The sequence below is a fragment of the Gymnogyps californianus genome, chromosome 17 (assembly GCF_018139145.2).
Source record: "Gymnogyps californianus isolate 813 chromosome 17, ASM1813914v2, whole genome shotgun sequence".
NCBI lineage: Eukaryota > Metazoa > Chordata > Aves > Accipitriformes > Cathartidae > Gymnogyps > Gymnogyps californianus.
The window spans coordinates 16866318-16935294 of NC_059487.1; the positions used below are offsets into that span (position 1 = coordinate 16866318).

At 50.4% G+C, this 68977-nt stretch overlaps 3 protein-coding genes across 3 annotated transcripts; 2 read left to right on the forward strand and 1 right to left on the reverse strand.

Moving 5' to 3' along the window:
* The first annotated feature begins 30771 nt into the window (after positions 1–30771).
* Positions 30772–41662, forward strand: LOC127023402 (BPI fold-containing family B member 4-like). The gene is made up of 15 exons (XM_050907505.1): positions 30772–30883; positions 31646–31760; positions 32281–32385; positions 32651–32806; positions 34254–34317; positions 34744–34807; positions 35256–35347; positions 36387–36560; positions 37361–37414; positions 38064–38231; positions 38344–38411; positions 39811–39853; positions 40390–40453; positions 40829–40905; positions 41511–41662. The coding sequence occupies exons 1-15, from the start codon at positions 30772–30774 to the stop codon at positions 41532–41534; spliced, it is 1380 nt and encodes a 459-aa protein (XP_050763462.1). The 3' UTR covers positions 41535–41662.
* A 4407-nt stretch (positions 41663–46069) lies between these two features.
* Positions 46070–51579, reverse strand: BPIFB2 (BPI fold containing family B member 2). Its single transcript, XM_050907618.1, is given in 16 exon segments — positions 46070–46138; positions 46423–46499; positions 46601–46664; positions 47032–47080; positions 47772–47839; positions 48150–48190; positions 48193–48313; positions 48447–48488; positions 48863–49039; positions 49161–49252; positions 49515–49575; positions 49867–49912; positions 50354–50491; positions 50649–50756; positions 51113–51203; positions 51471–51579. Coding segments are annotated over 16 exon segments (1353 nt in total).
* Positions 51580–55712: 4133 nt separating this feature from the next.
* Positions 55713–62711, forward strand: LOC127023504 (BPI fold-containing family B member 6-like). Its single transcript, XM_050907619.1, is given in 16 exon segments — positions 55713–55821; positions 56437–56507; positions 56509–56537; positions 57168–57272; positions 57378–57524; positions 58016–58079; positions 58646–58706; positions 59042–59133; positions 59435–59611; positions 59779–59832; positions 60154–60324; positions 60535–60602; positions 60852–61080; positions 61867–61930; positions 62462–62538; positions 62673–62711. Coding segments are annotated over 16 exon segments (1557 nt in total).
* The last annotated feature ends 6266 nt before the right edge of the window (positions 62712–68977 follow it).

A 68977-nucleotide genomic window follows, 5' to 3' on the forward strand; every position in this document is an offset into this window, starting at 1 on the left:
GTTTGCAAAGCAGTTGTCTCTAGTGCAAGGAGATACTCATTTCCAGGCATCTTGGTATGCGACTTAGGTGTGAGCTTCTTGTTTGGGCCCCTTTTTAAAGCCAAAATTTGATCGTGGTTTGTAATCAGTTGGCCCTGTGCTTCCTCCTTCATCTGTGCTCACAGTCTCGGCCTCCTTTTTTGCCCATGTTCTCGTTTTTAGCCGTAACTGCGTTTCTTGCATTAGAGTACCAGGTGCTAGTGGTCTGGAAAGTGCCTGCTGGGTGCCTGAGCCTCCTGCTCAGGGCGATGTCCAGGACTTGTAAACCAGAGAAACCAACCACCCCCAAAGCAAAACGGGAGCCCCCTTGGCCCTCCCTCCCGACAGAAGAGCCCGTTGCCCAGGCTGGTCATTCCTTTTCCTTGACAGCGGTTGCTGGAAGCGGCTGCTCCGAGAGGGTGGCAGGCCTCTGCAAGCACCATCACTTACACTGACAGGCTGTTATTTTTCTATTAGGACTCTCTGATTTTAGGTTGTAAATCACTGACTATATGACTTGCCAGAGCCCGGTCCTGGCTGTTGTGCTATCCAAGGGATTGTCTGAAGAGTGGTTGCACTTCTGCTTCCTAGTTGTTCCTGCTTGCAGGAAGAGCACATGCTGGATCCCTCTCCCGAGCTGCTCTTCCCACATCTTGTTTCTCTGCTGCCTTTTCTGCATGGATCGTGATATCGTGCATCTTTGCCCTTCCTTCTCCTTGCAGTCTTTAACAGCTCCCAAAATCCTACTGCCAGCCCACTGCAAAAGGAGATTTTCTCTTCCTCTCTTATTCCTCGAGAAGGAGGGAAGGGACCAGCTGTGTGCTGGGTTTCTCTGGTTTCCCTTCTGGGAACAGGGTTAAGAATTTGCATAGCACTTGCATGTAGCATTGGCTTTGCATGAAATGAAGGCCAGCAATGGCTCCTGCTTTTCTGTAATCATTTTTTACATTGATATGGATCTAATCAATTGAGCTTCACTGTCTGGATGGAGGCTTTTTTCTAAATCTGTTTAGGTCAGGAATTTCTGTCTCTGACTACAGAGGTTCAAAGTTTGGATACTCTTGTAAATGTCTCTCCCTTGTTCCTTTCTTTGCCTTGCCTTCTTTTTGTCCAATCTCTCCTCTTTAATAATCTCTGATTTTTCTATAACTTTCCCTTTTGTGCTCTCTTTACTTACCCTGGAATTCCTCCCGTTCATGTAGACTCTTTCAGACAGACACAGACCTGTCCTACACAGCCTTCGCTGAGAATCTGCAACGTGTTTCAAATGACCTGCTGTCATTTTCATGCATAGCTGTATATTTTCTCTGCTCATAGGCCATCAGTGATTGCTTTAGAGAAAGGCATCCTCTGTTTTGATGGTTCCCGAGAGATGAATTTATTGGCAAGACACCATAAAAGTTCTTTTTTCTCCATTCTGCAGCTGAAATCATACATGCTTATAAAGCTATTATTTCTGACACTCGCTGTTTTATTAGTAATATCGAGATTTGTGTCTTAATCAGCCAGTTGATGCTGGTCAGCATTGATGGCAGTACTGTTCTAGTAGTAGGGCAGAATTGTGATAAGTTTGGTAGAAATTTCTGCAAAGGCTGCTATATAAAGCCTATGTTCTGTTAAGGTTCTCTTGTAACCTTAAAAATAATTAAGTAACGTTCACGCAATTAGAATTTTTCTGCCTCCTGATTCCCTGTCTTTTTGGCCTCACGATGTTTGTTGCATGTTAATGGGATTTTACTGTGTTGTACTTGATGGATCACTTTTGTCTGCAAACCATTCCTGGCAGGAATATATCGGTGGGCCATTGTCCTGTTGTTGATGCCTGTTACAGCACAGTAAGCAACTTCTTCCTATGCACCACCTTCCTGGTGAAAGAGGGGCATGGGTGAGAGAAGAGAAATCCTTCTCAGTGTACCTGCAAGGATAATGATTTAGACAGGCTCTGTGTGACAGAGTGTTTGGATATATGCGAGGCTTTAATGGGCACTCTCACTACTAACACAGCACTGCAGATGTCCTTAAGGCATTGTTTCCTCTCCTTTAGAATTGTTACAGAGATTCCAGTTCCAACAAGCTATATTTACGGATCTCCTAATCCCGTTATCGCGCCACTACATTTGTCTGATAGCTATCATGTCCTGTCTCCATCAAGAGCTAGTAATGAGTTTGCTCTTCGTTCTCATTTAGGAATTTGTACAATGAATAGTTCCGAAGCTATACGTTATAAAGAGTTGGTGCATAACTGATGAGACCTTGATGATCTCTCCTCTTGGGGACAGCTTGCGTGAGCCCTAGCCACGCAATCCATCAGGGGTGCAAAGGCATCCTTTTGCAACACTGGGTGAAACTGTGCAAGATGCATGCCTTTTAGTGTTGGAAACGTGAGCTGATCTCCTGAGGCAATCAGGTCTGTAGTGAAATCATCCCATGTCTAATGGCATCTGTGCATATCCGAGACCTGGGTGTGCACCGGTAGCTGCTCCCTCTCTCTCTGGGCTATGACATTACCAGTTCTTCTGAGGAATGCTTTGTTTGGTTCATGCAGGCACTCAAATTATACGTTGTCCAACTCATCAAATTACACTTATGCTTACTTAAGAAGTTTTTTTTTTTAAAGTTATATTTGTTTCTCATCAGCGCTAATTAACACGTGGAGATGGGCTTTGTTACGTTATGCTTTATCACTGTTCTGCAGTCCTGCCTGTCTTTAGCCTTTCCTGGGCTGGGACCGTGGTGAATATTTGTAGAGGTGGTATGGTTTTGGAGAAGTGCCCACTACAAACTAGTTGAAGAGTGATGGAGAAGTTATCCAAATAAAAGCAGTACGCATATTAATAGTACTCCAGCAGTAAAAACCAAGTAGAATTACATGGACCATGTTTCTAAGAAATATCTTGGCTTCTAGCAGACTGAAATGTGAGCTAAATCTACTCACTTGCACATCATAACGTAAACAGCTTGATGTGGAACAAATCTTCTGCCACATCAGTGGAACAAATTTAGATTGAAACTCTGATCATGACTCAGTGCTCTGATTTACATGTTGGTGCCCAGAATCTCTTCCAGCTTCCAGACGGCACTGCTAGCACCTGAGCGGGATTGTTGTATGCTTTGCAAATGCATCATGCTCTTTACCTTAAGTTTCCCAAAGCAGTTGATTTTGAGGAAAGTAGGGGGGGATTTTGTCATCTTTGTGTTCTAATGAATATTGTTTGGACGTGGAGCTTATCCTGCGCTGAGCTGATGGCTCTGTCCTATTCTCGGTGGAGCTATTGTAAGTTGGGTCTAGTGGAAACTGCTGCAGCCATCCTGCCGGGTGTGTCTCTAAACAAGTGATCCAGCTTTTCCAAGTGCTTCTAGTAGCGGATACTGTTTTGCTCTTAGTGCTCTTAGAGCCAATGAATGGTATTAAATGCAGCATGCTGAAAGAAAGATAGTAGAAAACATCAATAGAGGCTTTTATGATGAAACATGACTCATTCCCAGTGGTCAGACATTTACTGAGAATCAAGAGGAATCCATGAGAAGTATGCGAAAGAAACAGAAAGTTTTTGTGCAAGCTGCAAGTGAGGCCGGTGAGAGGGAAGCGTGCTGGGTGGGCTCATATTGCCAGCCTTCAGCAGTGCCTCAAGGTGCTAGAGAGACTTCTGTTGCCTGTTTTTGCTTTTGCAGAGACTTGACATCTGCTTCACTTGCCATGAAACAGCCCGAAGGAGAAGAGACTGCTCAAGCAAAAGGACATCAGCAAGTGTGGTTCTGTGCTTTAGGTAAGAGCAGGAGCAGAGTCGGGCTTGATCCAAACTGTGCTCACTGTGTAAGCGCTGTTGCTTCTTCTCTGTGAATCCTGCTCCCCAGCAACAGATTCTTCTAGAAATGAGGAAGCATCACCTCCTAGTGTTCTTGCTTCTCTCTCTGCCTTGTCTTGGTCAGCAGCATAGCTTTCTAATTCTGGCTATTTTATATCTCAGTAAAGTTGCTGCAGAGTCTGTCTTTACAAGACATTCTCTTATGCTTGATCTTGAAAAGAAATAATGCCCCTCAAAAAGTGCTGTCACAGACTTCAAACACGTAGAATGTACTTCAGATAAAAGCAGGACTGTAATGGTCTGTGCGGTATGACTTGAAGCGTAGGAGCTTTGGGTGTGTGATGATGCTTCTGACATTTGCAGAAAACCCAACCAGCAGAAGGTGAAAACGTCAAGATATGTGTCGATTCTCTCAAGAACCTGAGAGCTGCTGCTAAAACTTAAGTTTTAGCAAAAACAAAATGAGCAAAACTGGCAGAAAGATCTAAGGGGTGAAGCAGCAGCTGTACAAAAGGCTGGAAGCGTTGGTCCTGCTCTGCAGCCTACCCACTGGTCACAGAGGAAGGAGAGCAGACAATGCGTGAGTCACTCTGTGTCCTCCCTTCTAGGTGATTTTACAACAGAAATGTGAGCAAAATCCCGACGCAGCTCTGCTAATCACCAGTTCTGAGGATGGCTGCGTTGATGCTTCATCAGTAGGTAAGAAAGGAGGGATGCTGGGCAAATTCTGAGCAGAGCACTGTAAAGGTGAGTGCGGTTGCCCAGACCACGTCTGCAGATGCTAATGACTGGATCTTCTTGACTGGGCGTTAGAGTATCTTCAGGAGGAAACTGAACTAAAATATTTACCCGTACTGAATGCAGAAATATGGTCCAGCAGGGTCCTGACTTTGCATCGGGCAAATCTCTGAACAAGACTGTGCTTAGCTGATCCATGCTGTGTCTGAGAGTCATAGATTTTGGTCTAATATTTGCTGTGAACTACTGAACCCTACAAATTGTTTGTTATTGCTGTCCAGATCCCTGAAGGGATGAAAGTCCCCCTTATTCTTTTTTTTGGCAGATAACTTTCTTGCAGTTTCTTAAAGTCATAGTGACAATTCCTGCAGAAATAATTTAGATAGTAGAGAAGATGCAAAGGTTAAACTGACAAGAACCTCCATAAATTGTTGAGTTTGTCCTTAGTGAGAATCTTCATGAATTAATTTTATTTTATCTGTTCAGCAGATTGTGAATGGTTGCATTTCATCCCTGGTCCCTTCAGAGCTTCTGGAGGGTCATTTGAAGAACATAGCTCACATTTTGTGTATAAAAAGTCTCAGGCTTATCATTACTTCAGCAGCAACTGCAGTGTCAGACTGTGGAAGCTGTCGGGGAGATACGTAGGTACAACCACGTGGAATGCTCACCCATTAATATCGGCTGGCCTTTTGTGAAGGGGGACCCTGGCTCCGTGGCAGAATAATCTCATCAGAGCAGATATTTACCTCCCAGTGTTTTATTAGCTGCTATGACTGGTTTTATAATTAACATGTGCTTTGTTTATACTCTGTATATTCTTATTTGAAAGTGTGGGAGGATGCCTGGTTCCTGCCAAAAGGTTTCATTCTTAGAAATTCTTCTGGTCTTTGGTCAGTTGTTGTGAGAGATGAGGGAGCCGGCTGTGGTTCCAGCTGCAGTGCCAGCAGGTCTGCAGAGCTTGTGCCCTGCACACACTGAAAGGAGGCAAGTGCAGGAACAGTCCGTGGCTCTGAAGGGTCCCTGACAGCCCTTGCAGTAGGTTCCTACTTATGTATAGATTTTGAAAAGAAAAGAAATGCATAAATATTTATCTCTGTTTACTTTGAATTGCCTTGTCCCCGAAGCGTTAGTTATTTTGGCCTCTAGCCTTTGATCTCCTAAGATGCTGTAACATCTGTTGCTCTTGAGCAAACAAATCTGGGTTCAGCCACGTTTTAGGGGCAGACACTTAAATTTTAGAGTTATAGCAAGTAAAAATTAATTCCAGCCTGGCCAAAATACAATTAAAAGCGGTGGGGAAATGCTGCGATTCTTGTTACCTCACACTGTCATTTTTGATGGGGAATATTTACAGCCAATCTTCATGTTTACAATAATTGCAACTATTAGTGAATATACCCTGAACTAACTCTTGAGCCCCAGTGTGCAGGCGGGGCAGGTTTCGTGGAGCTCCCATCACCAGCAGACCATTCCCTGGTCGCAGGGCACCAGCATCGTCAGGCAGGAGCCACCGCAGCCTCGCCTCGCCTCGGCTGGGTTTTCGGGTGCCTGGGTGTGCCGGCCTCCCAGAATCCTGTGAAAGCAGAGACGTTCCTTGAAATAGAGTATTTAAAAACACGGACGATGAAAACCAAGCTCAGCGAGAACTGGCTCAGCAGGTTGCTCAGAGCTGACAAACAGTGCGGGCATGTCGCTGCCTCTTTTCCAAGAGTGAAATCTGTTGGGGGCAGGTACAGGATTGCTGGAAAGAGCAGGGATGTGAGAGCAAGAAAACCGCATGTGAGCTTTATTATTTTTATCAATGGCTAAAATGTCTCCTTTGCAGTCCTCTCTCTGGCCTTGTGATCCTCCTTTTTGGTCCCTGTGGCATTGCGGGCATTGAGGGTGGTCGTCTGCCACAGCTCCATCCCGTGGCACTGGCTCTGGAGCAGAATGGGGCCACAGGCTCTGAGGGGTGAGACTCAGTGCAGTGGGGAAGAGACCTGGCCATACGGATTTATACAGGGAAGCAGCTGGCGTGAAGTGCAAATACACCATTTGTACAGGCTCATAATCCTTCCTCTGAACACTTGGTCCTTAAAACACTGACAGTTTGTTATTTTTATTGCCTAAAATCCTGAGCAGCAACCTGTCAGCAGCTTTGGTTAGGGGAAAGTGGAGCGTTGCACGGCGTTCTGCTAGCGCACGCAAGATGATGAGGTATTGTGATAATGGTGGCTAGCCAGAGACCCTCAGCAAGAGAGGCAGCTGAGTGGCTGATATCCCTGCCGTGGCGGCACCCTAATTGCCAAGGACGCGTTCATGTTCGCGCACATTATTTGGTAATTATACTTAGTAGACCAGAGGGGACAGTTAGGAAAGCTTAAACGCGTGGCAGCTTCCACTACATCATCACTGTAAGCACCAGCAAGGCTTGGATTGCAGCCTTAAAAAGAGTTAGTGCAAAGCAGTGGGAAGCAGCTTCCCCCAGCAAAGCGCAGAGGAGCATCTTTTGGAGGGCGGGTGTCACGCTGGGAGTCCGAGTCATCTTTTTGGTTGTAGGGAAAGAAAGGGATGCCCGTAAATGCTTTCAACACGAAATTGATGTTGCTTTTTTCTAATCTAAGCCTGGACTTTACTGCACATGTGTTTACCTTTGTCTTCAACACAAGTGGTGGAACAATGCTTTGTACTGTACAGTGTGCCTTGGTATTTTATTAATTCATAATTATCCTTTTTCTAGAAAAACATCATTGTTTGCGAAATGACTTGGAGCTTGGGCACCGAGTGGAGCCTTGACGATGGTCCTGACAACATCACTGCCGCCAGCCCCCGTGAGTCTGCCGGCGACCAGCCGACGTCCAGCGCAGGTTGTCTCCCTCCTCTCAGCGGGGCTCCTGCCGTTGTTCGTGCGCTGGGGCTGGCTCTGCCTGATGGGCAGCCGTCACCCCTCCGCGTGGGGAAGCGGGGCAACAGAGAACAAACCCAGCGAGTGGTGTTTTATTCCGGAAGAATTGTCTATTGAATCCTTCCGAACAATTTTGGCAGACATCAAGGAGATAAGTTCTGCGTGTAAAATGCATATTTGTAGATGAGCTGTGTGAAGCTTGTATCTGAGCAAGGAAGGAGGCTGCAGGAGCACTAATGCAGGCAGCTGCTTTGTTTGCCATCACAGCTCGTGATATACTTGCCCAGCCCAGGCAGAATGGCACTGCAGCGGAGCAGCCTGCAGCTCAGCAACGGGCACTGCCAGTGCGGAAACCCAGGGGTTAAAGCTCCAGCCTGGGTGGGCACCCCTGAAATAAAACTGGCTGCAGCAGAGCACTGATTACCTCCGATGTGCACATCTTCCAGTGCTTGATGAGACAAACAGCAGCTCAGGGTTCAAGCTGATGACGAGTCAGACGGCACCTTTAGCTGTGCCTGCAAAGCTGCTGCAAGCTGTGTGGGCAAGGCAAGGGGGCAGAGCAAAAAGAGACCATCAGTGGTGGGTTTGAGGACAGAGCTTTTCAAAGCAGGGCTTCTGGTCAAGTGGACTGGTAAGACAGGGTTCCTGTGACACCCAGGGTGGCCAGGAAAAGGAGCGGTGCTCAAACCCAGATGGTGTCCATCCATGCCCGAAAGGCTGCTGGAGGCTTTTTGTGCTTCTGTTTGCCTGAAGTTGTTGACCTGCAGTTGACAGAAATGCTGGGTGTTGACATTTCATCTGTAAATATCACTTAAAATACAGTTTTATATTTTTGGGGTGTATCCCCTGGGACTGTAGCCAAACATGTGGCATTATTGTGCAGTGACAGATGAGCAATTAGCAGACCTGTGCAGGAGCCTTTTGCTGCGCAGAGCTCTCGGAGGTGTCGTTAGCATGCGATTATGGGACTGCCTTGAAGTGTCGTATTGTCTATGAAGTAGCTTTGAGCGGAGCCTGGACATCGGCCGCTGCTAATATCATAGCCAGCAGCAGCGTGGGAGCTCGGGCGGGCAGAACGTGTTGCCTCTATCGTGGCAAATTGGCCGCGGTGTGTGTTCACCTCCCCGGGGGCAATGCGAAGATGTGCTGCACAGTGGGGGTGGCGGGAGAGGAGGGAGGATGCCCTGGGCTTGCCAGGAAGAGGGTCCCATCCTGCTCCCCGTGTGGGCAGGGGAAGCTTTGCACTGAGCGTGGTTCATGGGTTGGCCTTTCCTCTCTCACCCCTGTAGCGACTGATGTGGCCCGAGAGGTTCGTGTGACCTGTGCTAGGGACCGTTGCCAGCCCGGTCGCTGCTCGGCACCTGGAGCAGAAGGGTCTCTGTTCAAGGGGGTTCCCTGCGGCTGTGGGTACCTGCCGGAGCTGGCAGGGAAGAGAGGAGGAAGGGCTGCAGGACGTGTTCTTGGTACACTGGCTGCAACCGGAGGAGCGCACCTTCACTTCGTGCTGTTGACTGAGTATGTTTGCTCATTTTACTTGGGAGGGGGAAGGACTCTTTGGTGGTGCAGCCCGAAAGATCTGCAGGCGAGCTCAGCAGGGCCACGTTTGCCTAGAGGGACGGGTGCCTGAGAAGTCTGCGATGAGGCTGCCTCTGTGTCGTAGCGTGGAGAAGGTGCATTAATTCATTGGCTTTGCATTCTACTTTTCCAAAGATTTTAGGGCGTTTTTCTGATCTTTTGTATTCCTAAGCTTTTTGCGCTGTGGGGCTATTTGGTATCCGGATCTCGTCACTCCGCTTCTCAGAACTAAGCACGTTTTTCTCATCATTAGAGGTAAGAGTAAAGCAACAGGGCAAGGTCCTTATTATTTTTTAATGTTAGCTGTATTTATTATGAATGTTTTGTACAAAATGATCTTTGCTTCGTGATTTGGGGAATTGAGAGTCGTAACGGCACACAATGAAACACTTGCACAGACGAGCTTTGCGGATTGGGTTTGCCGAGGCACACCCAGCGCGGTTTGTCGGATGGCTGCCATGCGAATAGCTATTGCCGGGGCTGGATTTTGTAGCAGTTGTCTGGGGGGAGGACCTCTGCCTTCCACCCTGCGTGAGGGAGCGTTCCCTGCCCAGGCCAGAGTGTGTTCAGTAAAAAGAGAGATTCACATTACTTAAAAGTATGCTTCGAATAGCAACTCAGAATCGCCTTGCAAACTATTTCAGACCCTGAAATCACTGATGTTGGGTGGATTATTCTAGAGAAAAAGTGAAAAGAGAAGTTATAAAATCTTAAATATTTGTAGGGTTTTCTACTCACTTATCTGAATTGTTGGGTATGCCTGTCCTGTCCGAATTATTAGTGAGAAAGGCAGCAAAGGGAGAATTCTCTTTGTTGTACTGATGGGAGCGTGACTGGCAGGTTATTAAGACTGAAGACGATGAAGGTTTGAGTCTCTCTGATGTCGCTGCAAGGTTCAAATGCAGAAAGCACCATCATGTCTCAAGAAGCATAAGAGAAGGGTGAGTAAAACCTCTCCAGTTTTATCCCAGCCATTCTGCACATTGTATAAGCATTTCTCCGTGTCCGTTTCCTCACTGCTCTGTTTGTTTATATGTCCTATTAATGTTCCCAGTTATTTGAAATGTCACCTCTTTTAGGAAACTAAGCCCATCTTGTTTTGTAGACCCCTTCCTCCTCAGCCCGACTGAATTTTGCAGGACTCAGTTTTTCCATCTATCCCACAGCATCAGCTTGTTTTGAGCTGCAATCCACTTGAATTAAAACCACAAATGCCTCCCCCTGCCCATAATAAACCGAGCAAGCTCTTTGCTTCCTTGGGTGCACCTGCACGCATCCGGATATCTGACTTCTGTTGTGTGCAGCTTCAGCTGACTGAAAACACAGAGCCTGCACCATGCTTCCTTTGAGTGTTACCTCCCGTAAGAGAAGTGAGAAAATGACGGCTTAGATGCTCTTCCATAGTTACAGGTCAGCATCCAGAGCATTAATCCTGATGGCAGTGCCTTTCTTTACAGCTTGTGAAGACTCAATGAATAGCCTTTTTGAGTCTGAAATGAACAAATGCACATTCCTGGAATTACAGGTGGATTCAGTAGCTATCAAAGGGTGAGTGGCAAACGGCATGAAGGCTTCTGCATGATTCTTTGTCTTCTGACAGTGTCTCGAGGCCCAGCTGCAGATGAAGGTGTCTCTGCAGTGAGCGCTGTGTGCATCATGGCAAAACTGGTGGCTGCAGGAGGAACTTGCGTGCTAAGTAAAGGCGTGTTGAGTACCTCCGTTACAGCCTGCCTACAGGATCCACAACCTAATTGGGGGAGAGGCTTTTGCAAACAACTTGAAGCCGAGACCCCATTCACAAGGGATTATCTGGAGAGAAATGACAAGGCAAAATAAAACCAAAAAAAACATTTCATTGAATAAATGTGTCTGTTGTTTGGCAAGAAAAGATGCAGCCTTGGACACTTGCCTTGCAAAAGCCAGCCTCATTTCTCTCCATCCTCTCTCTGCATTTCGCTTCCTGCCAGGGCTGTTGAGGGACAGTTCCTTCTGCTATTCTGCATCTTTAACTGTGTGCGGTTTGCATTGGTGTTGTTTTTTGTTGTATTGTTGTTGATGTTTTAAAAGCAAATAAAGGGCCCTGCAGGAGCTGCTTTGCTGGATGCTCTGAGACTAAATACCTTTGCTCATGTTTTCTTGTCTCGTTTCACAGTTTGTACATCATGAATGTTGCAATTCTTCCAGTCAAGGCCAAGTGTGTCCTTGGAGTTGGGGTCAAGGTGGGTTTTTTCTGCTCTTCTCAGTATCTTTGGTACTTGGTGAGTTTTGGCTGTGAAGGCTCTTGTGGCGTTTGCATTTCTTTCAGCAGCATAAGAAAAGTATAATGAAGGCTTCTGCAAGGGCAAGAGGAGGGAGAAGAAATGAAATTTTTTATCAAGAACCTTTGCAGAAATGAAACACAATACCTAGATCCCTTCTTGTTAAAATATGTGCAGAGTCCCAAAAAATGGTGGATGATGAAGACCCAAGAAGGTTTCCCAAGGAGACTGGATGCTGTCATCACCATACAGGTTTGTGTCAGTCTCTCAGCAGCTCCCCAGCTCCTGCTGTCTGTGCCCTAGTGAAGGGGCACTGAGATGCCAGCTAAGGTGCTGCCTGTTCTGGTCAAGAGTAGCCATAGCGTATTGGGGTTGAATGGTTTTCGGAGCAGATTGAGAGCTTTGGGATATAGCAGTCACCTGAAAAGTATGCATCTTCCCCTGCAGAAATGTCAGTGTATCCATCCACTCGTGCTGAGCAGTGCTTATTGGAAACGGAGGCTCCTCTGCCGGGCTGTGCAGAGAGCGGGCTCCGGGAAGGGCAGCAATGGTGGTAGCTCTTGAGGGAAGCCGGTTTTAATCCTGCCTTTTCCTACAGAGAGCAGCTCTCGGGAGCTGTGCTGGTGCACGGTAGATACTCAGTGTGGCTTTGCCTCTGCAGTGGAAATGCCCTCGTCCCTGGCGTGGTCGCTGTCGGGTTGAACCGCAGCGTGCTGGTCCTGCGGGCAGACCGCTCGCCGGATAACAGCGTGGTCGGTGTCGGGGACTGCGCACGCGATGCGAGTCTGATAGATGTCAAAATAAGCCCGAAGTGAGCGCTGCTGATTTTTCACACGCAGAAAAGTCTGTGTGGGCCGGAGCCCTGTGCTGAGGCCTGTCAACAGCTCTTATTTTCTATCTGCCACCTTTGTTTTGGATTTATTTCTGACAGAATAGCTATTTGTTCAAGTGCCCGGAGAAAGGTTTCCTCCGTGTCTCTGCATATCACAGTGTCACCCACCGAGAATATTTTGATTTTAAATTCTTCTTGGCGGGTTCACCTCTGCCTCTGTGCCCAGGCAGTGACTTGCACAGATGCCAGCTCACCACGACACTGTCCTACTGTTTGCTTCTCCACAGCCTTCCATTGGGCGTGAACCATTTTATATTGTAGACTAACTTACAGCCATGTATTTTGCTAAGAGGCTTCGGCTCTGCCCCTGGAGAAGGGGAAAAAGCTCTTATTCCGGTGAATACGGAGTTCCCACCTGTGCTGGTTTTGGCTGGGATAGGGTTAATGGCACCACGTTGCATGAGCTGTGCGACCCAGATGCGAAGGCTGGGATCTGGGATCTCCGGGGACCTGGGAGGAAGGCACGCTGGCGGTGCTGAGCCCAGGCTGGCTGGCAGGGCTTGCCACCCGCGGTCTCCCTGGGTCCAGGCCTTGCCATGGCAGGCTCACGGCGAGGAGCCTTTTGAACCGGCGTGAGGAAGCCTGCTGTGGTTTGCTTGCTCCCTGGTCACAGGAGAGGAGCAGAGTTCATCTGCTTGCTAAGGCTGCCCTCTCCTGAGGCGGGAGCAGCCTGGAGGCAGCACTTTAAAAACATTAAATTGGGTTCAAATCATCTCCTGATGATCAGCTCTCTTATTTCTCTCAATTGCTGTTGTCTGATAATGGTTTGTTTTGTTTCGTAATAGTTTCATTTTGTCTGCAGCGATATTGATGCAAGTGTGGAAGCCACATTAAGAAACAACATGCTGTTTGAGTTAAAAAACGAGGTACAGCTCATTTCTGATTATGTTCCCTAGAGCCATGAGGAAAAGAAGGAATTTTTCTCACTCGCTCCTCCAGGTGCAGACATGGAGCTCGTGCTTCGTGAGACCCCTTCTGCAAACCCGCACTGCCAAAGCGGGGCAGAACCTTGGTTTATCTTCCTGACCGTGAGCATGCCGCCTCTCCAGGGCTGCAGCAAACGGGTCTGTGCTGGGAGCAGAGCGAGCTGTGGTTTTGTTACGCCTTAAACTCTTCTGAGCAGCGTGCGTTATCCTTCTGTGCCCCATCTCTAGAGGAGGAGGAGGAGACCTCTGCTCAATCCTGCAGTGCTAATGAATAACAACATCCCTGAAACAATGTGGGACAGCACGGGTGAGATTCTGCCACCACTAAAAGGGAAAACAAACCAGGCCTAGGTTTTGTTTTGGTTTTTTTTTTTCCTTGACTTAAGCTTAAATCTCTGAGCCTGGAATGGAATAACATTCCCATGTGTTTCAGACACCTAAAATACACTTTCAAGCTGCTTTTCCATCGGGCATAGGAGGTTGCTGCACCATATAAATTGTAAGTGATGCTCCTTTTCAGTTTCTTTGTGCAGCTGATAACGCTGGTGGGGAGATGCCCTGGTGCGTTCCCCTTCTGTCCGGGTGTTCGTAGCGGGCTGTGACACTGTGGCACCCCGAAGGCAGCGTGCCTGTTCCCCCTGCACGCACACCGATCTGTCACCGGCTTCAGGACAGGGCGCACCGTGGGAGCGCTTGCTAAGTGTTCAGAACAGCTACTCTAAACGCTGCCCTAAATGTGTGGGAAGTGAAAAACTGACGGAAAAGAGAAAGAAGGGCAGGGATGGACAAAATTCTTTATATATACATATATATAAAATACATATATATGTATAAAGAAAAGTTCAGTGTCTTCTGATGCGGCTGCTTCCATCCAGATCTGTGAAGAGCTAATTGCAGCTGTACTGAGGGCTTATAGGAAGTGTAGGCATGTAAAGGTGAGCTTGCATCCTAAATTGTCTCCCTATTTTCTCTTGAATCAGTTTTTGACTGATATGTCTGATTTGTTTTTTGTCTCTGAATTGCTGAATAGTGACATCCCTGTTATCTAAATATAAATTTATGTATAGATAAGAAAACTTCTGCAGGGATGGCCTGTATCTCAAGGTATATGCGCTTTTAAAAAGTTTATTGGAGGAGCTATGTTGATTGGGAGCTGAGCTTGCTTTTTTAAACTAGACTGAGTTTTTTTAAAAACAAATATCTCATATATATCTAGCAGACTTGTTGTGACACCTCATTAAGTTAATTTAGGTGGTTTAATATAGTTCAGCAGCAGCTCAAAATCATGGTCTTCCATCTGATCTGATATATCGATTCTACTGGTGTTTCGTCCATAAATCTTTTTCTGTTTCTGTGCAGCTGTAATTGCGTTTGAGAAAGGGGAAATCATACGTGCTCAAGCCACCCAAAGTGCGCAAGTGCTCCATTGAAATACCTCTAGAGGTAAGTGCGAGCTGAGCGTCATTTGTAGGGCTGAAGTTTCACAGCAGTTTTCATGATAGTTTCTGCGAGAAGCTGTGTGCGAGCAGCTTACGGAGCGGTAGTGAACGGCCCAGCAGCAGGCTGGGGGCAGGAGTGGGGGACAAACCCGTGACAATGCCACGCGATGCCAAAACGGCTTTCACGCGGGCTCCTGCTAACGCGGCAACGATGTGCAAAGCCTTTCGAGCAGAAATCCGCTTCCCGCTGGGTGACGTGGGGTAGGGTTTCAGCAGTGCGTTCTTCTGACCGTCTTATGAGGACATCTTTTGTTTTTCAGATCAACCTTCTTCAAGACCCCTTGGGAGCTTTTGTTCTGGAAAGCAACTGGAAGTCCACAGGGATGTTTTCTTCCCTGATTTCTCATTAGTCAAAATCCAAATTATACAAGCCAAGAAGGGTTTTGGTGGGGTTTTTTGTTTGGTTTCGTATGTTTGTTTGTTTTTCCCTTTTGGAGCAGTTCAAGTGTCTGTTCTTTGCTGGAGCAATTGCATATTCTACATGTGTTTAATTCTTAAAAGGCAACCTGGGTATTAGGAGTCTTGCATACACACAACCATTGGTTTGGTTCTTAGACTGCACTGTTTATGTGCTAAAGCAATGTGTACATATATATTGTACGAAGATGTGGTTGTCTGGGGGGCTGAACAGTAAAATTCAAAAGCCCTGATGCATGTTTCTGCATACACCTGACTTAGGTTTGTTTATCTCCAGATGCATGCACCAAATCCATCTGTTCCTTCACATTGTAATAAGATAATTTTACTAAGAATTGAGTAAAGGCAGCGCGTTGTCACTGGAGTAATATTCCTGTATTGTAAATGCACGTAAGCTTTTGCAAATACAAAAGAAATTTGTTAAATATCTGCACTGAACCTTTCTGGTATTTCCCTTTGTCCCCCATCCTGGTTCTAGTCAAACCTTAATGGGGAGACTGGGCAGGCCAAGGGTGTTGAGATCTTTGTTGATTCAGCATATGTCAAAGTCGGACAAATCCCAACACCAAGGATCCCAGGACTGCAGGCAAAGACGTTCACTGCCTCCTGCACAGGTAACGCTCTGGGATACAGGGTGAGCCTCCTCTCCCCCTTCCCCGCAGTATCTCCGTGTGTAGTGGCTTTTCTTAACACCATGTTTTTTAAAAATATCATGTCCAGCAGAAGCTGCACAGAACCAAACACCTCTGAGGAGGCATCTCCTGTCCCTGAACACCAGTTGGCCCGTTATGCTTGCTGCCAGCAGGATTTACGAACAGGCTGTCACTGTCCTCGGAAACATGTCCTGTGCATTGCAGCCGGGCCGTGGCTTAACGGACGCCTGTCCCCGCTGCCGCGTGCGCCGGTCCCTTCTGTCTGTGCCTCTCTGCTCGGTGCGTTTGCTCCGCCTGTGAGTTCTGCCACTTGTGCAAGGACGTAGGAGTGAACAGAATCGTGCCCCTGCAATACTGGAAACAGTGTTCTGGAAATGCTCCTTTCCTAAGGGCTTTAAATCAGACGCTGGGTGCCGGAGCTGCCGTGATTTAGGGGCTTTCCGCCTTCTGGAGCGGCAGTGCGGGTACGTCTGCAGAAGGCAGGTCCGGCTGTGCAGCCTGTGTCCAGGCTAGCGCAGGACCAGATAGGCTCAGGAGTGTTTACTTGCATTTATCTGGGTCTTGAAAGGCTTCTTAAATTATATGAAGTTAATACAATGGAGAAAGGATTTTTCCCACCCACCTAAGCAAGCCTCTAGTGATTAATGCTGTAAAGTAAAAACAACAGCAACAAATTCAGCTTTATAATGTGCTGTGGATTCCAGGTCTATGAAAAACGTGTGCTTTGTAAAAGAAATTTTTCCTCCTCCTAGTACTCTTTCAAAAAACATCTTATCTCTGTAAAATCCCCTTGTCTCCGTAGCTGCATTTTGATGCTAATGGGATTCATAGCTTCATAATTCTCTCTCTCTCTTCGTGCATTGGTACAAGGCTAAACTCTATTGCAGAGTAGATATGTTCTACTAGAGAGAAACTTAGCAGAAGAGAGGATTCGCTCTTTGGTTGTGAAATTAGTTGAGCTTTTATTCATCTGTTGTTCTCCTAGAGATGTATTGTGTGCCATAACTACTGCAAGAAAAAGGAAATCTTGAGGTACGGGATGAGTTGCTTGCTGTTGTGTCTCTGACACTGAACAGTGAAGAGAAAGACCATCATGAGCTGAAGATATTTTAATTGACGTAATTCTTTATTCTAAAACTTTGATTACTTTATTTTAATGGTGGGAAAAACTCCTGCATCTGCTTTTGAGTGACAGCTAAGGAAGTACAGAGGATCTAAACAAGCAGTCTCCTTGTTGAAAATGCATTCTGCTGGAAGTGCTGCTTTCCAAACCGGTGTCGTACTTGGTTATGTGCTTCCAGGGAAAGCTTGGGACATAGACTACTGCTCCTGCCTTCTTTTGGTTGCTCTGCATAAATGGCTGTACTTTGCCAGCACCTTCCTTGTGATCTTTTTCCCCATAACAGCAATTTGTTATTCTCCAGGGAGGAAGTGAGCAGCTGCACCTCGGCATGCAGACCACCAGAAACAGAGCGTGCAGAGGAGCCAGAGCAGCAGATGCAGTGCCGGGCAGCGGAAGGGTTTCCTCCCACCCCTTCACGCAGCAGAGCCGCACAGATACCCCTGCGAGCTGGCTGCGGTCAGCCTTTCCTGGGCGTGAGATCAAGCCCAACAAACGTGTGTCAAAACACGATGGCAGGCTGCTGGGAAATCTGCCTGGGCAGCAGGTGATATTGCAGGGCTAGTGGTGGCCTCTGCTCCTCTCTGCCTTTTCTGTGGACAGGTAATAGCTGCAAAACCATCTTTCACAAAGTAGACAAGATCAACTTTCTACAAACCCAGAGTAGGTCCTTCCAAGAGGCCGGTCTGTAACTTTCCTGCAAACAGGAGCTCGGTGATACGAAGCTGCTGCCCGCAGGTCTGATCACCGAGTGCCCGGGCGAGACCTCGCGCAGCCCGGCTGTAGGTGCGGGGAGCGAGCAAGGGGGAAGGCAGCGAGTGCTTCAACCAGCGTCCTTGCTGCTGCCAAGCATCGCCGACAAAGTTGCTGCAGGTCACATCCATCCTTGTCAAAACCTGCAAGAGGCAGCCGTGCCGTTTGCCGCTTCCTCTGAGCACAGCACGGGCAAGGGGCTCTCCCAGTCTGAGCCCGCTCCAGGAGCGATCAGCAAGGCTGGCTTCGTGGCTTGCTCCATGGGAAGGCAAGCTTCCAGCTCAGCCCGGTCGGTCCCTGCCCTGCTCTCGTGTGGCTCTCCAGCTCGTGCTCAGCGCTGGTCCTAGCTGGCGTGCTTGGCCCAGCCTTCCAGGAGTGTATCCCTATCCACTGGGCCGCGTGTAAAACTGAGGGTTTTCTTTGAATGAGAGGTTTCAGAGGCTCTGTTCCGAACTACAGCAAAGCACACTGCTACTCAGAAATAAAGGCACGCTGCGAGTCAGGATATTCTTCCTGCTCATGAAGCTATCCAGAAATTGCAGATACGGATTATACGACTTGAATGCTCTACTATTTATGATGTGTGTTCAGTCGCCTAAATCATGTTGGCAGTGTTTGAGCTTTGCCTGGATAATTGATTCAAATGTAAATTGAATGAATAAATCCTTTACAGCTAAAATATGCCCTCTTTTTATCTTGATTCTTATTTTTGTTGAATGGCATAGAAAATAGGTAGTTATAATCTCATAAATAGATATTTGACTGCCTTTGTGGGAGGGCAGGTAAAATGAGGTTTGTATGGTCTGTTTTGAAATGCTTTACTGTTTTATTGAGTTACTAACCTGTTTATAACTTGGCGTCTGTACTTCTGGTCAATAATCTGCTTGTGGAAATGTTTGTGCCACTCTTCAGTGGCAAGGCCAGGTGGTTATTTATTTCTTTAAGTGCATGTTAGTCGAGGGCAAAGTATCAGAGAAATAATTTTTTTTTTTTTAATAGCCATGAAGTGAAATATTGTGGTGAACGTGTGCCCCGCTGGCATCAAAGGTTTCTTTGGTTTGGGAATCTGCACAGAGGGACTGGAACTGGCATCAGGACAAGCCTTTGTGAGCATTTTGTGAATGTTTGAAGCTATTTTTTCCTTAAGGCTTCCCTGACGTTTCATTAGACAGGACTAACATGCTAACTACAAGCCAACAAAAGAATGCCTTTTGAGCTTTCCTCCCAGCCTGGTTGTGTTTAATCAGCGGTTCCACAGATGGTAATTCTTGGAGCCGGTGTCTCCTCAGCGCAGTCCGACGGGCCCCTTGCTCCCTTATCCCCAGCAGCTCAGGGACGGCGTTTCCACTCCTGGAGCAAACGTTCAGCCAGTGCACGGAACCAGGCGCTTGGCATTCCTCGGGCTATAAATATTTGGGCGTTTTTCATGTCTCGGGGCAGGAATCCCAGTGCTGCGTACGCCGGGCACTTGCTGCCTTGTCAGGATTTTGCTCTGCCCTCGTCAGCTTTTCCCTTTGCTTTGGCATTAAAATAATTAAAATACCCCGAACGGATCATCTCTGTCCATTTGGGACTGTCACTTCTGGCTGACAGCTATTGCTTTCAGGCCCGTCAGAGGGAGGTACCAGCACTTCGCAGCGCATGGGAAACCACCCCTCTGCCTCCCCTCGCAGTTTCGGTCTCAGAGGCTCTGGGAGCAGGAGTTGGAGCCCGCGGAAGTAAAATATCCTTGAAATGTGTTACTGGTCGCTGCGATGCTTCCCTGTGTCCTCGGTGTCTGTGTAAATGTCCAGACCTCTTTTGAATCTAATTAACTTCTTGGCTTCGGAGATGTCCTTTGGCAGAATATCCCATATTTGAATCGCCAATGTGAAAATACATTTCCTCCTGCCAGTTCTCCAAAAGCCAAAAATCCCTGCTTTAGCTGCTTATGCCACAGTCCTGTTTGCTGGAGGTCTTGTGCTTATGTGATCTCTTTTTCTTTATTTTACTTGTGCCTCTGCTTATCTCACCACAGTGCCAGGGGCTGGCTGTTCTGGGGCAACTGGTGCAGCAACCCAGCGTACCGGGTGTGTGACGGTATTGTACCCCAGTGCGGCTGTGGTGCTGGGAGGTGCTGTCCGTACCACTTCCAAAAATGTAGCGGGGTCCATCTTTCCTTGCCACCCTCCGCCCTCTCCTTACTCGGCGTGCCTTCCAACACCCAGCGTTCCCGTGACTTGCTGGACTGAAAGGGACTGGATTGCTTCTGCATTTGGATAACAAGAGGCTTGTTTGTGCCCTGTATCCTTGCTGCCAGCTGTTGAGCATCAATATTTATAGGTTTTGTTATACAGCTTCTTGCATGTGTGGTGGTGTTTATAGGGGAAAAAATCGCAAATGAAACGGTTCATGCCCAAACTTGCCACTATCCAGAATCTGAATTTCTCTCTCCCTATCTCTGCGCTGGGCTGTTATGAATAGGAGATTTTGTGACTGGCTTCAGAGCCCAACTTCGGCTATTTAGAAAGCATCCATTCAATAAATCATATGGGGAGCAGCTGCCGCTCTCTGCTGAGCCAAGGCACATCAGATAAAATATTGCTCATTTATTTGGTTTGGTAGAAATAAAGTTGCTGTAGTGGAACATCATTACAGGCTGCTCTTAATTCACCTCAGGGCTATTTCTAATAGTAGCACACAATTCTCCTGTGACAGTCTGAGTGAATGAGATGGGTGTTTTGATGTCAAGCTGAATGTAAGAAAGGTTTTAGGAATCAAAGCTTTGAAAGAGAAATAACTACTGTTGGTGCTCTGATACTGGAAGAGGTCCCTGTTTTATTATTAACACTACAGCTATTGAAAGTCCTGACACTTGTTCCTTGGGGATTTGAAACAATTCAAGCCATGAAATACTGTTTCAGCTCAGCCTTTTACAAGTCACTGCGTGTTGGTAAAGCCGAAGGTGGCCTTGATAGCTAGTGGAGGCACCCAGGGCTGGCATTAAGTTAATAATATTTGTTTGATTTTTTGGTTGTGTGGCCACTGGGAAACCTGCTTCTGCCCAGCTCTTGGCTTACAGCAGATAGCTGCTTATTCCAAGCAGAATGGTTTAGGAAAAGCTGTCCAAAGCATTTGAATTTAGACTTGCTGCTTTGCACAAATGTCATCAGCATAATATTCAGCAGTGGGGCCATGGCATCTGTGGGCATGTTGCCTGCTGATCCGAAAAGGTGCTAGAGGCTTTTACTTTAAAATATAAAAAGGGGAAAAAAAAGGTGAAGGGGTCGGAAGACAAAGTGTTGCAATGTAGGACTGGGTGCGCGTTTTCTTTGGCAAGGAACAGGCATCTAATCAGGACCCTGCTTTTCTCCTTAGCAAATGAAGTCTCAAAATGTCTTATCTCCTGCTTGCATCACAGCTTGGCAAAAACAAGTGAGAGAGATGTGCGGATCGGAAGCTGTTACCGTATCGCAGGCAAGACAGACAACTGCCGTGGTTTTGTCTTCTGTGTGTTGTCTTGGAATGTCCCATCACCTGTGTGAGGCAGCCGGCATTTCATGTTCATTTTGGGTGTGGAGCGCTGCAGAAGGGAACCATGTATCCTGCTCTGCCACAGTGGCATGTATTTGCCCTTGCTTGTCTTAATTATCCTCTATAAAATAGAGGTAACAGGTGGAAAACGTATAGTTGCTCCAGCTTCCAGAAAAGCAGCTTGTGTTGCTGGGAGCGATAAAGCTAACAATGCAACAGCAGCGCCTGGATTCCTCCGTGCTGAATTGCATTTTGGCTGACAAAACAGATGCTCCTTGTTGCAGCTGAGGTACAGGCGCTGCCCTCGCTGCTGGCGTGATTTAGCGAAGGCAGCGCTGTGACCCTGAAGTCCTGGGTGTTTGATCACAAGCCTCTTCGCCGCCGGTTCTGAAGGGTGCGGTGTCGCAGGCGCGCGGAGAATTCGGTGCGAGTGACAAGATGCTCGTGGTTCCTGGGAAGAAATGAACAACAGGAGAAAACAATTTACAAGTCGCTGGTCTTACCAGAGTCCGAGGCTGAACAGCACGGCTATGTTTCCCGTGCAGCAATATTGCTGATACCTGTGGTCACATTAAACATGCTCCCTCTCCTGACAGCCCAGATAGCCCCTGCTTAACAATAACTTCTGCTGAAAAGGAAAAAAGAATTGTGTCCTGAAATAGCAAAGACCAGGGAGCAGTGCGCTCTTGCTAACTGCTAGAGATGACCTTGATTCTATGTGTGAGGGCTGCGAAGTATCATAATTTAATGAGAATATTTGTTCTGAGCTGCACGACGCAAGCTCAAAGAATCACAAGACCTCATTTTCATCTGAGTAATTTTATATGGCAAATAGGGAAGTCCATTTTTTTATTCAGACACTCTGCTCCAAATAAACCTCCAGAGTGCTTATCTCCTGTACATAAAAGTTTCTCAGAATACTAGTGATGAAGCTGCTTAGTTCGGCTCTATTGCCATGCTATCGGTGACTTTGTTAAACAGCAGCTCCCCGCAGATGGCTGTCGCTTTGATGCTAGTTGGTGTATGGCACATTAAAAACCCTTAACTTGGTTTCTAAAGTCTCACTAAAAACCCTACTGGGACTTTGATGTTGAGAAGATTCCACTCAAAGTACACCAAGTCTCTGAAGCTTGCCCGGCCTTATCTCGGAGGCAGACCAGCGAGTGGTTGCCTCAGGCAATAAAATATCAGTGGCAGCAAAAATGTGTAGTGATTATTTATGGTCTGAGCATCTGCAGTCAGGAGAGGCTGCTGGAAATTGCCAGAGCCTGGCGATGCCTTGAAGAATCCAGTTCTTCATTTCGGAGACAGTATTAACGGCTGCGTGCTGTGGTTCAGCCATTTCGTTATCTGTGGTGATCCAGCTGAAGCGTCTCAGCAGAGCGCGCGGTAATTTCATGCACAAATTCTGGTTGTAAGCATCTGTGCCCCCAAATGTTTACAAAGGGTCTCTCTTGCTAAATGATAGCATGCTAAAAGCAACCGTGGAACCTTATTTAGGTTTTAATTAGACGGCAGCAAGTTTTTAACCATGACACCTTTTTTGCTGCCGTGCAGCTGAGTACCGTACCGTGCTTTCCCGCAGTGCCGTGGGGCCGCTCGCTCGCAGATGGCGGGGTACCTTTGGCGCGCCAGCGTAGGTGAGCGTATTGCCATTGTGTATGTAAGGAGCTCTGGTTGCGGCGCTTGTTAGTGGATGTTGTTAACGGTTCAATCTGTGCTGTTCCGACATTAACAAAGCCTTGTTTTCACTGTGTGAGTGAGTGAAATTGGCCTTGAACCAAATTTTTTTTTTTTCTTAACTTCACTCTATAGTGTGAAATACTAGGGCCTGGTGTGTGACTCGCTCCACCGTGCTATATTTGTTTTCTAGGTTGATACTTAGTTCTTTGCAATGTGTCAGATATGCATCAAACTGTTTTTCCGAGTTAAAGGGGAGTTAAATGGTCTCTCTCTTTTTTGTCTATATTGCATTTTTGTGCACAGGAATCAGTTCGACCCTACTGCGAGTCGCTTTAGGAGAGCGTTATCCCGTGCGTGTCTTTGAAATAACCTTCTGCGTAACGTGCCCAACCGTTTTACCTTCCGCCCCAGCTCCAACAGAGCAAACACCAGCGCTGCAGCAAAACGGCATCAGGCTTCAGCAAAACTCCTCTGCCGCTGCCCGGCACCGCTCCCCGACGCCCTGCCTGATCTTCGGGTGGTGCGTTGTTCACAAGGCTGGGGGGGAGGCGGGGGGGGGGGGTCCCTGCCCCCGGGGAGGAGGTGGGGGGGGGGGTCCCTGCCCCCGGGGTGGGGGGGGTCCCTGCCCCGCGGAGCCGCCGCGGCTGCAGGCTGCGCCGCCGCCAGCAGGGGGCGGTACAACCCAAGCTGCGCCGCACCCCGCCGCGCCGCGGGGCCGGAGCGGAGCCGCCCGGTGCCCGCTGGGCCGCCGGTTCGAGCCTCGCCCCGGCTGCTCCGGCCGCGTCAGCCCCGCGCCGGGCGTGCATCGGGGCATTCTCCTGCGCCCTGCGCCCGGCGTGTCCCCGGGGGCTTCTTCCTCCTGCCCTTGCTCGCTGCGGTGCGTGAGGGTATTTCATCAGGCTCTGACGAGACCTCTCCGGGGCAAGGGCGGCTTGCTCCCGTGTCGGTACAAGGTCTGGGCAGTGTGGGCCCTGGTCCTGGGTTAGCTCCAGGCTCCCAGCACTGCCTGCATCATGGGGTGAGGAAACGTGGCTGTTTCTTGCTCCCGTTTGCTTGTTTCTCCCTCTGAGAGGTGAGGTCCTCGCCCATTTTTTGCACTGAAATTGCTCTTCAGTTTGGAAGCAGGGGAACCGAGGGAAGATGCGCATGAGATCTGTAATGTCTCCCCGGTGCATAGGAGCTGGACAGGGGATGGGGACTCAAAATTGTCTGCACCAGTTGTAGGTGTGAATTGGGATGCTGAGCCACACAGGGTCAGAGGCAGGACAGCCGCCTGCCCTGCCGTATTCTTCACCTTCTCCAGCCTGCTCTGGGTCTTTTCTCCTCTAATGCCTCTTTGTCTCCTCCTTTCAGTGTCGCACTGGTGTTTTGAGGCTTCTGCCCTGAGACAGGATCCATGCACCAGCTGACACTGGGCTGACCGTGGAAGGGAAAGAGCATATGGGTGAGTTAGACCTCAGTCCTACTCGTCAGGATAATTAACTCATTAGCAAGGTTTGTTTAACGTGAACTCACTCTCTTGTTTCAGCTGCAGTTTCTTTAGAGCAGTTGGTATCGTCCTAGAAATAAGCATTTATTTACATAATGCTGACTCCAAACCCCTGACTACTTGCAGGGGCTGTAATTTATCCCCTGAGGAACGTCTGGACAAAGCACGGCACTAATTCTGCCGCCTGTGCTGATGATGTGTCCAAAGAGACCATGTCAAGTCTCTATTAAAAGCTGAGAATAAGACAGCCTAAAATCTTTACTTACAGAGGATGTATGTGTGTAATATAAGGCTGCTGCTAATTCTTCCCAGGGATTAATAGAGACAATCAAGGACAATTTCACTCAATATTGCTTTTCTTTTTGTAAAGCGAAGCTTCCCCAAACGTGAGGCAAGACAGAAACATGGCTTTGAGTCTGCGTTGCTCTCCTTCAGTCAAATGGAAATAGCTGTCTTTATTTAAAAAGTCTCTGTTGGCACCACGGTGCTGACACTTTCTGAGACAATGAAATGGACGGAAATCCATTTTCCAGGCTGGAAGGAAGGCAAAAAATAAATTGGAAGAATGAAGAGTGAGGAGGAATTGAGGCGTTCACAGCGCTCGCAGCACAAGTGATTGGAAGTGATGGGAAGAAGGCAGGAAAGGGATTCATTTGTTTAAAATATAGGACTAGATTTGACTTTAAGGTGCACGTTGCATCCCTGAGAAACCCACGCTGCCGTGTCCCTGCTGGGGCATGCGCCAGGCAGCACACGTGCAGGGATGCCAGTGCAGATCGGCCGCCCGCAGACACACGGGGGTTCTTCTGGCCGCGCACCCCAAACGTGGGGCAGTGAGCCTGCGCGAGCCCCGTGGCCTTTCGCTGGGGGCTCCTGGCAGTCCCGTGGGAAGGTTACAGCCTCTTCTGCTGACCCGACCAGGCCTTTGAACATCGGGTGAGTTGTGGCAAGCGGCCAAGCTTGCCTTGTGTGGGGCCAGGTGAAAAAGGATGCTCTGGGGAAACCTGGAACGTGCCAGACCTGAAAAGGTCAAGATGCACGACGTCCACCCAGAAAGATGCTCAGGGAGGCACTTGGGCTTCAACTCGGTCTCTGCAGGCCCATGACCGACAGACACCGACAAAATACCACAAAACTCAGTGAAACCAATGCCTGCCCGAAGCGGCTGGGGAAGGATTTGCAGGGCTTCCTAGACTTTCCTGCCTGGTGTGGCTTGGTTCCCCCTGCGAGTCCTTTGGCCAGTGCTGCTTTCAGCATTGCATTGTGGAGCTCTGATGTCTTGGTAAGGCCTGAAGACATGTCTGCACAAATGCCTCCGTTTTTGCACTGCAACTCGTCACGTTGCATCTGGCTAATGAAGTTTGTCCCTTTTTTGTGGCTGATAACATTATGCTCCTTCTAGTTCAGTTTGCATCTCGGAAGCAGAAAGTTTCCTGTCTATAAAATTCCTGGAGACATTGATTTGTTGTTATCTCATGGCAGCGATTTTACTCTGCCTTGCTGTTTATGCTCGGCATTGCGGATGCATCCAGAAATCAATGCTGCTCTTCTCACTCCTTTTGACAGGCAGCTCCTTAGAGCTGCTGCCCGTGAGTCTTGTGTTCTTCTCCTTGTTTTCCCTGCCTGTGTTCCCTGCGTGGCCCTTCCCCGAGATTATGCTTCTGTGTCTCGAGTGCCCTATGTAGGAAACTGCACGGGTGAGCGATCAGACACAAGTAAATCTGGAAAGGATGCTTTTGACGTCTGCCCACGCACAACATGCCACGAGTCCCTGGTACGTGCGCTAAGCAGAGCCCTGGGTCAGTGCGAGCCTGGGATCGATTTGGCGAGGCTCACCGTTGTTATAAAGAGTGATTGGTATTAATTAAGCTGCTCTGCCCTTGTGGACTGCTGACAATGGAAGCTGCTAAACCAGCTGTAAATCTGGCTGTGGGGATTGTGGGTTTCTGACAATCCTGGGCTAAAGTCCAGTCCCAAAACTTGAGGAGGGTTTGATTCCTTCAGTTCTTACTAAAACCCTCCAGCTCCTTTCTAGGAGATTTTCGTTCGTGTTTTGACAAATCCTGTTCCTAGAAATTAGCTTTTGAGTCTGGCTCTGGGAGGATTCATCCATCCCAAACCAAACAAGGACAGAGGTAACTTGACAAAGACAGACGCTCCGCTAACGCAGCGTTTCTGGCTGCACAATTCAGCGTGTTACACTGGATCGGGGAGTTCAGAGAGAGGTTCCCTCCTTCCACTTCCCTGAGCAATTTCATAAACAGGAGTGGAAAAACTCTCCCCTGAGCAAGGCTGCGTGCAATGAGGCAGAACGAATACAGCATCAAATGACACTTTTCCGTGCATTTGTTTTGCAGTCCCTGGACTGAATTGCCGCTGACCGACACGCTGGCCGAGGGGGCAGACCCACTGCAGTGCAAATCCGACTGTATTGCCATCGTTGCCGTATTCCCCGGTAAAGTGCCGGGTGGGGAAAACAGTTCATAAAGCTGAACTTCAGCTATTCGGAAACCAGGCTGGACGTTCACAGCCCAGGCGCAGTCAGTGTTTAAAACTTATTTCATTTTCCCCCCTTCCTCTTCCAGTTTTTGTTCTAGCAGCCTAGTTTTGTTTGAGGTTTGCTGTGTCATTTTCCTACCTGAGTTCTTTCTCCTTTTTCTTGAGCTGGCTTCTTTTTGTTGACATCAGGGAAGTTTCTTTCTATTGGCATTTGAACTGAGCAGCTTCATTAATGTTCACGGCATCCGTTTGGAAGCAGTCACTCACGTCTAGGAAGCGTCCCTGCACGAGAACAGGCTGAATATTTGGACGGGCAGCTCCATCGCAGGGTGTAATTCCTGCTACCAGATTTAGCTTTTTCACCTCGAGAGACAGGATTCAGTTTATGTGTATTCTTAATACGGAATTACTATTTGCCCATTAAAGAAGTTTTGCAGGCTGAGGTTACTCTTTTTTTTTTTTTTTTTTTTTTTTTAAATTTTTATTCGCCACATAACAATGAAGGAATTCTGTGCTCCTGTAGCCTGCAAACCTCTGGAATGTCTCAAAACCACCATTTGTCATAAAAATGTGGTGGTTTTCTTCAAACTGTGGTGGAAAAATTCTGATTTTTTTTTTTTTTTTTTTTTTTTCTTTAATGTTGCTCAACATTTTAGTTTGAGATCTATGTAATTCTCCTAAGTTTTCCCTGGGCTTCTATGGTTCTGAACATTAGAGAAAAAATACCAGTGAATTTAATTGTATTTAGTAAATTATAATATTTATTTACTTTAATATTACTCTTCTAAAGTTCCTGTTGCTGTTTAACCTGCCATCTTTCTGAGCCGCAAGCTCGGGGCAGTTCAGAATGCCAGAGGCTTCTGTGGGTGTTAATCTTTCCATAAGTCCTTCCACTTTCCAGCATTTGTGTTGTGATAATCTCTTCTAGCATTTCTTGCAATGCTTCATTTTAATATATATTCCCTTGTCACTGCAGAACTGAATTCAGCCTCCTGGTAAGTGATATCTAAATCACTGCTGCAAGGAGAAAATGAAATATAGGTGCGTGAGAGGGAGGCAAAGGATATGACTGAATGAGAAAAACTCGCACAGCAAGAAGAAATATCTACGGCGACACGTAAAATGTGCTGCTTTGCTTCCAGCTTCTGCTCGCTGCTGTTGGTACAATACGTGTGCGTCAGGTAGGAACACGGATGTCTGCCTCTTGCCGTTTAGCTGCGAGATTATCTGATTTGAGCGTGCAGTCGTGTTGTGCATATGCAACGACTCGGGTGTTTATTGCACACACAGTGGCGTGTCTGAAACCATTTGGAAATCTACTTTTGTACGTGCTCAGTAGCTGACTTCTGCCAGCAGCGATATTCCTGCAGCGTGTACAAGGCTGGAGCAGAGTCTCCTGAACGCTTCACTGTGCGTATTTCTGATGACCACTCGGCCTCGTGCATTTGGGTGAGGCTCTTTGAAAGGGAACAAAAAAGGAGAAACGCGGGGAGGTTGTCCCAGGCAGTAAAAGCACACTGGGGCGAGCAGCAGAGTCAGCAATAAAAACAGTAAGTGTCAGTCATCCTGAGACGCCCGGGGAGAAAACGGGGAAAGCAGGACTCGAGCCGGTGGTCGGATGCGGGCACCGCGATGTGCTGGCGAGGGATCGGCTGCCTGGGGGTCAGCTGCGGGCAGGACCCCCTTGCGTGGCTCTGCACTGTGCACCCCATGAAGGGCCTGGGGGGGCTGCAGCGTTGCTCCGTGTCTTTTCCCAGCTGACAAAGCACTGCAGTCGGGATCTCAGCGGGCAGCTGGGCTGCATCTTCCGGGGGAGATGGTTTTTGACTTCGCTCTGCTCCAGCCTTCTCGGAGGGGCTAACCTCATTCCCTGTTTTTGGGACTAGGCTGTCATCAGCACACCGAATGCAGTCCAGATTGAGTGTGTGTTAAATAAAACAAGAGCTCATACAGCGTTTCTGCGATGGGGTTGCTTTGTTGAGTCTGAGCCCTCGGAAGCACGTGCTGAAGGACCTTCCTGCTCGCTGAGAGCACTTCGCTCTTACTGCAGGAAAACACCTTGTGCGGTATCGAAGCGCATCCTAAGACTATTTTTGCTGCCTTCTGTATTCCCATGGGAAAGCTAGCCCAAAACTCGCCGTGGCGGTAGCAGCTTTCTCCTAACTTCAACCTGAACGCATTGGCTTGTGTTTGTTCCTGTGCCAACATTGTCCCTGAGCCCAAGCAGCTCTCCTCTCCCTCCCCAGTATTTACCCCTCTCCCGTGTTTGTGGAGAACGATCGTATCTCTGCTCGTCTTTGTTCTGTGAGGCCGAGCGCGCCGGCCGCTCTCCGGTTTCCCAGTCATCTCGGCAGCCCTTTGCTGCCCGGTTTCCGTCTGAGTCCGTCCCTGTTGAACATGGGTGACCAGACCCGAACAAAGTCCCCAGATAAGATCTTCCCAGGGCCCTGCACAATGGAAACTTCCACGAAGCCTGGCCAAGGCGTCTGCTGAGGGATGAGGTTTTCATCCCTGTGGGATGAGATTTTCCTTTGAAATACACATTTGTGCTGCCCTTGGCTCATTCAGCTAGCGTAAGTGTTGCTTATTCAAAATGATATTGTTGGCTTTATACATTTCAATACAACTTCATTTTGTACAGTCAATTCATGACACTCTTTACGGATACAACCGAAATCAATTTGAAGCTTGGTCTTAACAAAGCCAACATTTATCAGGTTTCTGCAACCTCTCCACGTTGCTTTTTGTCAAGAAAATCTTTTTCCAGCGCTGCATTTGAAACAGGAATGAGCATTATTAGTCCCGCAAATCCTCAGGGACTGGGAAAAGTAGATCGTTTCCTACTATAAGCCTCCTTGAATCTGTGCCCATGGGCTCTGTGCGCTGCCTTCCCGTACAGGCAGCCCCATCAGCCTCCTGTCAGGTTTAGATGCTTCAGTAATTCTCACGATTTCCTAAAAAGTTGGTTTCCTCAAAGCATGGGGATCCCCACTGGGGCCACCATCACAGGGCATCCTTTTTAAGACAGACTAGGGGGGGGAAAGCGGCATCCGAGTGATCCAGGCCACAAAGGGAAACAGCAACCGGTCAAGCCGGCGATGACGTTACCTCGTATAAATCACGAGAGGTGGCAGCTGGGTGTTGCTTGCAAAGAGCAAGAGTACAGAGGGATGCTTGCTCCTGAGACGTGGAGGTTGTGAGGAAAAGGTGTGTCTGGTTGGCTGCAGTTTTTATATAAGGGCGACTTCTTCCATCTCAGTTGCAGGAAGAAAAGGGAGAACGACGCAGAGTCTCGACGACTTCCAGAAGAGCCCAAGCAGACCCGAGAGCGCTTCCCAGCTGGCTGCAGCTGATGCAGGTAATAGCATCGTCTGTGCATCCAAGCCCTGGCTGGTGAAGGCTGTGTGCTGGCCGGGAGATGTGCGTGGTGGTAGTGTCATCGCTCTGGAAGGACACGCACAGCGTGCCTCGTGCTTGGCTGCTTTAGTTCGAGATTTTGCTGTGCACCAAGCTCCTAATCATCTGCCTATGTCTGACATTTCATAATTAAAGTTATGTTAATAATTATTAAATTATAACTTTATAGCTAGCTTATTTTTATCATTTGAGCTTTAGTTTATTGCTTTTGAAAGTTAGAAAGAACAAGAATAATCCTCAGATGCTTCCCTTGGCAAAGACCCTTACCAAAACACAAGTAACTTTTCATCTAAGGGATACAGAAACAATGACTGCTTAAACACCAGTTGAGGGGAGAAGCAGTTTGACTTTCTTTTGTGTGAACGCAGAATATTTTGGGGCAGTCACAAAGGACTAGGAAAGGGCTTTTATTGACCCACACTTGAAGTCTGTCCACGCGTGTGGATGTGAACAAGGTCCTGCTGCCCCAGGCTCGAGCAGAGTCTCACTTGAGCTCGATAAAGAGAAGAGGAGGGATTTCTCACTCGATCTCTTTCCTTGTAAAGACACTGAGATCTCTTCTTAGAGGCTTTTCCCCCACTTTTCGCTCTGATGTCTCCCTTGCCAGCAGGGGAGTCTGCTGGAGATGACAATGATGAAACTTTTTGGAATCGTCTTTTTCTGTGGCCTCCTCTCGCCCTCCCAAGAAGTCTTGTCCGGTCTGTCCTGTGCCGTCAGTCCAGGGGCAATGCAGAACGGTAACTAGAAAACATGAGTTATGTTTGTTTTGAAAGCTATGTGGGACCGTGACATGGAGTAAAACCTCCTGAACATCTTCATCTTTATTTTATAGTTCCTCAGGGCTGCAGACTTTGCTCAGAGCTTCTGACAGCCATTGCTGGGTTCACGGGTCAGGGAGATCTCTCTGCTCCAGAACTGGGACACATTTCAGCACCAAACAGCCATACAGAATTTCAAGGCTAGATCTGGATTATTTCCTCTTTTTGTCTTAGTTTCTCATTTCCATATTGGAGCAGCTGATATTTGGCAAATAACTGGTGTGAAGTTTAGCAGCCATGTTAATATTTGCAATGCTCCAGCAAAAAAAAAGAGGCTTGTTTCAAGTCGCTTCTATTAAAAAAAAAAAACAACCAAAAACTAAACAAACAAAACCCCTTTACAAATGGGAAACAAGTTGTGAGTTGAAGCACAACCGCTGAGTGGGGAAGCTGTCATTTCTGGTAGTGCGCAACTGTGCTGTCGTCTTTAAGTCAGAGGTCTGGGATGCTCTCCACTGCTGTCCCGCCTGGTTAATTCACTAAGGGCAGCTTTGGTTTAGTGCAAGTTGTAAAATATCACCCCCTGTGTGATTTGACTGCAGTGAGAGAGCTAATGACTTTGTAAGGAGTTTTGGGGAGCGGTGGGGCTTTGTTGTGTGATGCCTTTGCCAGGACAGATCTGAGTGAGAGGAGAGAGGTCATTGCTGCAAGTGCCGGTCCTCACGCAGAGATGTTTTCCAGTTCTCTCGGATGCCATACTTCAGAACGGGCTTCTCCAGCAGCACCTGCAGGGCCTCGTGCTCCCAAACATCATGGGTGAAGGGGGTCTGCTGAACTCCCCCACCAGCATCACTGGGTAAGTGGAGAGCGAGGGCTTCCCTGTGAGTGCACCTTCACCATCAGTTCTGAAGCAACAAAAGCTGGGCTGCAGTTGGCATGAATGCCCCAAGTAGTTATCCTTGGTTTATTTTGATACTGAAGTTCGGACCCAGAGAAGTTTCTGTGTGGTAGCGAGGTGGATGGTGAAGTGCAGTGCAGGTTATGGCTGCGGATGCAGAATGACGGCTCTGGTGCTGCTGTTGATATCTGAGATGCTTGACAGCACTGGGAGAGGGAGGAAGGGGTCACAGGGAGAAAAAGTTGACTGCTCTATGAAGTTGGCTTCCACCCTAACATGATTCTAGGTTGCCTTCTTTTGGGTTTCAGCTGCAGACTCTGTCTCTCCTCCTGGAGCTGGTATCTCTTGCTTATAATACCCGTGCCTCCTGCTGGAGGTGGCCGTGGTGATGTGGGCGCTGTGGGTTCCTCAGTGGGTACAGCTGCTCAGCTATCAGAAGGTGCTTTTAATTTGTGCCAGCTTTTGCTGTTGTTTGCAGCCTACACCTTGTCAAGGTTCGGCTCCCCAAGCTGTCAGTGGTGCTGCTGCCAGGAATCGGGGTCCAGCTGACCATCGCCGCGAAGCTGGAGCTCAGCGGCAACTGGTGAGTGTGGTGTTTCACGGTGGCTCTTAAGGGAAACCCCTACCCACAGGCTTCCTGTTGTGCAATGTTTTGCATCTTTTATGGCTTTCCAGGTGTTTCTTACCTATAATAAAGTCACAGAGCAGAACAGGCACCAAAGGGTGGCTTGTGGCATTTGTAATGAATGGCAGGAGGTGGAGGTGCAGTTTGTTGCTACTGGCTTTGCTGAGTTTCTCTGGTTAGAGGCTGAGAGGTGAAATCTGCTCAACCTATTTACTTTTTTCAGCTTGGTTGGCCTTCTTTCAGAACTAATTGATATCTTAGTGGATGTGAACATTACTGCAAACATTAAATGCACGAATTTTGAATCGGGCACGGTCCAGGTCGTCATTGAAGACTGCCTCTGCATTCTTGGTGCCATAAAGATCAAGCTCCTTTCTGGGTAAGTGCCTGTGGATTTGTTTTCCATTGCGTGCAGTCCTCTTCTCTTTATCCAATGATCTAGACAGTCTGCCAGGACACAGACGGTGCTAAGCTGATACAGAGCCAGGCCTCAGAGAAGTAATTTCCTTCCCATTGCCAAAGCCAGTTGCTTCAGTGGAACTGGCAGAAAGTTTGGTGGTCGGAAGATGAGGGTTAATTTGCCGTGTTTGCCCGTGGAAATTTTAAGATCTGAAGCATGAGGTTTGGTACCTCTTCCAATGCACTTTCTTTAGACTTAGCTGCTGAATTGATATCCAAAGGGTAGGAATAATAGGGCAGGGAGTGTTCTAGGAAAACAGCACCATTGCTTGCCCGGGTTTTATACTCTGCCTTTGGCTGCGCTCACAGAAAGATGCTGGGCATACGGACTTTCGGTCTGACCGCTGTGGGTGTGTGTAATTCCGTGCAAATATCCCATCTCTTGCTCAGTCTTATTCAATTCTTGGCAAAAAGAATTTGCTGACTTCATGTATTGATGAATGCAACAGTAAATTGATCATGGGAAATATTGTCTTTTATTGCTTTTGAATTACTCACTTTTCAGGTTCATTGAATTTCTCCTAATTAATTTTTGCATTATGCATTACATTTCACTCAGTGGAGCAGCTGGTTTGAAAGAGACTCTGTAAGTGAATAGAGGAACACGGCTCACTCGCTCCGGGGGTCATATTTTAAGTGTTAGCAGGTTTAAAGTGATGGTGTGCAGGAAGAGAGGTGCCTGTGGGGTAAGGGGGAGTGTGGATGTACGCGATTGACTTCATGGCAGTTCCTCAGATGCATCTATGGGCAGAACTTGGGCATGAATAATGACTTGCATTATGAATTCCTGCTGTCTGTGGCTTGCCAAGTGTGCTGCTGCATGTTCTAACTCAATAGTCCAGAAATATGTTGATTATCAAAAGTAAATGGCTCTGCGCTGCCTGCAGGCATCACACATCCCGGAGTGATCTGTTTAGCAGCAGTGCTGAAATGTTACACAGCAGATTTCTCCTTTTGTTATTCCACATGTAAATTGTTTGTTTCCCATAACTAACATGGAGATATTTCATAACAGCTCCACCTGCCCTTAACTACAGCACTGATTTAAATAACGGAGGGAGACAACTGAACTCGGCTTGCACTGCGAAAGGCTCACTCCTTTCGTGCAACGGTGTCTGCGCACCCCAAGTGCTGAAGCCTTCAATTCTCAGAAATTAGCCCAAATCTTGCCTTGGTGGAGGCAAGCAGCTCCTTGCCCTCCCTGCCTTCTGCGCAGCCCCTGCTCTTGCCAGTGTTAGCTGCAGCAGTGGCCCTGAAGGGATGGCTAAGGACGTAGCAGTGTGTAAAATGAAGGCTGGAAATCCTTTGGTCTCCTATCCTGGAGCTGTGCTTGTAGTGATTGGAAGTTTTTTTTCTTTCCTTTCCAGCTTGCTCTCCCTATCAGTAAATGAGATAGTGCTTAACCAGCTGACAGCAACTCTGCCCGGTTTGGTAAGCCTGAAGATTGCCCTCCTTTCATAGCTGGAATGCAGAAATACTGGGGACAACACGTTACGAGGTCACACCAAGCTGTGCCGTCTTTCTGTGTTGCTTTCCCACGTCACTGGCGTGCGCTGCTGGGCAGGGATGCCCGTGGCCAGCCTGGCTGCTGCCGGCATGTTTCTGCCCGCAGGGCGATGCCTGAAATATTGCCCAGATCAAAGCAGTCCCCTTTGGTGTGGTACCACAGCTCCAGGGATGCTCCGCTGCCCCCAAGTCCTTCACGGCATCCCGGCTGCTGCCTAATGCCACGCAGCACTTTTTCCCTGGGGATTCAGTTAAAAAGGAGCGGATCTGATCAGGCTGCGGGGTGACGGCTCCCTGCAAGAGGGGTGGCGAGGGGGCTTGAGCCAGTCGCATTTCTGCTTTGTGTTGCAGCTCTGTCCTGTAGTCGATATTGTCGTCAACCTTGTGAACATCCAGCTCCTGGGCACTCTCAACGGTGCGTTTCTTGAGGAGGATGAGGTGCTGCTTCCCCGCCTTCCCTGCAGTCCCGTGGTGGGAAGTGCCCTTTCCCACGTCCAGTCCGTAAGCGCATCAGGGAGGAGCTGCACTTCTGCAGGACTGTTATTGAACCTTGAATTCACACCCGAGCAGTCCAAGTGAGCTGCTCGCACCTTGGCCCTCCTTATGTCATTTTTATACGTGACCCTGGGATTTAGCTTATTATCTTTGACGCTCTTTTTGGGCTATGTTCTAAAGGCAAATCCCGCAAAGCTGAATTTGGGGATGTTTTGGCTGTTTTGAGTAGCAGGGACCATCCCACAGAAGTGCGTGCTCGGGACGTGGTTGTGGGTGTGAGGTCTGGCTGGTGGCCTGTGGGGTCCGGGGAGGAGTTTGTGTTGCTGCTTATTTCCTGATGTTGTAATGACCTTTTTTTCTCCGTGAAGCGGTGATCCCAGTCGGTACGGCAGGGACGATTCACTACCAGCTGGCCAGCCTCCCGTTTACCTCTGGCTTGTTCCTTGGGTTGGATTTAGATGTAAGTTAACGCTGGGTGACAGGACCCTGCGAGCGTGGTGCCTTTCAGACTGTTCACCTCATCCCATGGGAGCAGTTGTCTTCTTCCAGTACAAGCACGTGGAGGAGCTGGGCTAATGACCTGGTCTGGAAATGCTAGCTAAATATTTAGATCCTTATCCAAATCACCACTAAGTGACTGTGTGTACTTTTCTTCAAGCCCTCTTTTGCTCAGTTTGCAAACTTATCCGGAGACTGCGTGTCTGCTGTTTGTAACTGTTGGGACAGGCAGTTTTCCTCCTCTCCCTCGCCCTGCCTGCAGACTGCGTGTTACTGCTTTTTGCCTTCGCTATTCAGTCTCTGTGGTGGGTGAATGCTAAACCAAGCTAATGGATGTATTTTTTAGTTCTGTCTCACTGGGGGGAAAAGAAAACCAGCAAAAAACAAACAGCACGTTCAAACAGGAGAGCGTAAATAGAAGAAAGTGGCTAGCGAGAAGCAACTGGGACATAAGCAATAAGGACTGGCAGGGGCTGATAACAAACACTGCAGTCTGTACGATCAGTGCTGCTGCTCTTGCTTTAGTGCAGATTCTTCATCGGGATTAGTCTTTGCCCCCACCACCCCCAGATGGTCAGAGCTGGTCCCCTTAGCAAGTAGATGGTATCGGTGCAAGTTTGTTGTAGAGTGGGAGGCTGGCTCGCGCCTGGCTGGGCGCCGGAGGGCGGGAGGGCAGGGCTGGGAGCGCCGGGCTGCAGCACCGTCACCGCTCGCTTGCTCTTGGAGTGAGATCTCAAGGATGAACTGAAGCCGTGAGCTGTGATTTGGACAAAGTGTGTTATTAGCTAAGGCGGCCTCAGTTACACACTCTGGCCTTTGTCAGCTCCTTTCATCTGTTAAATGTAGAGGGAATTGCTCCGAATCCAATGCTTTCCCTAAGCTGCTGGCAAGAGGTGGGCTGTTTCAGCTGGCACAGACCCCGCACTCTCCGTCTCGAGGATCTGGGCATGCCTCGCAGGTTTGAAGGATCGGTTTAACGTCCGTGCCACCTCTCTTTGCAGGGTGCGGTGAAGCAGGTGGGAGGCAGCATCATCCCCCACGACTCATCTCCCTCTGCTTTGCCTCCGCTGCTGGACAAGCTTCTGGTCTTGGGACTGCGCCAGAGCTTTCTCAATGCAGTCTTGTCCCTCCTGGTCCAGATACCGCCCCAGACCTTCACCTGCACGCCAGAAGTCGTGAGTGTAGCAGCGCCTGTATTTCATGCCAGGGGAGGTGGCAAGGGGCACCACCAGCATCTGCTGACCTCCGCTCGGCTCGGGGAGCGGGGCTGTGCGTGGCATCCACGGCACGCACAGCCTCTGCTGGCTCTCGGCACGCCGCCAGGCTGGGGCCTGCGTGTGCTCACCTGCAGATGCTCAAGCCCCAGCGCCGCCTCCTTACTGCTCTTTTCAGAAAGCCATAATAGCACGTGCAACCATCAGCCGCTCTTGTTTCTGTATGGGCACCCCCAGGGATACCTCTTGAAACCAGTTGTGTACTGGTTATGCCATGGACTCCTGGAGGTCTGTAATCCATTTCAAGGAGTCTGCAAAAAGTCACTGAGAAAAGCAACTTCGTGTATGCAATGCAATTCTCTACGCCTGTGCATTTTCTGTACCTCCAACCTGTACCTCCACTGGGAAATATTAGGGGTCTACACACTGACAAATTTTGAAAGCCTCTGGGTTACATCTCCGTCTGCTGCTGCTTGCTCTGACCTTAACAACTGATCGGGAATCGCCCAGGCAGCTGGGGGAGCGATGGAGAAGGCGGAGGGCTCGGGGTGCTGCTGTAACACAGGTCTGCGTGTGACTGAGCTGCCCGGGGCTTCACTGGGGACAGTGAGTGAAGGAGGGCTCGGGGACCGGCCCCCGGTGTGCGAACAAGCTGGCTGGGAACAGGGACACAAGTGGGAGAGGGGTGGCCCTGGCAGGACGGGTGTTGCTGAAATCAGCTGGAGTGCTCATCGGGGCTGCTTGCACTTTTGTTCCAACAGTTCTCCGGTGCCAGCCATCTGCGAGAAGCCATCACGGCCCTCATTCCTGCTGGGGTGAGTAACTTTTGCTGGTGCGAGGGTTTGTGTAAACCTCACCAGGTCCGAGGCCGTCCAAGTGATGCGCCTGGACGTGCCGGCGTGCTGCTGCCAAAGGTCTCCAATCTTCTGCTCCCCTCCTCTTGGCCATGCTGAGCATGCACCACGGCCAAGCCGCGCCAGCATAGCTCGAGGCTGCCCTGCTGCCCGACCGGCTGATGGGAGCGGGTGAAGGGACCGGAGGTTTGTGCCCAGCCCTCGGCAGCCTCTGCACGGTGCCCGCTCTCCTGTGTGCTGTTGGCTGTAGCCAACCTTCTTCCGCTCTCTAAGCAGGGGAACGTCTTCTCTCGCAGCCATTGACAGAGCGAGCTGATAAATGTCTGGCATCTCCCGTTTCCTGGGCACCACGGGCACCCTCTTACGGCCACAGCCCCCTTCGTGTCCACCTTTGCTTCCTCAGCCCCTTGCTGCCTGCAGCAAGGCGTGCCGACCCGTGCTGCCGGACTTTTTTGCTCTGTAAATTTGGCTCGTCCAAGGTCTGTGTGACCTTGGGGAAGGCCCTACAGAGTTATGGGGCTGTGAGAGTCCTCCGGAGGACTGCCGGGCCCCTGCCTGGCCAGCGTGCGGGGTGCGGGTAGCCACCTCCATGCGTCCCCGATTCCCACAGTGCTCCACCTGCCACGGGACCAGTCCTCTGAGCATTAGGCTAACGTTGTCTGGGAACCCGCTCATCCTCTTGGAAGAAAACAAAGCCACCGTCGAGCTGTCGGTCATGATTCAGGTGTTCATTAAGCATTTAGACGGACCCATCCTCAACCTCCTGCTGCTGAAGGCCGTAAGTGTGGATGTAAAGACCTCGAACCGGTGAAGGTGTGCAGCCAGCCGAGTGACTGGCAGCTGGGATGGGGACGTCTCCATGGGCTGATCCTCTCCCTGTCTGCTTGCAGGACCTCGGCCTAAACGCCCGCGTGTCGATTGCTGGAGGCAGACTGGTGCTGGGGTTGTCCCTGGGCAGGTAGGCTCTGTCCCCGCAGTGCCTGCGCAGGGGTGCTCGAAGCAAAACCTGCTGCAACGCCCCAGCCTGCTCGCTCCCCTGCGACAGCCCTGGGTGTTCAGCCGTGCTGGGGAACTCCGGCTTTCCCGGAGCTCAGGGTGCAGGTTCAGTTTTCTGGGAAGCAGTGGCCAGAAGAGAGCAGGACAGCAGGAAGGGCTGCAATTCATCTGGGACGCTCCGAGTGCAGCGGCAGCGTGTCCCTCGGTGACACAGCGCTGCTGGAGCTGCCTGAACTACGGCAGAAGGGACGGGAGTGTTGCACAAACACGGCTGTGACAACGCCGGGCAGCGCTGCCCTCTGACAGGCTGGTGACATTCTCTGCATTGCGACGTTAGCTCTGGGGCCGCTAACTCGAAATGTTTTTCAATGTCTGTAAAACAGGCATTTCATTTCCTGAATCTGAGAATTTCATACCTGGCTGCTGGCATGAGGCGGACAGGTATTGCTGACTTTCAGGAAACATTACAGCAGTGGGAAAGTTTTAGGAGACTGGAAGAAAAGTCTGTGTCAGTTTTATAACAAGGAGAAATGAGGTAACCTGAATAATTGTAAGACTGTCAGCTTGACTTCGATCCTGGGCAGTAGTTCGAAATGTCTGATATTAGACATGAGTGATAAAGGAGTAAAGGAAAGTACCGTCATTAATGCCAGTCAAGGTATGATTAAGGATTGGAAAGCATTCCTTATAGTGTGAGGTTTGAGGATTTCAAGCCATTTAGCTTGTCAAGGAGCTAGATTTAGAAGTAACATTGGCATAGCTTGTATGCAGCGATATAGAGAATGGAAATGCATCAAAGGGCTTTTAATTCAATAGACAAAGATATAATAAGATTCAATAGAAGTAGAAAAGAGAAATTCAAAGTGGAAATAAAGCATATATTTTAGCTGTGGAGATAGTTGTGTGATTGCAATGATAGATTAGGAGCTGTAGCAAATTCTCCAGAGCTCATGATCTTTAAATCCAGACTCGATGCTTTTTCTAGAAGCTCTGCTCTCAGCTAAACAGGAGCTGACTCTTTTCCTAAGATGAATAACTACCTGGGCATGGGAGAGGGAAGGGGAAGCCAGGAGCTAGTGTGTGCCCTGTTGCAGTGCTGTTTCATTTACAAGCCAATAAAAATTAGGTGAAGCTTTTATTCTCCTGTTTTCTTTTCTGTCTTGCAAGCGTGGCAGTGCCTGCTTTTTGTGTTACAATATTGTGATCCCTTTCTGGATGCCCCAGTGATGCCTCACAGGGATCCCTTGCCCATGGGCTGAGCAGCGCTGCGCTAGGAAGTGGCAGGGGTCTCGCTGCAGGGATCTGTGAGCTCTGGCCAGTGACTTGGTGTCTGACGTGCTGTTTGCTTTCCTTTCCTGCAGCACTTCCCTCTCCTTGGAGTCTTCTGATGTTGGCATCAGTAACGTAAGTCTCTCGTACCAGTCTGGGCTTTACTAGGCGGGCACGGTGGCCGAGCACTGTGCCCTGCGGCTTTGGGGAAGGAGGGAGGCACGCGGTCGCTGCGTGATGCTGTAACGTGTCCTGGCTGTGATGGGTTACATCTGCTGATGGTCTTAGTTGTTAGCTGCTCTACTTTGTGGGTCGTAGCAATTCTTCTTTTGCTGCTGCTTTTTTTTTTTTCTTCTGCCTTTTCTAATAATGCAAACGTAAAGCCTGAAGTCTGTTGTTTATTCACCCCTGCTTGGGCAAAGCTTACACGGAGCTCCAGCAGGAGTTTTACCTGGTAGAAGGTTTCCCAAAGGAAGCACCAAATACAAGTCGAGGAAGAAAAGTAGATTTGCTTTAAAGAAAAGAGGCACTATTTGTTCTTCTGCTGTGTCAGTGGGAAGTGATTTCCAGTCCCAAGGGCTGGCTATCTTCCAGCCGCAGCGCTGGGCTGTGCTTGCCGCCGTCGTGTGCCTGGCAGCACCGCTCACGCGCTTGTTCCTTCTCTGGTTCAGATCTCGAATTTGAAGCCACACTGCAGCAGTCTGCTGGTGGAAACATTATTGCCCCTTATCAACGGTAAGGTGACCGGGATAGCTGTAAGACTGGGAGAGCATTGACTGAGGAGGGGAGAGGGATATGTGTGCACGATTGAAAGCTGGAGCAGGAGAGCTGGAGCGATTAAAGGTCTGCGGTCCCGATTTTGAGGCTGTAGTTAAAAGTCCCAGCCTCATTCTTACACCATCCACCCCAGCTTCAGTCCTAAGGGCCCTGGCAACGGTTAATGGCGGAGAATGTCAGGAAAGCCCAAACGCATGGCACGCAGTGGTGCTGCAGTCCGTGCCTCTTGAGCGGCTCTGCTCCCTTCGCCCTTCCCCGGGAGCAGCTTGGTGGTGGGGTGGGAGCTGGGCTCGCCCCTCCGGCCGCGTGTCAGGACCTGTCTGTCCCCTGCAGGCGCTCTGGGCATCGGGATCCCGCTGCCGAACGTGCTGGGCATTCCCTTAATAAAGGTGGATATTCAGATATTAGCGGTAAGTGTTCGGAAAGGCTATTTCCTCCTGCAAGGCGCCGGTGCAGGTCCCTGGGGCTGTTTCTAGCTGCTGGCTCCTGTAACAGGACCCCGCCAGTGGCGGTTTAGTGTGCAAGAGCCGTAGATTTTAAGCCTCGAAAGGCCGGCAAGGGTTGCTCGCTCTCACCTCCTTCAGGTCAGAAAATGCTGCCCGAGTACTTCATGCCCATGAGTATTATCGAACCAGGTACGCAGAGAGCAATGGTCAGCCCCTCTGCGGGAGGTCCTGGTTTCCCCGTCCAGGCTGCCTTTCCTTTCTGGAGAACTCCGCGTGAGCAGCTCTGATGTGGGCCCAGGGGGTCTGGCAAGCCCTGTCAAGTGGCACCACTCAAAGTGTCTTGAATTGCACCAAATTCCAGCCCTGTGCATCCTGGAGATGTCCCAGAGGAGCTGGGATATTCTCTGACACTTCCCAAAGGGTGCCGTGCCCTCCTTATTACAAATTTGACGTGAGGATTTTTGCAAGAGGGTTTTCTGTTCGCTGTGCGTTGCTGACAAGCTGTTGTGAACCAGCATCCCTCAAAGTCGGGAAATAACGTGGATGTGTGGCTCCTTGCACTTCTTCAGGGCCTGCTGGTGATTCTTGTGTGAGCTGGGGCGCACACGGCACGGAGAGGTCTTTCTGGGCACAGAAGGAGGAAGAAAGACCGGCGAGGATGGGGCATCGAGACCGGCATTATCTACTTTTCTTTTCTAAACTTGATTCAAGATTCTTGATAACGTTTAAGACACTTTAAAGTTAATTGGCTCGTGTGAGTACTAAGATACTTGCATAAGTCAAAACCCGATAGGCAGCTCTGTGTACAAATATTTATTTAGAGAAATTAGCATGATTTTGGGGTCACAGTTATAGCAGTTGCATGCGATGCTGCAGTGGAATTGTTAACTTTGCTCTGAGGGAAAATTGTTCTTGACATAATGAAAAAATTGTATATGGCTTTCTAAGTAAACATCACCATCCACATTCGGAAGGGTTTGAAGTGCTGAGTGGGAGCTCGGGATACGTGTGTCATGTAACTCTTTTAATAAACATTCCTACTTTTGTAGTGCTTGGAATGAGGTTCTGGTTTCTGATGCTTCTCAGGGAGAGTATCTGTCCTGCCTCCTGCTATGCGATCTGGTTCCTTTGTGACAACTGACATTTTGGGTTTCGGTTTGAAAAGTTTTTCCACTCAAAATTCCTGAGGAAAAAAACCACTTGGATTTTCAGTGGCTACTCCTGGCCAGGTAACCGACTGACCAAATGCTAATCCACAAGCAGAAATCAGAATGAAATCGAATTTCCAAAGGTCATGAAGCATTTCCTAGTAGAATCTGAAGGGGAAACTTTGTTACCAGATAACTAAAGAAGTATGATAACATTGGAGCGCACCCATCTGCCTGCAACAGTCCACGTCTGCTTAGGCTGATGTAATGGTCAGTTGGTCTCTGCACGTCACAGGGAAAAGAGTTCAGGCATTTCTGATTTCAGAAAAACAAATGATTCTGGGTAAAAAAAAAACAAAAAAAAAAAACCAACAAACAACCCCAAACTGAGGTCTGAAATGGCCTCTCAAACGCCTGGTTTCCCCAGCGCTAGACGTTATTACTAGTGTGTTATTTATTGCTAGTGTCCCCAAAGCTAACGGCGGTATGTCACTGTTAAAGCATGGGGGATGCGGAAGAAGTCCAGCACCGATCGGGTAACGGACAGGGGCAATATCCTGTTCTGCATTTCTGCCTGAGGGTAAGAATAGTTCAATATCTGCCGGGCCAAAGCCCTTGGTTGTTGCATTAATTTCCAGCATCACAGTGAGATGTTGCAGAGGAATCACTGAACACAGCAGAGGATGCGCTGGACCCGTCGGCAGTTCTGGTTCATGCGAACTGCCCAGAGCTCTCCTGTGCTGTGCCAAATGGCAAACCCGGTGTCACACGCCGTCATGGTGTGGGCTGGCATGTCTTGTGTCACGGCAGAAAGGTTTTGGGTGGGTTGAAGTACACGGTAACGCTGAACACCGGTGTTTTGGCGAGTCTGAACGGCTCCTTTGGTTCCCAGCCTCGTGCAGGCTGATGGTGCCGGTGGGACCATGCTCTCCGAAGGCCGTTCAGCTGCTGGTAACACGGACCTTGCCCTGTCCCCGGGCAGAAATGATGCTCCTGCGTGGTGATGGGGCTCCCCGCTCAAGCAGCGTGCTGCGGGCGGCCCCAGCACCGGCTAAACCATGCGGGCGAGGAGTTTCTGCGAAGCGAGACGTGAACAAGAGGGAATGCCGTGGACCGCTGGGCCATGCTCGTGAGCCGGGAGCAGGGAGCCTCAAATCCCGCTGCTCGTGCTCTCTGACACCAGTACACCCGTGGCGCTGGCAGAGTGGGGTTTCGGGGGGCTGTGTGACCCCGTTACCCGGTGGGCAGGATGAGCAGCCCCGCTGACCTGCGCTGGCAGCCGCACAGCTGCAGCACTCGCAGCGGCTTTGTGCCACCTCGGGGTTACCGGAATGATGGGGCTTGGCTCCTCCATCCATCTTTTTTGCCCGCAGGTTGGCATAATGGGCTTTCTTTGTACAAGGTCTTGTTCTGGTTCCTGAGCAAACACCTTCTGTACAGTAAGTAAAGTTTAGCACCTTTTTTGCCAGCACTTCTGTGTGCATTCCGGTTTGCCGGAGGGGATTAATTTTGCTGGCACACTACAGAGTAATCTGTGATCTGTCACTGTCCCAGGGGTCTGTTTGACTGGAGAAAGAAAAGACAGCGGGAAGCGTGTAACTGGAGAGCTCGCTGTCTCGCAGAGCCAGGGCAGGGGCTGCATGAGCCCAGGTTTGCAGGAAAGTGGAAAAGTCTTCTTGTGCATCTGGCACGGCTTTTCCTCCTGGGGCCTGGCCTCCGTCGCGCCGTTTTTCGCACAGTGCTGAGCGGGAAGGAGCAGAGGAACCTTTTCAAAAGGAAAGGGCAGCATCTCCTTGGTGTAACTCGTTACTTCTGCAACTCATAGATCTAGTGCTCTGAATTGCTGGTGGGTTCAGGAGTAGATCCAGAGCAGGAAACTGCAAGTCAGAATTCATAAGAACTGGGACAATCCTGTCTGCAGTGGAAAAACCAGTAAACAGTCGTCTTCCAGTGTGCCGGCACCCTGACACGCTGGAAAATCTTGTTATGGGTGAGCAGCAGGCGCGGGGTGTGATGGACCGGCTGCTCTGCCCGGGCTGTGCGCAGGACATCGGGCTCTCCAGCCCTTGCTCCAGGAATGTCCCGGTAAAGCTTCACCCCTCTGCTGCTGCACGGGGGCTGGCGAAGGGGCTTGTCTCTGCTTCTCCAGCGTTTGAACCATCCGGCTGTCACGTCGTGCTCCGTGTGCCTCCGGCAAGGGAAGCCATGCATTGCCAGGCGGCTCTTCCTGCAGGACCCTGGGATACTGCCCAGGAAAATTATGGATTTTGTTTATGCCAAAGACGCTAATACAAACACTTTTTTCAGCATTTCTTTTTCCAGGTGAACCCAAAGTGACGGCTGGGGACACCCCTGACCGTCTCCTGCAGCTGCAGCCGTGCTGGGGGGCTCAGTAAATTGGGTGACAGGAGGGAGCAGCAGAAGACCCCAGTTCTCCAGCGCAAGCCAGCTCTGCCCCCGAGCCTGCGGCTGCTCCCAGGTAGGGTGCGTGGGGCTGGGAGTCGGGGTGTGCGGCTCCCGTGACCCCAACCCTCTGCTGGAGATGCAGAGCTGTGCAGTAAAGCCTGAAGCCAGAATATCCACTGGCAAATAAATACATCTTTTTACTACTGTAGCTTATTCCTTTTGGGAAACTGGTTTAAGATATATTAGTCAAAGAATAATGGTTGCAGCTCTACCAGGAAACTTTTATTAGGAGCAGTTCCCGCTATTGCCAACTTCGGGCATTAAAATCGTTAGTCAGGTCCCCAAGCTGGACATATAAACCTTCAGGGTTTTTTACTCCTTATAGTAAATCAACCTGGCTTGTTTTGTTTGCTTTCCTATTTCTGAGCCTCTGAAATATGAGGTTTTGAAGTGCTTTTCAGGAGCTCCAGAGGCTAGAAACGATAGGTATAGCTGTTGCAAGTGAAAGCAGATGTATGTGTAATTAATATGGTTTCATGGGCATCACGGTTGCAGAGCTTACGTGAGAGCCGCACAGTCGGCGGTAAGGGTGCTTTTCCTGGGCATCGGCACCGCGATGCGCTCACCCTGGCCGGAGGCAGCCGCCAACAGCACCCAGCGATGGAGCAACTCGGGCAGCTTTCGGAGCTCTGTTACCAGCCCACCCTTCCATTTCGGACACTCAGGTCTGTTGTGGGTTCCTCCCCCCCACCCCTTTAGTTTCCAGAACAACCTCTCGAGCGTGGCGGCGAGTTTGGTCAGTAGGAAAGAGGATCTCAATGTTGACAAACGCAGCCGCTGGTGCTGTCGGGCGGGCGCGTGCCAAGCCGGCACGTGGCACTGTCTGTTCGTGTGCAGTCACGTTCCATTCAGCGTTTTCTCTGTGATAAGCTTTCTCAGAAGTATAGTTTTGAAAATATAACTGCCTTCAAGTCTAAAATTAGAAACCATTGTGCAGACTGATTTTTTTTTTTTTTTTTCTTTCCCCCCCCTTCTTTCTGACCCAGGGAAAACCACCAGCCGTAATGTTCCCATAGTAACATGAGAAATGGAGGAAAAGCAGATGAAAGATCTCCTGTTGGCAGGGGCCACGTTGTTCTGCAGCTGAGAGGCGCGGGGCTGCTTTGCATCCTTATAAATTAGTGGAATTTTCATGCTCCCTGAATTAAATGTAAGGTCTGGACATCTGTACTGGTACCAGTTCTTCGCAAGACAAAATTCATCTGTCTTTAGGTACAAATTGTTGAGGGGAAAAAAGTCAATAGTCATACCAGAAAATGCAGTATGAAAGAGAAATGTTTAATTAAAGTATGGAACATTGTTACAATCCATCCTCTTTGTGCAACAAAAATACCAAGAGCAGGACTGGAAGAGAAAGCCGCTAGTGCAATGCCGTTGTTATCCTAAATCTGAGGAAGTGTTGTTTTACTAAGGCAAGAAAGAAGATTTTCAATATTTCAAGCAGGGACAAAACACAAAGTGTGATTTAAGAGTCACAGACGATTTTGCCAGTCTTTTACTCCGGACACCAGACTTCAGCCCACGGTGGTCTGCTCTCCTGTCCTCGCCTGTAGCTCGAGGTTGCAGGGGACCAAGACGTAGCCCTAAGCAAGGGGAGGAACGAGGGCTGAGCAAGGTGCCTGTGTGGCTCACGTCAGCCTGCACGGGGCTCTCTGCGGGCCAGTGGCCCCTCCAACACACCTACCGCTCGTGTCAGTGGGGCTAGAGAGGAACTGTGCCTATTTAAAGCGATGAAACTTGGTTCTGTGGGTTAACAGGGCTAGAGGAGCAGGCTCTGATTTATTCTGGAGCCAGGAGGTAAGCATTGCTCCCGGGTTCCCTTTAAATCAAACATAGCAGGGAGCAATTTAAATGTCTTAGTTCTTACCTTGTGAATCACGACGTTGACGTCAGTGTAGGTAAAACTGGAGACGTGGGGCAGGAATACGCCTTCGCTCAGGACCGCTAGGAAAAAAAAAAGAGGGGAAGTTGCCAGCTGGGTGCTGCCTTCGTCCTCGTCGTGCATCCGGTGCGGCAGCACCGCTGCAAAACTGCCGGCTCCTCACCGTTCATCTGAGCCGGTACCTCCTCACGGATTGTGGGCAAAAATAACTCCTGCAGTAAGGCAGCCTGCCAAAGGGAAATCCACGGTCAGCTCACTTATGGCGTGACTCTAAAGCAGAAGGAGAGGGGCAGGGACCAGCAAGAGAGGGGTCCTGGTGCTCATTGACCTCTCCTAATCCCGCGCGGACCTGCCTCTCCCTTCTGCAGGGTGCAGCGAGCACCCAAAGTAAATATTTCCCTGCTGAAAACTGCTGCCCGGGATGGTTTAGGGATGGTTTAGGGCAGTCTAAGCTGGCTGGTGCAGCTGAGGGTGACCAGCCTGTTAGAGGATGGTGCTAAGGCATGGGCTGTTGCATTCAGCGTCACAGCAGCACGGTGCAAGGAGGGGACGCGGCTGCGCTCGGTCACTTGGGGGGTGCACGGCTGGAGGCACCTACCGGCACGGACCCACGTCGGAGGCAGCCAGGCTGAGCTCAATATCCCTGGAAAACAAAAAGCAGCACAGGAGCTGCTTGCAATAAGTTGTAATAAGCAGTGACTTTCGTGTTCCCCCAAACAGCACGGCTGAGTTCAGGGCCAAGCCAGCAGTGAACTTGGTGCCTGAGCCCATCCGAGCAGGCGGCTGGAGCCTTTATTTCCCCCCCAGGCACAGCAGCAAGGGCTTGAGGATGTTTTGGCCCCTGGGACTCAGGCTGAACAGCTTTCTTGGGGCCCTGCTGAAGTGGGCAGGCTGCGGTGGCGTGCGCCGGGGTGAGCGGGCTGGGGCACGGGACGCTGCGGGGCCGGGGTCTGGAGCGCCGGGCAGCTGCCGGAGCCCCCCAGCTGCTGGAGCCCCCCCAGCTGCAGGCTGCATTTGCAGATGGGGCAGCCGAGTGTGTGCTTTGCCCAGCAGCGGTGCCGGTGGTGTGGTAGGAACAGGCAGAGGCGGTCGGTGTTGGTGTGTGCCGGTCGCCCACATACGGCTGTGTTGGATGCAGGGGGTGGACGGGTGTAATTTCCACTTTTCTCTCTAACCACGTTACTGGAGTCTCACCATTTCCCTCAGGACCGAGTTACCTCTGCAGTGCCCAAACCATAAAAGCTAAGAAATTCCCCGGCCCGCTTTGCCTCTCCTTTCCCTGCTATGACTGGGACGCGTCCCCTTCGAGGACCCAGCATAACTGGGTTCATTACTCTATCGCTGCTGCAGAGATCATCATCCTTGTGTTGGCGACGCTAAGGAGGAGTCCTGCAGACATATCCTGCAAGGGGAAAAGAGAGGGCAGGATCAGAGTGAGCAAACGGTCCCATTTCAGCTTTGAATAGTGGGATGCAATGAACCCATCCGTGTGCTGCCACCGGTGACGTGCTCCTCGTGCCCTGCTCTACGCAACAGAGGCAGACGCTGCTCGGGACCGTGAGCGCTGTGGCAAGTAAAGGCTAAGCCAGGCTTTACCAGTCGGGCCGGGTCTCAGAGCAAAGGACGTTGCCCATGTGCAGCTCAGGCATGCTTGCAGAGCACGCTCAGCACGCTTGCAGAGCACGCTCCCCACACCCGCAGGGCACACTCACCACGTTCACACTCAGGAAGCTCTGGAAAGCCGGCAATCCGCCCCGACGTGGACGGTGAGGAAGAGCTTCAGGGCTGCCTTGCCTTCCTCCAGCACCACCCGAGGCGAGCTCCTGAACACGGCTTGCAGGACCACCGGTAGGTCCTCCTGGAAGAGGGAGCCCATCTGCCGAGGGAGGGGGGGGTTATTTCTGGGCACGGCAGCCGTCCCCTGCACCCCCGGGGTGGTGGGCAGGCGGCCGGGGGGCACTGCCCGAGCTGGGGCCGTGCCTCTAGGAGCGACAGCAACGGCAACGAACCTGAGTAATCTTCTGCGCCGTGGTGGCGGTGGTCAGCGGGCTCTGAAAGACAAAGCACAGCTTGTGATCCGACTGATGGCTGCTTGGGGCTGCTGCTCTGGGGCTTGTGTCCAGCACGGCCGCGCGGACTTTGTGGTGAGCACTGTGCCGCACACTGATGTGCACAGGAGCCTTCCTGCACGCCAGCATGTGCCAGGAGCAGCATTCTGGTTACTCTTCATGGCAAATTCTCCATGCATCATTAGACGAGCAGTATTTTTGGGAGCCTGGGGGTGGGGGGCTGTGCCTCCCATGGGCACTGAGACACACTCTCATTTCTTTGCAGGGCACACAGCTCTTCCAAGCCGTTCGTGGGGCAGGGCTGTCCCTCCAAATCCATATTTTCTACTCCTTCCTTGCTTGCTTGTTCTACTCACTGGGATGGTCATATTGAAGGCTCCAGCTATTTCCAGGGCGAAGAAGAGGCTGGTGTAGAAGTGCTCAGAGAAAGCCAGGGTGAGGTGGGAAGGGCTGGAGCTCACCAGCTCGGGCACGCTGAACGGCACGGGGCTGACTGGCAGGGGGATCGCCATCCCCGCTACCTGGAAAGTCGTCTGCAGGGACACAGGCAAGGCGAAAAGGAGTTTGAGGTGTCTCGGGGCACATAGCACTGGGAGGAAGGGGCTCTCCCAAAGCCTGGAGCTGGGCTGTGAGTGCTGGAAAGCGAGGACTTACCTGCAAGGATATGGTGATTCCCTGCTCGGAGAACACGGGTGCAGCCAGGGGCAGGTACTGGACCTGGCAGCTCGGCGTGATGGGGAACTGAGCTGCAAACCGAGCAGAGGGATGCTCAGAAAGAGGAGGGGAGCAGTGCCGCAGGGTGGAGCTGGGAAGCATCTGGGTTTCCCGAGTAAAGAGACAGGGAAAGAGAGCCGAGCGGAGGGAGCGGGTCCCCGGGGAGATGATGGTGGCGGAGCCGCTGCTGCTGGGTTTCTGCTGCAGAGTGGGAGCCCGTCCCGTCTTGTGACCGGCTCCAAAATGAGCCCCGAAGCCCTTAGTCTGTAACGAGACCAAAAGCCAGCTGCTCACCTGTCAGAGAGAGGAGCTGTTCGTTTGGCAAAAGCAGCAATTTGGAGACTTCCAGGCAAACCTGTGGAATAAAGAACAAAAAGAGAGGCGGTAGATGAACACGGGGGTTTTCCCGGCATCAGGCATCCCGTGAATGCCTCTGATGCCGCTGTCCCCATCGTTTGGCAGCGTGGCAGCCGGGAGATGGAGCAGGGCAGCGTTTGGTGACCACGGGCTGCTGCTTCCTGGCCCTGTGTGCGGGGCTGCGGGGGAGACCTGGCAAAGCACCAGGTTGACTTAAAGTGCTTTAATTCTTACAGAACTGTACAACTTTGTCTTCTCCTGTCTCATGCCTTTACAAACTTTATCTTACCTTATCGACATTAATCTCCTTGTCCACGTCTGAACTAGAGGACTTGCTGGATGAAAACAACAGAACGGAAGAAGTTAGGCGAGAACCAGCTCAGCTAAGTGTAGGTGAACATCTTTTACCCGACCCAGAAGGCATCCAGAGACAGTATTATCAGTATTTTCTATCATCTATTAAGCTACGATTACAATTCAGAATCCTAATTCTGAATTGCCATTAGACTTGCATTAAAAATGTTCCTGCTACACTACTTTAAAAGATCCACTCCCTTATGAGAGAATGAAGCTCTCTTAAAATGGGGGAAACCAACCCTGCAAGCAGAACAAAGTTCCTCCCATGAAGATAAAGTTTTTGTGTTAACCTTTGTAAGCTTTTAGGGCAGTGAGCAGATCTTAGTCATATCACCTTCCTGCCTAGAAATGCTTGTGCCTCAGTTTCTTCTTTTCCCCCGTTACCCAGATCCCGTAACAAGGAAAACCGTGGGGTTGACCTTTCCACCTCCTCGGTGCTCTGTATCTCCTCCACAGTGGGTTTGCAGGCAGAGGTCACTGGCTCCAGGTTCCCTTCGGGGTTCATTTCCACGTGGAGGTCGGCCAGGATGGACAGTCTCATCACCTTGGTGGTCGAGCTGTGCCAGGGGAGGAGAGGCAGAGGCTGGAGCACGGGGGCTGCTCCCAGTCCCGCTTGCCCCGGCCCCCCTGCTCCCGCAGGCGGATGCTGGATGCGGCCCCATCGCTCCGGCTGGGAGCTCGGGCTGCTTCCAGCCCTGCGGCCCCGGCACTCACGGCGCGGGCGTGACGCCGAGGTCCACGTCGATGCTCAGCCGCAGCCCGGTGTCGGGGATGAGCGTCAGAGACAGGTCGGTGACTTTGACGGAGTTAATTTGGTTCCTGCTGGAGCAGAAACGAAGGTGTCAGGAGACCAGCACAGACTGATGTGCAATCCCTGGCTGCTCTCACAGTGGCCAAGCCCCAAAAGTCCATGAGATCTGCACAGCGCACAGATAAATCGGTGCCCTGAGGGTGGCACTGGGGCTGCTGCCCTTGGACCCCAAAGGAGGAGCCAGGAGCTCGTTTCTAGACCGCTCTGGCAAACAAAGAGCTGCGTTGGTCTCCAGGAGGATTTTTGCCCTCGCTGACAAAATGCCTTTTGTGACGATATTCGAAGCACTCCAGCTAAACGCCAGCGTGAACCGGCGGTACGGTGGCAAAGCCCGGGCGAGGCAGAGCCGCGGACTCACCCGCTGGACTTTGGGGAGCCGAGAAACAGGTCTGGGACTGTCGGGGCCATTAGGTCCTGCCTGAGGACTGTCTCCGCGTGTGGCTTTGAAACTTCAGCAACTGCAAAATAGGGCAGATATTTTATGAGACCTTCTGGAGCTTGTGGTCTGATGCACAGAGACAGACAGACTGAAATCCGTCCAGGTGACACACTTCCATCCCTTACCAAACCCCCCTGTTACTAGCTATACAAAGGGGCAGATGAAAGTGAGCTGATTAATGGCCTAAGTTTCTGGTGACAGTGTCTGGTATTCCATCACCGGACTGAAAGATGCTGCTGCGTCCCCTCCCTGCTGATGGCGTGGGAGATGCGGGGTCCAGACTTACGGTAGCTCAGTCCTGCTGGGGTGAGGATGCCCCCGCAGTCGGGTGACCTGGTGGCGTGAGCGGGGACCAGGAGGCTCAGGAGGATGCTCAGGGTGCAGAGCTTCGCCATGCCGGTGCCTGGAAGAGGAGGGTACCCGCAGCAGCCCGGTCAGAGCGGCGTGGCTCTGGCCCGGCCACCAAGGCACGGAGCCACACTCGGGAGCCATGGATCCACTCCCGGGTCGAGTTTGTGGTCCTGAGCTTGTCAGCTTTTGTGCAATAACAACACATAGCTCTCATGTGGTGCCTGGGGATTTAAAAGCACCAACAGAAGGCTCAGCCTTGAAATCCCCTGCAAGTCTGTAAGCTAGAGTGGTGCTTGCAGCAATATCATGCCTGCTGAAGAGCATATAATGGCCTACAACACGTATAAAACCAGCAAATAAACAGGAGCTAAAAGTAATTGAGGAACGAATGGAAGTTATGGAGGAGGCTAAAATCAAATAAAAAGGTGAAAGTGTTATCTACCTCTCTGAAAAACGTTTGGGAATTGTTTATAATGTTTGTAATGCTCTCACAATATTAAGAAAACAAGTGATTCAGAAATTTTAACCTGCAGAAAACATACGTATTTATATCAGTCTTTGCAGAAAGTGGACTTCTGATGAGAACTGATCCTTACAGAGACACACCAAAGTAAGTACAAGCAATGCCTATATCAAGCTATTCAGTTTGCAAATGCATCTTTACCTTTCCTGGCCAGTCTTCCCATTCTTCTAACTCAGCCCGTGTCTCGCCGTGGCCACACCAGGGAATTGCGCTGGCTTTATATATCCTCACAGCCAAGGCTGATGGGGCAGAAATTGGCAAAGAGGGCTGGAAACCAGGACATTGGGTGGACACTTTGTTTTATATACCATTTTTATTGTTTCCCCATATACTTGATTACATTGGCCATCGACCTAGCGAGGTGAAATACCGAACAGCAGGTGCTGGGGCAGCTTGCCTTCATTGTGGTGTTACTGAGGAGCACAAAGAAAGGTCTCTGGGTCGAGGGTGCCAAGAAATCAAACACGGTTAGAAAGCGAACATCGGTTTCTTTGCTCTGCAGCCATGCTTTCTTCCAAACACCACAGGAACAGCCGCCACCGTGCCCACACCAGCGAGAAGCTGCTGTGGTTCGTGTCGCTCTCCCGGCTGGGCAGCTCAGACCAGAAGGGATGAGACCTGCATGTGTCGCGCTGAAGGAGGTCTTGGCAATTCACCAAGGATGCCCTCTATTTCTATCAGGCCTGGGTAAGTCTGTTGAAGGCAACAGGAGTGTTTCTGTTGGGTTCAGTGAGTTTTAGACCAGACAGAAGATCAATTTTTTTTAAGGTATCTCCTCTAACCTCTGGAATGGCCCACGTGCAAGAATTCCTTCCTCTCTTTAACCCATTCCCAATCAAAAGCTACTGGCAATATTTATTACAACTGGTAGAAAAAATGGTGGGTGATGTCGACCCTCTTTGATAATGTCTCTACAAGCAGTGAAAGCATTCACGGAAGGGAGTCAGAGTCCCTCTCTGTCCTGTGCTTGGGGTCCATCATGTTCTCCTGGCTTCCTTTTGGTCTGGAGGACAGAGCGTGGACTACCTGCAAATGCCATGTAAGCACATCCTCCATGGTCTCACCCAGCTCTCCTTCGTGCTCCGTGTTCTGACTTCCCCGCCCCGGCCCCGATATTTGTGATCTCAGCTTTGAGGCATGACCGGTCTTCCAGAGAGGGTTGAATTGCCCATTTCGGTCTGAATCCCTTGGCAACGGGATAAGGTGTTCGGCGCTTGTTGAAACACCTGCTGCCTGGGGAGGCAACCATTGTCCTTTGTGCACTGGTGGAGTGAGTTATTGGGCGCTGGCTCCAGGTGCATCTTGACACGCTCCAAGCCTTCGGTCCTCACCAGCGCTGTGCTGCTTTCCTTCTCAGCGTGACAGAGAAATGCCAAGAAAAGCAGAGTTTCAGCCACGTTGTGCATTTCCGTTGAAGGCATCCAGATAGTAGTGTCAAGAGAAAATATGAAGATACATGTCTAGCAGCCTACCGAGGGAGAGCAGGATTTACACTTCTGTGCTGATGTATGCACCCCATTTAGAGGCAAGAAGTGTGTTCAGAAAGTAATCCATTGAGAAGGTTGTAACCTGCAGATGAGTCCCCTGGGGCCACGGGAGGCATTTCGTGGCATCTGACTTTGGTAGGGACATGGACACAACCTAGAAAAGTCTCTGAGAAATAAGTCTTTGCTGTGTTTTACAGCAGTGGTTGGAAATTTGCCCCTGTTGTACCTTGCTCCAGTGTAGGTAATATCGGCAGCTCTTCCCGAAGCAGTACTGGAGATTTATCTGTGGAGCGTTATTATCCTTTACAGCAGTGCAAGGGTCTGGGGATAAGCTGGCAGGACGAGATGGCACTGTGGTGCTTAGACATGGATTTTCTCCTCCTGAAGAGCTGTTCTGGACCTGGTGATCCCTGTGGAGGCCTAATTAGATGTCAACTTATAGCATAATGACTGATAAAGTTACTAGCACAAAAGTGTCTTTCTGGCATGATGCGTTCCTTATCGGGAGTTATCTATAAATCTTACACTCCTGTTAGATAAGATGTAAATCTCCCTGTCTGGGCTTAGCAGAGAGCCACTGAGTACATCACTGGGAGAGAGGTAATGACAGATTAAACCTCATGACACGTTTTATACAGAAGTGAAGAGAAGAAATAAATTACTCGGTGCTGCAGGATCCCACCGGGGTGAACTCCCAGAGCTGGGTCCTGCTGGGTGGGGTACCCGGGAGGGGATGGGTGAGGACACCGTGGTGGCTGCTAGCCCCAGCTCAGGCAGGGCGGGTGCATGGGCAGCCACAGCGACGGCAGCAGCAGCAGCGTGGCCTGCCCAGAGGAGAGCTTCGTGCAGCCTGTCTGCAGTCTGGTGGGAGGCATGGCTCTCCCATGGCGGGATGGGGATGGGGTTGGGGCTGAGCAGCCCGTTCTCTGGGCAGGTGACGGTTCTTCTCAGCCTCACTCCAACCCTGCTGAAATCAGTAAGAATATTACTGAGATTATCACAATTTCCCCTGGGTTTTCCACCTGCTGATCCCATGTCCTCCCCTGCGTTTGCACAAACTCCGCAAACCTTTGGGGAGCGAGAGCCACTCATCCCGAGAGTCACAGTTACACGGGTGTCTGCAAAAGCAGAATTTACCATTACACGTCTTAGGTTTCTCCTCGCCCCCACTTCTGTCTGTACCATGTAATTAAACAGATCAGGTTTTTCTGTAGGACTTGACGTGCAAGTCTCTGTTGGCTCCTCCTGGGCATTGAGCAAGAGCACTGGCTTCAGCCTGCTGGGAGCACTTGCCTGGTACCCGAGGCCTGAGGGCTTACCCAGACTTTCAAATTATTGGTGAAATTATTTGTATTGGCACATGTCAGAAACACTCGGGGATTAGCTTACACCACAGTAATCACCCAGCCCTCTACTACTTTTGTTTTTCCTCTTTCTCGGTCAGGGCTTATATACAGGCTCTTTCTTGCCTCTCTCCAGAAGATGAACGCAAAGCTTGGATAACCTCTGGGGACTCTCCGGGCGAGCTGACGGCAGGGCCCTTCCCTGCAGGAGTCCCTGTTGTGGCGAGGTGCAGCAGCTCACGTCATTTCCCTCCGGTGCAAGCAAGAAGCGGGAGGCCAAGCTGGAGCAGAGCAGTGGAGCCCTGTCGATAGCCCATGGAAAGGCTCATCGTGCCTCATGCCACTGCCATGGCCAACAGCCGTGAGCTCCCCTGCCGCTCCTACAGCTAGGGCTCGGGGTGGCCCTGAGATCCAGCGGGCCATGTGCTGCATCAGGCAGCTCCAGTCCCTGCTCTGCGGCAGGTTTTAGGCATCACGAGCAGCTCTGGTGCTTGTGGAAGAGGAAGGCTTAGCGCCCCGCTTGGGTACCGACCACGGGGCGGGTGGTGCAGGGTGCAGGCATGTCCTGATGGGGCTGCTCTGGGGTGTTCACAGACGTCTGAATTTTGGGGAGCGATTCTTGTATTCAGGCTGTGTTTTGGCTAGTGTAGCTCTGCCAGACTTGCACGGAGCCCTGCTCGCTTTCCTCTAGTGTGACTGCAGCGTTTAGCCCCTGACGTGTGGTTTGGGAACCATCTCCAGCTCATTGTCTCTCTCTGTCCGTTGAAGCCCACACAGACCTGTAAGCCTCTGGAGCTCTGGGAGCAGCTGTACCGGATCGGAAGATGTCAAGGATTTGGAGCATTTTATTCCTTGGCGGCTGGCTGGTGTGGTCAGGAGGAGCTGCTGGCCCGGGAGCTGTCATCAGGATCGATCTTGGAACGATAGACCGCGGTAAGCGCTCAGCCATGTTAGTGTCCGTGTGTGGACACGAGTCTGTCCGTCTGTGCAGACAAGCGGGCAGCAGTGCACCGGCTGCGTTGCAGCGAGGAAGCCGCCTTTCACTGCTGCACAGCCTGCATCCCCGAGCGCATCCCTGAGCACATCCCCAGCTGCTGAGTGCCGCTGGCCGGGCGGGCTCTGGGCACTGCGCTTCATCCGCAGCAGGAGCCGCTTCCTTGCGATCTGCACGTCCCGTGTGGGGCACAGCAAGCGGGACCCTGCGGCTGTGACACCGCGATGTGGGCACGCGGGTTGTCTCGCCGGTGTGCGGTACGTTAAGGTGGGAACCTGAAAATGCACCCCGTGTCTCATGTCTAAAATCGCAAGGGGTGCACAGCAAGCGCCCGCCGAGCTCCAGCCATTTCCCGGGGACGGCAGAGGTTGCTGATAATCTGAATTTACAGCATGAGAAGCGTCCTGATGGTGCCTCTGTGCGTTGGAATGGGAATATGTTAATAACGATGTTTTATAGGGTACGGTGGGGAGTGCCGAGTCCCCTCACCCTCTGGCACAGGCTCCTCCCTGGGGGTTTTGTGCTAAACTCCTCGTCCTGTGCGTGTCTTCCAGCGGTCTCCACTGTGCTGAATGAGAGTGATGTTCTGCAGAAAATGGCAGAGGAAGCCGCAAAAAAAAAAGCCAAACGCCAAACCCATCAAAGGCATCTCGGGGTGAGTGATGATCAGCAGCATTACACCACGAGTCTGAACCTGGGAATGAGAAAATAAAAGCAGAAGGTTGGGAAGTGTCAGCCTGGAGGCAGAAACGAATCACTCCCCGCTAACAAGTGTGATATTAAAGCCAGTGATTTTCTGCATGGTTGTGTCTACAAATACATGGAGACACTATAACTTAAAGGCAACAAAGCGCGTCGGCTCCTGCTTCAGCGCCGGCTGGGGACTGCTGCAGTGGCTCTGCGGCGCCGGGGGGGGTTTGCTCTCAAAGCTGGGGGTACCTGGCTTTTGTCAATAATATCCTGAGGGAACCCCAGAATTTCTGGGGGATCAGAGCTGGCCCTCCATCCTGCAGATTCGTGCTGGGTGAAAGCATGGAGACGTTTTGAATGCCGAAACTGCCCCCCCCCCCAATTTTTTCAAAATTAAACTGTGCAATCTTTTTGTTAGGAAGAAACATGTTTCTAAATTTAAAAGTGGTTTTAGATGGAAAGTTGAAACAAGAAGTGGAAGAATAAAGATGGTGATGGCAATATCAGTGACAGGCGACTTTGATGTAAGCAGCTCAACCTGGCTGCTCTGCGGGCTCCTCTTTCCCAGCTCTTTTCTTCTGGTTTTTTTCTGCAGGCTGAAAGTGAAAGATCTCTGTCCCCCAGTGATATCACTCACGCTCTCGCCGGGCTCGGGGCTCTTCATGGCCGTCTTAATCCAAATGACCATCACTGGGAAAAGGTGAGCGGGAGCCGGCGGCTGCGGGGAGAGCCACTGGCAGGGCTGGGGTGGGCTGGCTCGCTGCCGGGGCTTTGCCCTGCGGTGACCGAGCTTTGCTCTGAGCAGCTTTATAGGAGGAAACATGGAAATGGCTCTGGCCGCAAACCTGACGACCAGCAGCCGGCTGTGGCAGGACGCTGCGGGCATCCCCAGGCTCAGCTGCAGGAACTGCCACGTCGCTCTCGTCAGCGTTAAAACCAACCTCCCCAGCAGGTGAGTCCCAAAGGACAACATCAATGATCTGCCAATATTAATAATTCCTAAGGGGTAGGTAACGGCGTTGTTAAATCTTTCAGTTTCCAGGTTTGGATTTCTACAGAACACAAATACTTTTCACTGTTCATTTTTTCCACTAAGAAAAGCAAAATGTTTTATGGACAAATTCAGGCCAGCTCTACCTGTGCTATTCCATGCAATGTTCATCTTTGGCATCAGTCCTCATTTAAGTGCTGTACTCCTGCGATATCAGGGCTTCTTTCAGGCGTGGAAACCTTTAGCTTTGTTTAAAGCCAGAAGATGGCATTCTTGAGAAAAGGTTTGTAAAGAGAGGAAACATCTTTTATTAGACATTAGGCATATTTTGGGCTAATCCATACCAGATATAGGTTTCTTTAGCGCTTGACTTCCTTGGCTTTTGATCTTTAGTAAATAATTGTTGCTATGTGCATAACGGCTGGGTCGGCTGACATGTTGTCTCTGCCCAGCATGCTGCCCAAAGTGATGAGCAAGTTTCTGGACAGCACCCTTCAGAAAGTGCTGCCAGGTCTGGTAAGTTCGATCCTCCTCCCATCCTTGTTTCCCGGAGATCACCTCCTCCTCCTCACCGCGCCGTAACAGGTTTCACAGTTTTGCCCCACAAAGGAGCTTGCAGCCTGGTAAAAGGGAACATGTCAAGCAATTACTGGTTTTATGCAGCCAACGCCCGCAGCAAAGGCACTGTCGCTGCCTAAAGCCTCCTTGTCCCAGCCCGGTGGTTAGGGATGCGATGCTCGAACAGAGCTGATCTGGATGGCGAGCATGCTTGCTCCTAAAGGCTTGTCAAAGGGCAGACTTGCAGCCTCTTAACATGTGTCGCAAAGTCGGTCTGGTTTAGTCAGGTATCGGGGGGGGGGGTCTGGCCCTGTTCTTCGCTCATCTTAAGGCAGGTTTACTCCAGAATAACCTAATTCAACCAGGGACAGAGAAAACTAAGGCCAGCCCTTGTCTGGGTAATTAATAGCAGAAGGTCCTGGCGCTTCAGGGCGGGAGTTGCGCTGGTCTGGCAGCCACAAAGCTCTGCTCCCACCAGAAGCCTCCGTGCAAGGTTTTCTCACAACTTTCTTCTCACCCTACAGCTGTGTCCAGCTGTCGATGCAGTGCTCAACCTTGTGAATGCAAAATTCACCACCCTGACTTGTAAGTTGGCATCCATCCATCCATCCATCCGTCTCCTTCCCTTCCGCTGGCAAGGAGAAAGCACGGATCTGTCACCGAGGATAGACAATCTCCTGAGCCCTGACTAGGACCAGGCGGGGACAAACCCCGATGGGGGCCACACAAATATCCACCCCCTCCTCGGTGCAGATTCGGGAGTGCCTGGCACCACAGAGGCCGGCAGGGAGGCAGGAGCCCACCGAAGCTGTAAATGGCACGTGGCACTGGTGAACCAGCGGTTTGGCGCTGGTGAGCGCTCTCCCCGCGGCGCAGAGCGTACACCTTCTGGTTAAGCATCCCGCTTTGCTTCCCCGCAGCCGAGATCCCTCTTGGGAGTGCTGGGACCCTCCAGTACGCTTTGCTGAACCCCCCACTGACGAGTGAAACTTTCATAGAGCTGGATTTGAAGGTGAGTGCTGCTGCCTGGCGCCGGGCCTTGGAGCGGTGATGTTTCTGACATCCATTTGCTCAGAGGTGTTGTCCTGCTCAGCCTTGGGCAGCAGAGGCTTTGGAAGGGGTGCAGACATGTGCTGGTTGTAGTGTATCACCGAACCGCCTCCTCAGCTCACTGTTTTCTATGGAGTTTATCGCTCCGTTTCCGTTGCTGAGACTAGAGAGCAAAGCGTCCAGTACCTTGTACCTGGTCCAAATGCAAATCCTGGAAATGGACCTGTGCTCTCTGACATGGCTCTTCTTACTGGTCCTTTTAGACCGTTCTCCACCAAAAGGAGGGAAAGGAGGTTGACCTTCCCATGGACCAACCAGCTCTTGCTTCTCTGCCACCAAAGAGGGATGCTGCTACCCAGCTCATCCTGTCTGCAAACTTTTTGAGTGCTGAGCTCTCTGTTCTGCAGACATCCTTCAACCTGGACATCAGCAACAACATGGTGGGTGGTTTGGGCTTGAGATTTTCCTCAAGAGACCACTAAAGAAATCTACACCCATGTTCAAGGCAGATCCATGTGCTGCCTATGCCTCTTCCCTTCCCCATGTTAAACTCCCCCCCACCCAAGTGAGTTCATTAAGTCCGTGCCCCGTGACATTTTCTCAACAGGTTCTTGGGCTTCCCCCACTGGTGACCACGATGCTTGGAACCCTCATCCCCGAGGTAGGTGGACTTTGCCTGATCCTACCGGTCTGTGGGTTGTCTCAGGCTACTTATGGCAGCAGATAAAGCTGCTCTCCATTCACAAAGACATGCTGGGAACCTTTTCCCCAAGGTTAAACTGGTGCTCTCTTTATTTTATTAGTAAAACTTTTATTAATAAGATTATTTAAGGGACATATTACTGAGCAGTATAGACCAGCTTGACTGACTCCCACTGACTTTGGTGGATGTCACCGATGCTCAGCACCCACCAGGATAATCCCCAGAGCAGTGAACTGGGAAGGGAAGGGAATGTCACCCCTTTGCTTCGACTCTCCACAGATTTCCAGGGTGCTGCCTCCATCACAGCCAGTGGTGATTGAAATGCGAGAAGCAAAAGCACCAGTGGTGACCATAACCCCGGACAAAAGCTTTGTGCAGCTCTTCAGCACCGCCGAGTTTTGGGTTTCCCCTTCAGAGACTGCTCCCGAATCCCTCTTTGTCCTGGATGTTGTGAGTTGAAGCCTTTTGCAGTTGGCAAGGGCTGAACGTGGTTGCCCCTGCCCCGAGCCAGCAAACCCGCACCGACACCAGAGCGAGAGATGCAGGACAGCGGGCAGGGACGTCTGTCAGGAAGATGCCTGGCCAGGGGGTCCTGCGGGGCTGGAGTGGTCGGGGGGAGCAGGGTCCTGGTGAGGACTCCCTTTCCTTTTCCCCTCGCAGCACAGCGACCTGGAGGCGCAGTTTGCCATTGCAGAAGAAAAGCTGCGGCTCTCCCTCACTCTGCAAAGGTAACGCGGCTGCTGGTCCCCAGTGCCACCACCAGCAGAGTGACAGTCCCTGGGCTGCTGGGGAGGCCACACGCTGCATCTCACCCGTGCGTTTTCAGAAGGAACCTTTGCTGTCTCTGCATGATGTTTTTACAGTTTATACTAACAGCTATTTAAAAATAGATGAGGGTCAACGTGACGTAATCCAGCTGACCTAAAACCTGTTTGGGTTTTTTGCTCTTTAACTTTGAAGAGCTGAAGTTGGTTCAGGATGGAGAAAACGCTCTCGGTGGGAAGCAGCCCCTTCCTGGAGGGAGGCTGGCGGAGCCGCGGCACCTCCGGTGCAAGGGGGAGGTTTGCTGGAGGCCAAGATCTGGGCGAGGAGTCTGCTGAGGGTGACGGGACTGGGGGGCTGCGGGAGGTGAATGATGCTGTGCCTTTCCTCTCCCTGCAGTCTGCCTCGGGTGGCCTTGGCTTCTCCTCCCTTGGGACGTTTGACGTGAGTTGGGCGGTCTGTGCCGTGCGTGGGGCTGGGGTTGCCGCTCTGAATCTCCGCGCTGGCGGCTTGCGTAACGCCGTACCAGGAATTCGCTCCCTGGAGCCCTGTCCTGCTGCTTTCATTATCAATAACAGATTTGTTAAAAAAAAAAAAACCAAACAACAAAAAAACCCTAAAGTGAATGCTGAAGATAGAAATGTTATTTCAAGGAATAACATTTCAAGGAATAACATTTCAAGGAATAACAAATGACAAATCAACTGCCAAAACCATTTGCCCACAGGCAGGAATGCTCTGGAAGGGGTCCCTGCTCAAAACGCACCGTGCTCATTCGGGGGAGAGTTTTGGCCACGAGTAACTCTCCCCGGTGCGGCAGCGGTGGGGTGGGAGCGTGGGCTGGGCTGGGCTGGGCTGAGGTGGTGTGGGCTGGATGTTCAATCTCCTCATCTCCCTCTAATCCTGATGCCGAGATAGAGACGCTTGGGAGGGCGAGTGCTGACAGCATCCGTCTTGCAGCAGGGCTTTGGGCTGCGAGGAGGGTGCCTGGGTGCCCGGCACCGACTGCAGGGCAGAGCGCAGAGTGCTGCTGGGGCTGGGAACAGTCTCATCTGGGGCAGTTTTCATGGAAATTTAGAATTTTTCAAATGTTCCCATTCTGCTCGGGGGACCTTTGCAGTTTTCCTGCGATTGGGGAGGGCGCTGGATGAATCGGTGGGGTGAGCCCGGCGGAGGTGGCTGCTGGCACACAGAGCGATGAGTGGTTTACACCACTTCTCTGTGTTTCAGGAGCTGCCGCTGAAAGGAGTTTTGGCAGATATTATTCATGTGGCTTATGTGCCATCGATCAACAGTAAGCACGGCTACGGCTTCATCTGAGGATTTGCTATCTGCACAGGGGAAGCAGTTCTCATTTCTTTTCCTATAGACAGTTATCTTTTTTTTTGGAAATGGCATTGCCTGGCTGACCTTGCATGCTTTTCCTGCCCTCAAGGCTGTGAGTGACTCTGCCAGGAAAATCGCTTGCCAGGGATTTTGCACCCAGGGGGTTTGCAGTGGGAGCTGGAGGAGGGCAATGCCTCCCAGCCGGGGCTCCGGCATGCCCACTCCTTCACAGGCAGGAGAGATCTGCCCACACAGGACAGATCCACTGCAAAGGATGCAGGCTTCTCCTCTGAAGCCTCTTTGAACATTGTTCCTGTTCTCAAAATCAAAACCACTAGCCGTGAACAACTGGGAACAGTTTTCATAAGATCTTTGCCTTTCTGAAGTCTCCAAAAATTGACACCTCCCTCTTTACCATGCCTGAAAACAGCCAAAGCGTCAGTATAAAAATGCCTGCCGCGGCCGGAGCGCCTCTGACAGCGGCTCCCACTCGTTCCAGGGGTGCTGCGTGGAGGGGTCCCCCTGCCCGACCTGCTGGGCATCACCTACCGTTGGGCGAACATCAGCGGGTTCGAGGTAGGCACCGCGAGGCTACTCGCGTGGTGCTTTTGCTGTGTCATCCCTGGAGTTAGTGCCGTTAGTCCGTCACATCTGAGCACGGAAGCAGCTGCTAAATCCTGCCCGTGTGCTTTTTATTTTCAAATCTGCAGAATGCTCTAGTGCTGGACGTGCCCGTCACGGAGACCTGAGGCGTGGGGAGGTACGGCTGCAACCCGCCCGCTGCTGCCGGGACCTAGCAGGACCGGGTGGGAGAGGGAGCAGCAAGGGTGCTGGGGTTCCTGGGGCGTTTCTTCCTCTTTCCTTGACTTTTCAGTAGTTTGACTCCACAAGCTGAAATAAAAAGACCCCGCCACCCCATGACGAGACTCTGGCCCGCCCTGCGTCCAGTGGAGCCAGCTGGGCACATGTGGGCAGAGGTCGTATTATGGTCCCTAAGTAAATCACATTTGCAACAGAAACAGCACGTGCACCAGCACGCTGCAGGCAGCAGCGTGGGCTGCCATCGGGGTGCAGCACCCACATCTCCTGCAGGAGCGGGGTGCCAGAAGGGGACCCCCCTGCTCCCGGGGTGCATGTGCTGCGAGAGGAGGGGAGTGTGTCTGCAGTTGTGTAGGGGGGGATTAGGGGTTCTCAGAATGAGTTCGAGATGGGCATTTAGACATCTCCATGTGTTTTTTAATATTTCAGAAGTGCCTAGCATCGGGGTTTATCAGCTGCATTGCAGATATTGATCCCAAGCGTATAGTTCACTGATTGCTGGATAATTACCTGTCATTAGTAAGTCAATAAACAGCTTTGATCCTGATTTCATCGAGCTGACATGATTTGCACATTTTTCCTGGTGACAGGTAGCTGGTGCAGAATTAAGGATATCTTTGAAAAGATCGTTGTGTTTTTAAGAAATCGTCCCCAAGAAAATCTCGCTGTGAGGCAGGCTCTGAGAACTCCATTTGTTTTCTTGTGTGCGCTGCCAAACCCAGCAGGCATTTGTTCTGCAACGCTTGTAAGGAATTGTCCTCGTCAGGAGTCCTAAGCAATGAGGGAAGCAGCCATAAAACCAGCTCCCCATGAGGACTGGTGTTTATGGTGCCTTCTCTCTTCATTTCACTGCAAACATTGTCAATGCCAAGCACATTTTTTTTTAAGAGATTTCCCGTATTGTTCTTGCATTAGCTAATAAACAATTGAACAGTTTGAGTCTGAATTCCCTTAAGAAGAACAAAAAATGAATCAAAATATCTGTATGCAGCCCTCCTAGGAGAAATCAAGGCTGGAAATCTCAGGGGGCACCTAGTTAATTTTTCCTGAAAAACTTATCCACGCTGTCAAGCTGCACTATCACCTAACTGGTATGTGATGCCCTGGGGCGCTTGGTGGAGGTGCAGCCTTCGGACACGTGCAGGCACCAGCATTGTCCCCCGGAGCTGTACACGGACCCCAGCAGCCCTGACCCCCCCAGCAGCGGGCACGTACCAGTCTCTCACAGTTAATGGTCCCAGAGGAATGAAAGAGCAAACCAAGACTGCCCTGGCTCAGGGGTCCCGCAGAGACGGTTTCCTCGGGCAGAAAGGCCAGGTCTGGACGATGTCATCAACGGGAGAGCAGAGCAGAACCATCTCGTTTCTCAACCAGGGCCAATGCGTTTCACTTTGCCTGCCCTGGCAAACTGCCCTCTTGCTAATGTCAAGATCTCTAACGCTTCTTGGGGGTACGTCCCTCTTACTGCCTGCCCTTATGTCTCCCTTTCCAGGTGATCCAAGCATCAAAGCAGCGCCCGTTCACATCAGTCCTATTCTTCTCCCTTTGACCAAGTCCGTTCTGGTTTACCCTGTGTTTCTGTCCTCACACAGTGATTTGGCTTCGTGTTCTTGGGGCTTTGAAAATTGCTTTAGAGAGACCTGGACATCACGACGTCATTCTCTTTATGGGAATCTGCTTCGGTTTATCCAAAATATTTAATCGTCAGAGACCTCTGCATTCAGCAACAGCTGGTGAGAGGCCAAGTTACTGTCATGCCTGAAAGGTCACTGCTCAGAAGCTATTCTCTGCGGTGCCAAAGTGCCCCTTTCCTGTGTGCTGACCATTATCAGGTCTGTCTTTATGGTAATCTGGGTTTCATATAGTGATTGCCCAAAGTATAAAGCGATTCAGGAGGAAGGATAACATAATACCATCTTGTTAACACTCTCCTCCACCTTATCAAATGTCATGATCTAGCCATGAGAGCAAAGCTTTGTGCTCCCGAGGTGCCTGGCTGATCAGGTTGCAAGGAGAGTGACAACGCTTTAAGTACTTTGGCACCTTTGTCATCCCTTCCTTGGCCTTTAGCCAAGATATTTTTTAAAGCCGGAATTAATGTGTGAAAAAAGCTGGCTAATCTGCTGGAAATACTTATTTCCAAGTTTACAGAAAGTATTAACTCTGAGCAAGCATTTTCTGGACTATTATTCTTCAGAGCTGAGGAGCAGCCCATCCACCCGTGTGGTTAATGAGCACATCAGGGGAGTGAATAGTTCACCGCTGTCCCCTTGGCCGATGCATCCTCCCCTCCACCACCCAGAGCCTTCGCTGTGCACGTGCGGGACGTGATCCGCGCACAGGGACCACGTTTGGTCTGTGGCCCACAGGGGAGGGTTTTCTTTTTCCTGCCCCAAAAAGCTGCTGCTCTGGTGCAGCTCGAGGCAGCGGCTCCGTGCATCCGTGTGGTGCCGGTGATCGGGACCAGGACAGGGCGAATGGGAAAAAGCCAGCATGGCTGTGGGTGGACATGACGTGTTGGCTCAGCAGAAATTTTTCTCCTTTTCTCCTGCCTGCAGCAGGTAAATTATCTGGCAGTAAATAAGCCATGATGGGCCAGGTGGGACACAATTTTTCAGCATGGAAAAAACCTGGCCAGAAATCTGAGAGGGTGAGGGCCTGGACGGAGCTGACCCTGGGCAGTTGCATGGCTGTTCCTCTCCTGCAGCACATCTGTTGCATGGGTGGTGTGGCAGGGAGGCCACCTCTCTTGATATGCCCACACTGGGATCAACAGTCCCTCCAAGACTTCAAAACAATCCAGAGCCGACAAGCCCTAGCCCGGGAGCTCCCTGGCTTCATGGTCAATGGCATCACCCTCTCAACAATATCTCCCCATGACAGCACATCCCACCTCTAGTCCTCCTGGAGTCCTCTGAGGCAGAGGTGAAGGACCTGGAAATAATGCCATGCCGGTTAGACTAGCACAGCATTTCCAAATCAGATGGTGTCTCTCCGAAGAGTCTGTCAGCTCAGGGTATCTGTAAAGCCGTGACACCCAATCGATATGCTTTATCACAGTGTCACTATTCCTTCCCAATTCAATACCTGCTTTTCCTCAATTCGCAAACTGATTATGAGCCATTCAGGTCACTGGACAAGTGCTGCTGGCTTTGCTAAATGTTGGGTAAGGTCACAGCCTGCAGGCAAGTCGGGATGGGAACGCTGGGCTTGACCTGCTGGCCTGGACGGTGAATACCCGGCCCTGTTACTGTCTCCACGCTCTGTCTTTACATTGAGAAAGGTGCTGCCTGGTCCTTCATTTATCACGCATAACATGTGGCACATCCCCACTGCATGGGCTTACTGCGAGGGTAAAGTGCTCAGTACTGCAGCACCGAGAACTGTAGAAGTACTTAGCAGCGAGGGGTGGCCAGTATTTTGACACATTTTTCAGTCAAAACCAGAATTTTATTTGGGGGAAAAAAAAAAAAGTATTTTATCAGGGCATGACTTTTCAGCCATGTCCGCATCTTGACACGAGAGCAAGCCCGAAAGGATGATGGGCTAAATCAGGCAGCAGTGTGCGGACTGGCACCCGGAGCTGACCGAGTCTGCCTCTGCACCTACAGGACGTTGCTCAATGATTTACCTAACTCCTAACATCTCTAAGGAAATATTTGCAGTGGAAGTCAACAGAAACTATACATTGTTTGTTTTGCTCCCCACCAATTATTCTGGATGTCCTTGATGACATCGCTTGCCTCTTTCCTGCTGTAAAGCTCTATATATGAAGATGCTTGATGCAGGTCATCTTCAGAAGACAGGAACAACGGCTGGGGAGAGCCTCGCACTCAAGAGCTTGGTCAGGTAAGAGCAAACTTATTCCTCAAAAAGTGTGCCCTTAGCTTCTGCTTCTGCAAACCTGATGATTCCCAAAGGAGAATCCTTAATGTTCATTTGGGAGTATTGGCTTTTTAACAAAAATTGTTATTCTTGCCTGCTGCCTGCCTGAATTATGCGCTGACAAGTAAAATGTGTGGTGGCTTTCACTAGGAGTTTCTCAAGAACAGACATGCATGCTCATTGTATTTGCAGTCCTTGAAGAAGAAAGGGTGTTTCATGGTTTTCAGAAACAATTATCACTTAAATTATTTTTGGTATAACTCTATTATCTGAGGTAGATTTTTAGCTAAGGTGAATCAGAACTCTCACACTTGTTTTGATCCCTTTTTGATGTGCTATTTACATTTAAATAGATTTGGGGCAATGAAGTTCATTATGGTTCTTTAAAAAAAAAAAGCTACGTCAAGTTGTAGGTCCCATAGAAATATTTCAATGACACTGAAACTTTAAAAATTATTTTCTCCTTCTCACAGTTCCAGCAAAAGGTGCTTTTATGGAGAGGGAAGCCTCAGATGTTTGATGTTTGTGCAGAGATCATGACATTCAAACCAGGAGATGCTCTCCTTACTAGATATGTTGGTGCATTTGTCCTGTGTAGATGCCATTGCTTTTCTTTCCGCGACTAGAGACGATCACGTTGTCAGAAACGTCCTGTTTTCCCATCATGTGGGATACAGGACCTTGTTTCTCGGAGAAATTCCCACCCAGAACAGATCATCCAGATCAGTCACCAACATTGCTCACTGGCACTGAGGGATTAGAGCAGGAACAACCGAACAACCACTTGCTTTTCACTTGGCTGCTGTGATGGTCGGTCTTTGGAGCAACTGTTGTTGAAGTTCTGGTTCCTCCTGCAGGGAAGTGCCAGCAGGAGTTTTACTGTGCCCACCAGCGTGGTGAGGAGGCGGGAGAGGTGCCAGCAGCTTCCTCTCTGATTTTGTCTTCCCTGACAGGCATTCCTCCTTTTTCTTTCCTCCATCCTCCTCTTTCCTCCTTCCACTGGCTTGTGCTCACTGTCCCAGCATTGCACTGATGGCAATCCCTTTCCACAGTTATCGGGACCGAAGATGTCTGTGTTCCGGGCTCTTTTCCTCCTCTGCAGCCTGCTGACCCCTTCACAAGGATTTAGAATCCTTACCAAAGAGGATGGTAAGTGTATGGGAGAGAGAGGATTTATCTTTTTTTTGAGACCACTTCTGCTCTTTCTGCCTCTTGACCATGCTCAGAAAATCAGAAGCTGGTCCAGATCCGTTCAGCAGTAGAGGCAATGCTGGTTAATTTGCATTTATAAAGCACTTTGGAGATGGCACTTCAGATACTTTACAGTGGCTGGTGCCACCACCCCTATTGTATACAGAGGGAAATAGAGGGACAGTGGAGGGGAGGGAACAGCCAGGCTGACACCATGCTTGTGTGCTGAGTCCACATAGCTCACAGTGACCTTTCACCCTTTTTTTCAGATATTATACATTCAGTAGCCAAACGTGACCTCCAGAAGCTTCAAGGGGGTCTCCTTGGTGGCAGTCTGCTCAGTGGTCTCCTTCAAAAAGATACTCCTCTTGGCAGAGTCCTTGGTGAAGATGGTGCTGTTGGCAGTCTCCTTGATGGAGATGGCGTCCTTGGTGGTCTCCTTGGGAAAGATGGTGTCACTGGCAGTCTCCTTGAAAAAGATGGTGTCCTTGGTGGTCTCCTTGGGAAAGATGGTGTCACTGGCAGTCTCCTTGGGAAAGATGGTGTCGCTGGCAGTCTCCTTGAAAAAGACGGTGTCCTTGGTGGTCTCCTTGGGAAAGATGGTGTCACTGGCAGTCTCCTTGGGAAAGATGGTGTCGCTGGCAGTCTCCTTGAAAAAGACGGTGTCCTTGGTGGTCTCCTTGGGAAAGATGGTGTCACTGGCAGTCTCCTTGGGAAAGATGGTGTCGCTGGCAGTCTCCTTGGGAAAGATGGTGTCCTTGGTGGTCTCCTTGGGAAAGATGGTGTCACTGGCAGTCTCCTTGGGAAAGATGGTGTCCTTGGTGGTCTCCTTGGGAAAGATGGTGTCACTGGCAGTCTCCTTGGGAAAGATGGTGTCGCTGGCAGTCTCCTTGGGAAAGATGGTGTCCTTGGTGGTCTCCTTGGGAAAGATGGTGTCACTGGCAGTCTCCTTGGGAAAGATGGTGTCCTTGGTGGTCTCCTTGGGAAAGATGGCGTCACTGGCAGTCTCCTTGGGAAAGATGGTGTCCTTGGTGGTCTCCTTGGGAAAGATGGCGTCACTGGCAGTCTCCTTGGGAAAGATGGTGTCGCTGGCAGTCTCCTTGAAAAAGACGGTGTCCTT

Coding starts and splice junctions, on each gene's coding strand:
- LOC127023402 (XM_050907505.1), top strand. CDS start 30,772: ATGACAATGATGAAACTTTTTGGAATCGTCTTTTTCTGTGGCCTCCTC. Junction 30,884..31,645: donor TCCAGGGGCAATGCAGAACG/GTAACTAGAAAA, acceptor GATGTTTTCCAG/TTCTCTCGGATGCCATACTT. Junction 32,807..34,253: donor AAGATCAAGCTCCTTTCTGG/GTAAGTGCCTGT, acceptor TTTCCTTTCCAG/CTTGCTCTCCCTATCAGTAA.